Here is a 57,140-nt window from a genome sequence, read left to right as displayed (position 1 = left end):
TTTCTTAATTTAATCAACTTGAGATTTAAGAGGCATTATAATCTCATAATATTTAAATTAGTTTTATGAAGACATATTTTTAAACTCCTCAGTAAATTGTTCGGTAAGGAAAACTTGTGTAGGACTAAGTACATACTACATAGGCGATATGCATGAGAGGAAAATTTTATATGTTGCTATTTCCATTCGAACATTGTCCATTTGTCAAAATTCAATTTTCTCTCTTATGTGTCCTTATATCAGTTTAACACGTGTTAGAAGGGTAAAAATACAGGAAATTCTAGTTTTATGACATCTCCCATAACACTCTAACGCGTTCTGCATACATAATATTAGTAAAACAGAATTACGGGACCTGCTATCGTAAATGTTTAAAAGGTATTCATTCCTTGGACCTATGCAAACGAACGTCCAACAAAAGCAACTTGCTCATGTCATAATTATGTTCAAAGTGTTCCATTCGTCCCGTAATAAATTAGCTAACACTGGCTGCTGTTTTACTTTGCTTCTATAGTTACTGTCTGAAGCATCTGTTTGTGAGTTTGCGAAAAGTGGGGACTTTTTGCTATACGTTTAAAAAATAACATACGAGTGCACTCTGGTATATTACCATTTTTATAACTGGCACCTTGAAATATTTTTTTATTTTATTGTATAGTTAGGGGTCTACTTACACTCTACAGAAGATCTTTGACATGACCTAACGACTGTTATCTCAATTAAACCTGTAACCAAAAAGCGACCACCCTGAATAGGCTGTCCATGCCAAGTTGCTTAACCCACAAATTGTTTACCGACTAGTGAACGCAACTAACTATAAGCGCCTTAACTTGATAAAATAAGGTAGATAACTACTAAAATTAGAAAGTGCCGACCATTACCAATTCTTGAATGAGTTGTTTACTAACAAACTTCCTAACCGTAGTCCCTCCAGGCTTTGCAACTAGTATCTTTTACCAGACACGCTCGAAAGTTCGTTAACTTCTGCAATATTAATCCTTAAAGTAAAAACGTGACTCTCATTTTAGTATCGACTAAGTTAAAATAGCGGGATAAAGATAAGAACTTTGAATGGAGCATGCTTAAAATTCGAGACGCTTTACCGTTCTACGTTTCCTGAAAAATAGTCTTAAAGCAAAATATTTAATGATTGATGGCGAGAACGAAAGTAATTTAATATAGACTATCTTGAAAAACAGGACTCACCTAAGCTTAATTTATTAAAAGTGTGTTGTTTGACGTGACGGGATCAGCGGAGGTCACTCGAGGTCACGTTCTGCCAATACTCGTCGCTTCTTAAATAAACTTCTAATCGAAATTTAAATTTGTTTCTAAATTAATTCTGTGAGTATTTCGGATGAAGACTAAATCCTTCGTCGCGTGATCGGTTTTGTGCTATTATTTTTTGGGATCACTTCGATAATTGCTTCCTGAGTGCCTTAGTAAATATTTCAAGTTATTTTATTAGATGCTAACGCGTCTTTTATAATTGATACTATTGACGAACTTTAAAGTTTCATAATAACGAACAGTAAATAAAATACGTTTAATATTAATATCTGGGAATGTCCGTTAGTTACCCGTTACATTAATTATCATCCATATTAAAATGAGTTTCGTAATAGATACGTAACATGGGCTGGTTCTTGAATAGAAGCCCCGGACGTCCCAAACGGTGTATTTCATGAGTCGTTCAAATCGTTTATTTTATCATGTTGGTACCCCTAACCCTCTCGAGGTTACTCTAATTTCACCAAATTCCATTTAAAAAAGATACCTACGTTTCTTTCGTTACATACATAATATAAAACTCATCATTAGAGGCTGGGTAAGTAAAATTTTAATTAGTAAAACATTTTAATTATAGTCTTTAAAATATAGCTTGATTAGAATGACAGATGTCAAACTGTTTTGACTAGGGTTGTAGAAGTATTGATCAAAATCGATAGCGAAAAAATCGAATCTAAAATAATTATATTCGATTCAATTATTTTTGAATTAGCTTTTTACAAATTGTTGTTGTGAATCTAATTGTTTAAGCAAAATCGTATAGGGCGACCAGCCCTACTTTTAACACCGCACGGAGACCTCTCCTAGTTTAGTATTAATTAGGATCAATTAAATAAAACAATGAAATTAAAGTTAAATAAAATTAATTTATTCAGTTAATAGTGCAAATCTGATGATAGGGATGAGGATGATAGTACTATAGGATGCGCAGTTAATGGTGCGCATCCTAAATCAGTATCATCCTCATCGCTATCATCAGAATCGCTGGAACAATCTTGGAGATTAATTATTAATTCTTGGTCACGAATAGTATCAAAGTGTACTTCGCGATTAACGATTAATCAGATGATTTACTCTTATCTATTGTGTCTCCTCACTAAATTTTTTGCAACATGACGTAGCCTTGTAGAGAGGTTGAAAATTATTAGGTTTATTTTTAAGACTAAAGAAAATAGTACTGATTTTTAGTTTAAAGGCTGATTGTATTGAATGATTCTGATTTCTTATTGAGGATCTGTATTTAAAAAATAGTTATAATGCTAGACAAGACAGATTTTTCGTGTTTCAATTTGCAATACTCGTTAGACGTCACTACAAAGTTGTGTGCTCTGTTTTGCTTAGAACTGTCATTTTAATCAAGCTATATTTTAAAGAGTATAGTTAGTACAACTTCGGGGAATCGTTAGCAAGGATATTAATATGATACTCATGAGTTAGGCAACTCTGCAAATAGGTATTATATTTAACATCTATAAATACATCAGCTTTCCGACTTCCAGACTTACTGAATAGCAAGCTTTAGGTAGGTAGGTACCTACTTATAATCAAAATTAAATTATGGGACCTTGAATTTTAGTGGAAAGAAGGAACTATCTTTTAACATTGTGTTTGATACATCATACAATAATAATAATAAAATTAATACACATTCTAGAAATCAGCATGCAGTAAGCAAAATATCTTCAGGTTAAGTTTCAGAAACTGCTTTAGTTACTTGATAATTATGAAGATTAAGTGTAAATTACCTTGATATTAAGCTAAATCTCTTTGTACACCTGTACGTTTAACGACGTTCAAAAAAACTTTAGTTTAAAATCCGTGATAAAATTCCTGCGCACTAGTTATCTAAATTAACCTAAAAATAAATCGTTTGGTTGAATTATATAATTATTAAGTATGGCTTAGACGTCCAAAGAGCTTAACCCTTCCATTTCTTGATACATTTGTCAGGCCGCAAGCACCGCAAACTCCTTATTTCTTCGATTGCGGTCGGAACAAATCCTTGGCCTAATTTTGTAACGGGAACCATTTACTTAGCAACGACATTAAAACAGAGCCTTATTTTATTGTATTCTTTCCGCTACGATCGGGGAATGAAAGAAAAACAATGAAATTAACAACTGTTCCCGTTGTCGGAGCTGTCCAGGGACGGAGGGCTAACGCCGGGTCAAATGTCAGTGAATTGGTTCGGATATAGAAAACGCTTTTTTTAAACCAAGGTACCTACTTGTTGCTTAATGTACGCCGGTCTTGTTATTATTCACTAGTGCCTACACATACTTCATGTGTAGACATTATTTTCTAGTGCCGATGAAAGCGTATGAGCTTACCAAAACGGGATTAATTTGCAATTTTGAACAACGGGGTACATCTTTGCTCGGGATTACCCTGCACATGACTAAACTCAAAGTTGTTATCACACAACGCCTAACAGAGCCACCTTTATCTATCTACTACCATAATGGCTTGAGAGGCTTCTATTGCAGTTTAAACCAAGAAGGATACACATTAGTAAGGCTTGAATGTGTAAAAATATCTAGCTTCATAAGAAGATTTTCGCTTTGCTCAAATGAACTCCTGTGGCTGAGTACCTACCTATGTATAAAAATTTACGTACTCACGTTTTAGAGCTTAAATTAAATTTGAACCTTAGTACGTCTAAGTGGTACCTACATTAAAACGAATCTCTCGTCAGGTATCTTTGTGCTTAGGTTTATCATTTATTTACGCACTCAATACACGTTGGCCCTTTAAAGCAGTAGGTATAATGAAATAAATACACAGTACGTAAATATATAACCCGAAACACTTTAAATTATGAAATTCTATTTTACTGTAGATTAAACACAAGAATATTTTTATAAAATTTTGTGAATACGAAAAGGTTACACAGAAGAAATCCAATTAAATCTGTGCTGGCCGCTGTCGATACGAATGGAAAAATAAACAATGACGAATCTGTCACATTGTACCAAATTATCAGATTGAGTTCAAAATGGTATTTTTGTCATGAACATATAAATCTTCACAAACATTAACAATAACAATCTATTTTATACACGTATTTACAATATGAACAATAACACAATACTGATTTGGTTTTAGGAAGTGTCAATATGGATGACTTTCAGCATTTAGAAAAAACGATAGTTCGTGAGCTAGCGTGTCGTCTGTGTCTATGCACTGACGTCGTCAAGCTGAAACCGCTCAGTGCTGAAGTGAAGCGCAAGATCAAGAGGCTCTTCGACGTTATAGTAAGACTATTAACATTTGTAGCTTGGCATCTAACTGCTTCTAACATCATTTATGATTTACCTACCACCCTACGGCACATTCTGGCGCCAGGCCAGTGTAATGCTACTTAGAGCTACATAATGTTACACCAAACCCACAAAATTAATACCTAAAGTCCTAGATGTAGGTTCAACATCCACTCCCTGATATGCAAGACTAATAAAATTATAATCTTGTTTTTAGATTCGCTCTGATGATACTCTGCCAAAAGCAATTTGTCACGAATGTTTGCAACAGATATCAGCCCTACACCTTTATACCGTTAAAGTTGAAAAAACGCAAAAGTTTTTAGAATTTCATAAAATTAAAATGCAGGAAGAGAGGCGTGAGGCTGTTACTGATAAATTACATCCGATTATTGCCTCCCTGTCTTCACAAAACACTTCAGAATCTCAGAAAAAGCTTGTCACTCCCTCCAAAATAATAAAGTCACCACCGACCGACCAAGGAGACACTAAATCAGTGAAACAACCCAAAGTGCAAAAGAAAAAGACAGCTTCAGACCTTAAGTTCATGGAGGCCATGACTTTGGATGAATTTGCCAGCACTGAGAAAGTAGATAAAAAGCTACTCAGTACTACAGCCGAGGTTAAACTAACCAGTCCGAGGAAAGAAATAAAAACCGAAAAGCCAAAAGGCGAAGTTGACTTGTCGAACGAGATTTTAGATCCAGTGGTATTATTGGACGGTAGACCAGCCAAGCAGGGTGCTGCATTAGACAGGCAGATTACTCTATTCTACAAAATGGAATGTTGTATTTGCCACGAAGGCGGTTTCCATTTCAGATCTTTAATGAAGCACTATAAAGAGAGGCATGGCGTACCCGGCTACGTGACGTGCTGTGAAAAGAAGTTTCATTATTTCTATCCTAAGAAAATAATTGAACACATGGCGTTCCATTTACAACCGAATATATTTATGTGAGATCATTTCCATACATTTGTTTCTGTTATCATTGCTAGGTCTTACAAAGTAGAACCGGAATTTGCAACTTTTAACGATGTATACATGTTCCTTTTATTTTTCATTCTGGTCTCATGTCTGTGCGTTTACAGTAGCAATAGTAGCCATAGCTATGTATTCTTACACATCTATTAAACATCAGTCACTCTATGCCATAACCTTTATTTATGTTTCTAGGTGTCCAAGTTGCCACCAAAACTTCCAGACATCGCAAGAGCTGTTCGAACATCAGAGTAATGGCGGTCGTTCCGAAGGCAAGATTGTTTGTCCTAGATGTTCGGAGCGCTACCCCACGTATCACGAGCTAGGCTGCCATATCATATCTCACCGCAACGACAAGCTACAATGTGACTACTGTGGGAAACTGTGAGTATTGATATCTCATAGATTATGAAATAATTCTATATATCTAATCAGCCCGTTTCGACCCGGTGTTGAGTATAGGCCACCCCCCAGTACGCCACCGAAAACGGTCCTGTAATTAGTCTTTATTTTTTATTGAGCAAGAAATGTCCCATGTCCACGGTTTGGGAATGTTTTTTTTCATAGAAAAGACTGTCATTTGTCACACAAATAAAAAAATATTTATCAGAAACACACTGCCCAAAACTTTGTAGCATGCATTATTTTTACAGATATGTCCTAAATACGTGTCACTATTGTCTGTAGGTTGAAACATCACCACCGCAAAAAGACTATCAACCACATGGAAGATCTGATACTTTGTTCACAATGTATTAGAACATTGAAATCTATAGAAAAACAAGAAAAGGAAATTGTGAGTACCACACCCCCACCTAACCCCCTACGTAATACTACGATTTTACATTCGTTGTGTGGAATGTGCGTTTAATACATAATATATGCAAATCGAAGAGTATTTTTATTTGGGTACGTTTATTCCAGAAAGAGAAAAGTAAAGTAAAGAGCAACGACGCACTAACGTTGCAAAAGTATCAGAAATTCAAACAAGCCATGGGAGTCTCTGGTGACGAGGACGCATCGACAGATTAAAATATTAAAAAAATTGTAATTTTAAAAGTTTTCGATTTGAAAAATAATAGTAAAATGTGTTGTTTAAATGAATAAAATATAATTTGGCATGAGTTATGCGTTTATTGGTATACTTATTTACTATAATAATATTTATTTAATGTATTAGTCCAGCCTTCGCTTCTTGACTAGTGATCCGAGGAGGTCAGAGATGGCCGGCAGATTATTGGTTTGGTCATTGGCGCCGGTGTTCAAGTTTGACAAAGGTATGTTCAGTTGGTTTGATGAACTCTTTTGCTGACCCTTCATGTTTCTGTGTTGAGGGAAGCTCGGCATCAACTTGGGGTCGCATGCTGTAATACAAAAAACATTTATAACCAAAGCTTTCACTTATAAACTTATAAATCTAATAGCTGACTCGCGCAACTTCGCTTGCGTTACATAAGAGAGTATAGGTCAAAATGTTCCCCGTTTGTAACATTTTTTACTGGTACTCCTATTGGTCTATCTTTTATCTTGGCTATCTAAACCCGAAAGTACTTTTCAAATCCGACCAGTAGTTCCTGAGATTAGTGCGTTCAAACAAATAAACAACTTTTCAGCTTTATAATATTAGTATAGATTGGCATATAAAATGTTACTTACGCAGCGGTTGTTCCTTAAAGTAAGAGCTCTGTAGACACTCTTCAGCTGTAGCGCGCTTGTTAGGATCGTACATGAAGAGGAAGTTAAGCAGACGTAACCCGGCCGCCGACAGCCAAGGGAAACGTTGCTTCAAGTTGTTATACGGCTGTTGCTTCAATGTAAAGTTCTGTAGAGCTGGCAGCGCACTAAACTCTGGCCAGATAGCATCTGATGGCGTACCTGTGGATATTCATATGACTTTAGCAATGTGAACGCCGTAATCGTTGGTACATTGGCTGTTGCCCGCCATATACGTGCACGTATTGTGGGCGTAGACGTATGCGTGCACGCAACAGCTGTAATGTAGTTTTAGCTACCGGTCCGCCCCGACTTTAAATTAAACCAGGTCAAGAATCATTCAATCTAATGAAAAAAAACACATGTAAATATATTCAATAGTTAACTGTGAAAAGACAGGTAGACAGATGCAGTGAGGTGATTGTGTCACTTTCCCTAGAGGACCATTACATTTCAGCAATCATATCATTCATATCGTAACATTTACTCACCAAGTAAGTCAACAATGAGTTCAAGCTGTTCTATCTCAGTTCTTCCTGGGAGTAAAGGTTTGTTAGCCAGCAGCTCGCCTAGTATACAGCCAGCTGCCCACATGTCTAAGGCAGGGGTCTGACGAGGGGATTGCAGGAGTAGTTCAGGAGCTCTGTACCAGAGAGTAACCACGCGAGGGGTTGCACTACGAGCTGGCGCGCCCAACCAGCGAGCGAGACCGAAGTCAGCTGAAATAATAAAATATTTTAGTTATTATTGGGATAAGTCTTAATGCTTATATTGGTAAGAGATCAATGTTTTGGTTTTTCTATTTAGAAATTGTTGTAGTGTATTTATACATGATAATTCACTAACATGACAACAGGTCATCTGGACTCAAGTAAAATCGAAGAGATAATTACATTACGTTCCTGGACCTCTGCCATGGGAAAATGGCGTGATTTTATGTATGCATGTACAATAATGTTGATTTTACATATACATTATGTACATATTATTATGTGTTGCATATCAAAACACTCACCAATTTTGACACATCCTTTGTCAGTCAGTAGTAAATTAGAAACTTTGAGATCTCTGTGTACTATGAAGTTGGAGTGTAGGTACTTAAGACCTTTGAGCACTTGCAGCATCAGGCACTTGACTTGAGACTCAGTGAATGGTGATGACATGTTATCCAAGAGAGATGCTAGGTCCTGCTCACAGTATTCCATAGATAGGAAGATGCTGTAAATTAAAAAATGCTTTACAATAGAGAATATGTCTTCTTAGGGTGCTCCCACACAGCAGATAGATAACGTTAGAAACTGACTTATAACATTTGTCTTAAAATTGTTTTATTATTGTGTTACACAATGTTTGACAACGTTACATAACTGCTGTGTGGGAGCACCATTAGACATTGTTGAATAATATTATTGAAGTATTGGAAGTAACATTTAAAAATCTGTGCTATAAGTAAGTAAATGGCATAATTTACAATTAAATATATACTATAAAGAAGTTCAGAATTTAATTTAAATGATATTTTGTTAAATTTGTTAATTTGTTTTGTTAAAAAAAGACAACTCCCGCACTAAGAATTGCTCTTGTGTCGCGGGGACTTTTACAAACATACAAACAACGGACACAAAGCACAACCAGACCCGAAACAATTATTTGTGGATCGCACAAATAATTGCTCCGTGTGGGAATCGAACCCACGACCTCCCGACGCAGTAGTGTTTAAATGATATACATGCACATACCTCTCCAAAGAACGTCCCACCAATACTTCCTTTAGTTGTACAATATTTTCATGTCTGCAAGCCATCAACACTTGTATTTCACGAAGCCCACTGAGTGGTAGTCCATCTTTTTCAACATCCATCCTCACCTTCTTCAAAGCCACAATATTGCCATTTAACTTATCTTTGGCTCTGTCTGTAACAAACATGACATAATATATTAAAATTTGGGTAAAGCTTGTTACTGTACAGTTCTTAGGAATGGGTTACCCTCGAAATTGAGAACTTAACATTTGCTCTGTTACAGAAAGTATTTGGCCCATAGCTTCCTCATGTACAAATTGTAGATTTAGCTTATGAAGTGCTATGCATGTTTACCCCTCTTGAAAATGCTCAATATTTCAAATCTAGACAACCTGTGCCTTATGGTGTTGCATACAAATAAAATAAAACATGTAGTTAATAGACAATTTTATACTTACAAACAATCCCATAAGTACCCTCTCCTATTCTGTTTAGTTTTTCAAATTCACCAACAAATCTGCATCTACCAAGCTGAAAACAATAAGTTTAATCAGGCAGGTACACAACTTTTTCATGTAAATATCTCTAAATAAGTGTTAATTACTAACTGTTTACTGCTATGAGAGTTTTTGGAAATAATGGGTTAAATTCTTGATTAAAAAAGGTTGAGCAGAGAGCATCATTATTACAGCCTGAGAGTAATAACTCGTTGCTATCACAGATAAGCTAATGAAATAACGATAAAAACGATTCAGGTCTGGTTTATGGATTCAGTTTACTACTAGAATATCATAAAACTACTTAAAACTACTCATTTTACAGTACAAAACAATGCTCTGTTAGGTTATGTTACATACAATATCTTTTTCAGGGATTTCCATCGTTTTTCCGGTCCGGAACGATATAAGAACACCTTTTCTTGCTGCAGGACCAGTTGGATCCGGCACATCTTGATTTACAATCGGCTTTTCTGAGTCTGCAAATAAATATCAAAATAAGCATTCAATTGTTTACAAAAATTCACAAATTTGAATAAGGCACAGAAACGCTACTTACTCTGTGACATTGTTATAAGCTTATTCTTCCAATGGATTGTTTAATGTTCTGTACACACACAAATCTGCTACTAATTCGGCGTAATTATCGATAAAATCAAATACATAAACATTCAAACAACCTACGGCCCAGAATCAAACAATATTGACATCTGACAGAAATTTACCATAGATGATAAACATAAATATTAATAGCAACCGTAGTACATACACAATATTTAAGAATAATAATTTTATTAAAATAACTTTGATTTACGAATGTATATTTAGCTATATAGCAGGAATGTATGGTAGACAGGCAGACTACTGTACCTATTTAATTAAAAAGTGTAGATATTTTATCATTGCGCTATGTACCGAGGTTGGCAAGTGGCAACTCTTGCTTACCCTCTGTCACTATTGTCTAGGGATATTATTTTTAGGCGAATTCGATCCTATCCGATTGTACCTGTATCAGATACTGAATGTGGAAAACGAAAGAAAATAACAATACGAATAACAAATTAATATCAGGTGCCTTAAAGAGAGCTGGAATATATGTTACATAACGAGGCTAAACTATAAAAAAATATTGTTTGTTAGTTCATTCAGTAAAATTATAAGAGGACTAGCTGCAACTTCGCTTGCGTCACATAAAAGAGAATGGGTCAAAATTTTCCCCGTTTTTGTAACATTTTTCACTGGTACTCTGCTCCTATTGGTCGTAGTGTGATGATATATAGCCTATAGCCCTCTTCGATAAATGAGCTATCTATTTTTTCAAATCGGACCCGTAGTTCCTGAGATTAGCGCGTTCAAACAAACAAACTCTTCAGCTTTATAATATTAGTATAGATACACATTCGGCTCAGGAGGAAGCGACAATGCGTCATGTTTGCGCTTGTGCTGCCCACGTTCATCGATTTAAAAGACGTTACATCACGTTAAAATTATTTTAAACATTTATTCATACATACCGTGCATAACTACACAAAACTCACATGGGAGTAGGTAGAGACGAATGAACGACTTAAATGATCTTTCTGTGGGAAATATGTCTCCATGGCATGTCTATCATATAAAAATGAAATCCGATTTGCACTGAAAATCAGATTAGTTATTCAGTAGCTCATCTCTACCTCTGTCACTTCTGACAATGTCATTGTCAGTCTTACAAATCTGAACAGATTTACTCAATAGGTACACTGAGCTGAGTTTTGATTTTCAAATAACGATTTGCGGTTTATACACTGTTTGATAAATGTTTTTATAAATAAAAGATATTTTTTTTATTTTTAATTAAACGTTGTTGCAAGGTTTCCATCTCAAGTAATGGAGTCTCTCGGCCGATTTTGGAGAACTAATGTGTAAGACATTGCTACATGCGCCTGTTATTGTACCATATTACATCATTATCACTCTGCACAGCCCCTAATTATTCATAATACCACATGTACCGGTAAAAAGCTACCATTTGTGTTGCCTTGAATGCATTATTTTAATGTTTTGTGTGTGTTTTTTTAAGTTGATCCTTTCTTCATAATCACATCATTGGCACAGCAAGCCTTTAAAAGAAATAAATAATGAGAGTTCCTAGAGCGCTCAACCCGAGGATTCAAAACCAGATATTGTGAGTTAGTGAAGTTAATATTTGAGTAGTTTACTAACACTTTTTGCTTTGCATGTGTTTTTATATTTATTTTTTACACTTTTTTATGCTAGATATATTAAAATACATTAAATAATTATTAAATGTATTATTGCTGATTATTTAGGTATTTTAAAAAATCACTATATAATGTTCCCTATCACTCACTTCAAAAGATTTTTTGAACATATTTTTAAAATTCAAATAATGTATTAATTTAATTTCACTTAAATTGTTTCATTATTTGAATTACCTATCCTCATCATATTTTATCATCAATTTACCTTTCTATCCTTCTATGCACTCATTCCATAGTCATCTTGTGTATGTCAAAAATATTTGTATGTCTTATCCTTTGTTTTGTTTTTTGAAAGACAACTTGTGCATCATTCAAGCCTATTGTATACCCGATTGCATCTTATTTTTGCAAAAAATGTATTATAAACATTGTATTAAATAATTAATTTGTATAAAAATTAAACAAGTTTTTTATTTTTCTGTATATACGTATATGAAACATGTATTATCTATTGTGATTTTGCATTAAATAATAATATACATAACTAATTACGCCTCTTGTCATCCTAATGTCACTCACATTCTAATCAAATTACAGAAAGAAATTTGGTGTGTATGAGAAAGTTTTACCAGTACAAACCACACCTAGTAGAAAAGTACCTGACCATATAATAAAACCTGACTACCTAACGGACAAAAAGATAATTGTACCGAGTGTACCGGAAATCAAAGATGTCAACCAGATTCGTGGTATGAGAAGAAGTTGTAAACTAGCTGCTAATATTTTACAGCAGTTAAATAAGTTCATACAGGTAATTATGTAATGACAATGTTGAATATTAGTATCTGTTTTACTACATATCCCAGCCATACACACTCCTGGCTACCTGATAGGTCTACTTGTACCTACTGGTAAACCAGACTGTGTGTGGGAATAGACCTGCTTTGTTATTACAACTGCACATATACCATAGCTGCACGTAGACCACAATGTGTATGATTGGTATTAGATGAAAATAACAGTATTTGTTTATGATACATTCTCTAAACACTGCCTTTTAATTTGTTTTTCTGATGATGAAGAAATCCTTACAGATAGGGTAGACTACTCCAATATGCTAAGTAATAGCTAATGTATAAAATAACCAATTAAATACTCAACCAGAGGTGATAAACCTGTGATCTGACAAAAGAATAAAACTGAAACATCTTTTTCTTTTTTCTTTACAGCCAGGTATAACAACAGATGAAATAGATGAATTTGTTCACAACCTATCAATAGAAGCAGGAGCTTATCCATCACCCCTAAACTACAATGGGTTCCCAAAGAGTGTGTGCACATCAGTCAACAATGTTGTTTTACATGGTATACCCGACTTGAGGCTTCTAGAAAATGGAGATATTGTTAATGTTGATATAACGGTAAGAAAAGAGGCAGCAGAAATACGTAAATTATGTGGATTGAGTTTAATGTATAGGTATTTAGTTAGTTAAAATTTCTTAAAGAAAATAGTTCTGACAAAACACGCTATTGGCGCTGTTTAGTATATCATGCAAAATTTTTCGGAAGAATGGTTGGAAAATAAATGTCCTATAGTCTCAGTCTCATAGTACTCATTGTTGCCATGAACTACTATAAGGTACAGGTGTACTACCCAATGCGGTAGATGGTGTAAGGATTTATGTTGTGTTTCAGGTGTTTTTCAAAGGTTTTCATGGTGACTGTTCAAAGACATTTTTAGTGGGTGATGTTGATGACAGAGGTTTAGAACTTGTTGGAGTGACAGAAGAATGTTTAAATATTGTAAGTTATTACAAATATTTATCACTTAACATGACCTAAACTTAAAAACCTTGCATGCTTAACAGTTATTTTGAATGGTTCATGCAAAGGATACAAAGCCAAACACATACTTGGGCAATATGGGGGACTCAAGGACTCGCCTTCTATCTCATTTAGAGAGGAGATCTTTGTATAGTAATGCATTAAATTCTGTAACTCGTCTTCAAAACGTAAGTATAATCTCATAATGATTTTCCAGGGAATCAAATCCTGCGGCCCAGGAGTGCCATTTACTGAAATAGGTTCAAAAATTTACAAGCATGCCAAAAAGTGTGGCTTGACTGTGATACCGTCAGTTCTAGGCCACGGTATCGGTGAATATTTTCATGGGCTACCAGAAATTTATCATACAAGTAAGTATCATATTAAAATATGTCTAACTGGATAGTATAGTAATATCTACCTTAAACCAAACTATACTGATAGAAAGTTATTTAGGATATTGGTTTTTATAATTCAATTTTTTTTATCAGTAACATTCTATATATAGATTTTAATTTTCTAAGACTGATTCAGACTATTTGGGCGATATAAATAATTCAATCGTGGAATATCGGCCGTCAAAAGTAAAGATGAAAGGATCACTCGTTACATGGATGTGGAGTTCAGATCTAAGTCGTAGGTGTGAGTGTTCATGTTATTTATTCGTAGACTTTGAACTCCGGCGCATGTAAGCAGAGTTGTGGTAATATTATTAAATAGAGTACATGACTATCGCCTCCGTTCTAAGTAGGATTGTGACTGTTAAAGACTGTGTGTTCGAATATTCTCAACGAGAGCATAAAATATTTAACGGTAAACGGTTTAGATTAACTATATCCCGCTTTCGGGGAATTCGAGACCTAGACAAGTGCTAGTTTTGTTGTCTCGCTTATATTTATCAAAAAATAGAACATTGCGTATTATTGACCCAAAAAAACGGAAACAGACGCTCATGTTAATTTTACAGTAGGTAGTTTATTTAAGTTAAGAAACTACTTATAACCATACTATTTTATTACCAGTTAACACATATCCTGGAGTAATGAAACCTGGGATGACGTTCACGATAGAACCAGCTATAACCCACGGGAGCGAGGACACAGTGCTACTTGAAGATAACTGGACGTTACTTACCGAAGATGGGTCAAGATCCGCTCAGATCGAACACACCATACTTATAACAGAAAATGGCGCGGAAATCCTTACCAAATAGAATGTGATATATTTTATTGTAACTATTGTATCAAGTTGTAGACACTGTTGTATTTTGATTTTGAGTTTGTTTATTTTTTTATGCTACTCTACACATATGAAATATGTTGAGTGATAGATTGTTTTGGTTCATTCGAAATATGTGTTGAATGAAAGATGAAATGATGTTGGTTGCTATACTCAGGCCGTTACAAACGTGCGAACTACGTCATAATCAAAAGAATCATAGGAACCTGACTATCTGTAAGTGCGTAAATTAGGTACATGATTTCGTTCGCACGTTTGACGTTGGCCCGAGTGTAGCAGTTGTCTATGAAACGCAGACGCGAGTTATTTGAATTTGCTGTTTATTTTGTTGTGGAGTAGCAGTATATATATGATTTGTAATGGTTGTTTTATATTACTATAATTCTTCGCAATTTAGCGAATTTATTTGACGAGGCTTTGATGTTTTATGAACCATTTTCTTTTATTGTTATTTGCCATGACCTGTTCTATTAAATAGTACAGGGCATAGCCAGTTTGTTTTACTGCAGCTATTTTATTGAATTATATTGTAGTTTTTGTGATAGTACATTTAGTTGAACTTTTGTTTTGGAATGCATAGTATTTGTTTTATATATTTTATTTTATTGTTAACTAGCGGCCCGGCCAGACTTCGTTCTGGTATATAGTACAATTTTATTCCTATTGGAATTTTGAACAAACACATTAAAAAGAATTATCCAATGTGTATTGTAACATAAATAACTGTGTATATTATGTTACAATAATTCATTTTTATTTAAATGTTTAAAAATGTGACCTACCTCAATGTGTCAAATAAATAAAATACCAAATAGCGTGTAGTGTTCCTTTTATTTTGCTTTGATAAATCTTAAATTAAAAACATGTAACTTGGTACATTAAAAGCACAAGCACAATTATTTATCACTCATAGTTGTCAGTCAATAGATAAAACTTTAAAGGCGTAGGAGGAAGGTATCGATTGAATCTGTGACATGTGGGATAATTAAATATGAATACAAATTAGAGCACTTCTATGTAACGCAAGAACCATGCAACACAATCACAAAACTCACTGAAGAATGATACTTGATTACCAATACTTTCTTTACCAGGTCTCGGTGTTTTTTTCCTTTAGATTGCGATGACAAATGCAGTACAAATAAATGCTCCAATCTGTATTCACCATGAAAGGACAAAGGCGTAACCAATGGGACTTAAAACACACTCCCAGTATGTAAATATTCGCTCTACGCTCCGGGCTCCACCGCATTCAGTCGAAAGAGTTTTGGTCCCATAATATATCCAGCTACGCCTCGACGTCTAATGCTAATGTGACAAGTGAATAACAGGAAGAAAAGACACGACCTGATTTACTATCATCAAGAATAACTCTTAAAAGATGTTAGTCTTATTTCATTGATCATAATATCATCAACACTGTTTTCAGTTATTACTTGAGTTTTGTAAACCAGGCCTTTAATGTAATGACTAGATTTTAAATCCACTATAATATTGAAAGGTTTTCGTATAACAATACACTAAATAGAGAAGCATTCACAAATAAAATGTGAGGGACTCGAAGAATTTAGTAAAACATCTTGTTAAAAAATACTTAACACTGACTAGTAGATTGTAAAGTTAAGAACACAGATCATGAACCCTGCAGAAAGTTGTAGTAGGTAATATAAATTAATAAATGCAGCTTTATTATTTACCAACAACAAAATTAATTACCAACTTATATTGTTAATTCCTCATCTGTGCTTTATAGCTACCTTAACCTTATTTAATAAGTATAATATATGTATTACAAGTAGATTATTCATTTGTTACTCACGATAGAGAAAATTTAAAAGTACAGTGTAAATATATTAGGTAAAAATAAATATTTGAAAACTTTAGAACAATAGTTAAGATTTGTTAAAATCGCATAATTAACTAATAGATAGACGTAACGACATAAACTCACGGCTAGTGAGCGATACAATGGCTTAACCCTTATCGTAAGCGAATATTCTTAAATATATTTTTGGTATTTTTCTCATTTATTTGCTAAGGGTGCTAGGGAAGAATAAAAAGAGTGTATAAAAGTTGTTACAAAATTATTAAATAGTTTAACAACATACAAAAGCTACTTGCGACCATATACACTACTATAAAGTTACTTAAACTTTAATTTATCACTCAAGGTAACACACAATCCGTAAACAAGGATTACCTCAGTCAAAATGAGAATAAATACGATCTACATATCAATATAATACGATAATATACTCTTTCACAATAACGACAAATAGAAAGAAATATGCAGGACCTCCAAAACACTATTCACTCTATACTCAATATAAAATTTGAAAACTTTAAGCACTAGCCCTTGATTAAATTACCTATGCTTATATTATACTATCTATATGTATTAGAATTCAGCTAATTTTAAAGGGAAGAAGTGCCCTGAATTATTATATAACTTGCCATATTGAGTAGGTATATTCAAAATCATTAGAGAAAATGTTTATCAATATTGCTATGTAGGCATCTGAATTATTCAGTAATATATAATTAAATATATTTATATCAATATTTTAATGTAACTACTATAATGTATAATATTTATTAAAACTGTTCAGATCACCAACATAACAACATTTCTAAGCCTATTGTTACCATTTGACACTATTTAGGTAATTTTAGTGCATTATAATTTCTTTGTGTTGATTGAAAAATTGTCTTATTGTGCTTCAATTTGTTAGGGATCATTAATATAATATTTTTAACTAATACATAATTGTAACAGAACAATAACAAGAGGACTAATTAATAGCTGCAAATTCCTTTGGCTAAATCAAACAGCTGCAAGCTCAAACATTTTTCAGTTATTTGTAGGATGAATTAAACTACAATGGAGTTTCTTTCTCGAAAGACAAGCCTAATATTGTTTGAGCAAATGGCCAATATTGTCCTTAATCTACCTCACATACTATATTATTAGTATGGCACCATGATTCTAGATCATTCCATGAAATTGGGACAATTGACAGAAGACCAACATAAACAATAACAGAACAAAAGATTATTAAAACATAATCAACATAAAACACAAACCAATAGGATTATGAACTTAAATCTAAAACAACATTTGACTATCTAAACATACCAACATTGTACTACTTGTTAATCTTGTAGAACCGCTGCACAAAGTCTGTTAGGTTGAACACCTGACCAGGCCCCACACCAAAGTCCATATTGATGTATTCATCCAGATTATGAGTGGAATCTGAAAATTATAAAACAACACATTTTTTTTGACATCTCAATCATGGTCATCTGATTCCAAATTAAACATATTTAACTTCTAAATACATACTTATTTATTTATATAGATAAAGTTACAATTTGTCCCAGATGGGATTTTAACCTCATGTGGTGCTATGGTTATTCTGGTGAGGCGACCATGTTAACCACTAGGCCTAACGCACAGTTGTACAATACAATATAATATTATACATAGCTTTATAGATAAAATAGCAATATATTGTTATGTTTGCTTATTCTTTTATTTTCTATATAGAGAAAAATGAAAACAGTACAATTCCAATATATGAGAATACAACATAACCATTCTCTTTGTCCTTGAATATGTGATAAATCCAGTCTTTATTAGATATCTGAGCCAAATTTCTTGGGATGTATTTTGTCAAGGACATCTTGCAAATAAAATTATATCACATACATACAAATAAAATGTAATAGCAATGGAATAAAAACAAAATAGAACAAAGAACACAGCTTGTAGAATAGTACAAAATAGTAAACCTAAACAAAATAGCAGTATCATGATAAAAGTGATTAAATCAAATGAATCCATTTCTGTATTCATGGTTTATACAAAGCATTGGCTTTATACATTTATATTGATGTTTTGCTAGTCCAAAACACAAAGCAACCTACTGACCTACATTCAATACAAGCAGTAGTCACACTATGTATAAAGGAAATATTCAGACTATTCAATTTGTGAAAGCATTTGAAGCATGAATATTTTTATCAGTATACATGCTTGATCTTAGTAAAGCAAGATTTTCAAGTATATTGGCTAAATGCCAAATATCAGAGCCAACTTATCTAAGGGGAAAGTACCATATACTTAGTCCTAATAAGCTTATTTACTAAGATAATAAATGTTAGTATGTATGCAGGTATATTGTAACAAAGGAATTTCAGCAATATTAGGTTTTTCTACATGCAGTATTTTAGCAGGAGGTAACTCACTTGGTGTGGATATTGCTGGGTATGGAGGTGGTGGTTTGATCCATGAGCCATCTGGCCTCTTCATGTGACGGCGGTCTGATGCAAACTGCTGTAAGAACTGCTTAGCAGGTACAACACGGAAGAATCTAGAAATATATCATGGATAAAATACATGTTTGTTACAATACTTAGTTATTATCAGGACTATTTGTTACCTGTGAAAGTCTGACTTCAATACTTGGTCAGTGCGAAAGGTCTCAGTGACATATTTATGGAAAAATGTTGGGAATGGTAATTCAGAGTCCAGGTCATACACAAGACAAGTTTTGCAGTCCCAAGAATAAAGAAATATCACATGATAATCCTGAAAGAAAATAATAATTATTTTATTGAACATAGTTTTTAAAAGGTATGAATTGATATTTCCCAATAAATTGTTAAAATACAAGCATAAGGGTTGGAGTGTAGCAAAGAAACACGATTAATGAATTTTTCAAAAATCGTGAAAAATTTTTTAAGTCCTAATCGCCTTGTAATCGCCTTGCACACCCTTTGCTACACTCCAACCAACTTAAGCGAAATACATATAAATGTTTTATTTATTTAGATTTATGATTACAAGCCTCTCAAAATAAATAAACAAAACTTGAAACACTGGTCATTAAAGTTGACATAAAAATGATTATAAAAATATTATTACGTGCTTAAAGAATGAGAGGTCCTTCATTCTCATGCAATTAACAACTAAAGGTACTTATTATTATAGCGTGACATATTTTTTTTACACACCCATATGACGAGACGGTCCTCTTCACGCCCAGCCCTTTGTTTCCACAGAGGCACCGTACGACAAGGGTTTGAAATAAAAACTGCGAAGCACCTATCCAATTCCTCTGGAATTCTTAACGATACATCTTGACATAGTTTCCAAACGTTTTCCTCGCTGAAGCAAAGAACAAAACAAAGGCACATAGTATTATTGAATATTTTTTTTGGAAGTTACGATATCTTTCATTATGAAAATAACTTACCAATAACAAGACACATGTGAGCACTCATCGCGTTTCGGAAATAGAGGTTTAAGTGATTTATCACTCCTTTTATTATTTTCATTGCTACTCACATGAACTTGTGCATTGACCGACATTTTGACAGTTAACTCTGCCTTTTTTTGGCCATTCGGCTGTATGTCCTAGGGTTGCCAAGAGTTGACTACCAAGAAAAAAACAAACAATAAAAGCCTTTGTTGCAAGGGCTATTTCTTCAATCGCGCAAATTCTCCCTGCTTAGTTTTTTTTTCATAATAGCTAGCGGGTACGTACCTTAAACCTTAGCCGTCGAAAATTACATCAAATAGAAACCTAAGTGGTTTTAAGTTTTATTCGTATACGTGTACGACAAATATACAAATATTTCGTCCATATGCTAAACACAGTTAAATACGACAGTAACAACCCAAGTCATATTATGATAAAAAGCTCTAAATAAACTTGAAATTCAGTGAAAGCTTTATATTTAAAATCTAAATTATATTAACACACACAGTATGTCCAACTGCACTATTTACTTAATCGACTAAAATTACTTGAGTCCTAGGTTTTAATCTTACTCTATGGACAAAAATGCCATTCATTCTTTATTCTCATTCGTTCGTTTTGTTTAGCATCCTGCATCGCTGACTGACATTTTGTTTGTGGTTGTGGACAGCTGGCTGAGACTTTTTGTTATAAGCCAGCGTTATCTTTTAGTTGTTTTCAAAGTTTCTTTCGTATTGGTAAGAAGAGAGGGCGGTGCGTTGTCCTAGGTTTCGGCCGGACTAGCGTATCGTCCGGTCTTCCATAACGGAGATCCTAGTGTTAATTAGGTAATTGCGACTTCCACACGTCCTCCTTTGCTGGCATAGTGTTAATAATTATACGACATGACCCGTAAGTACTATTTGCATATTACGATTTCACACACATTATGAAAATGTTGTTTATCGCATCATGTTTGCTGTAAATAGAGCTCAATTTCATCCTGGAAGGATCAAATTCCATAGAACGTTCTAGACTGCAGCGTGTGCTTACCGTGACACGAGACAGATTTGAGTGACGCTTTTATTTACTGTAAAAATTGATTCTATGTGGTTCGTCGAAGCATAAAGTTGTTTTGATGACTAATAGCTTGCATTATTAAATATTATGACAAAGATTGTATCCGCTTTATAAGACCATTGTGCTAATGTTTTGATGACTAGCCCGCGTTATTTTTACACCAGAAAGCGTGGTATTATTGTAAATGATCGTGTGTTCATGTTGTAATGTATATTCTCAGGCATGCAAGTCTTATGTTTCTTGTCAAGGATTGAGGTCAATAAACTCGTCAGTAACACCCCCATTGGTGTGACACAGTTTATAAAACTATGTTATTTATAAAATGTAGTCAAAAATATACATTTTTATTACAGGTGGTAACCAGAGAGATTTGGCTCGGGCCAAGAACCAAAAAAAACAGCAAGAAATGCAAAAGAAAAAAAATGCTAGTGAGAAGACGGGTATGTCCTTACAGGAAAGGAAACATAGGTATAATAGTCTTAATCTTAGTTAATAAATTATTTTATATTGAAAATCATAGTAAGGGGGTACTAAGTAAAAATTAAAATAGTTTCTCAGGTTAAAATTTTACATAAATACCCACCATAATAGCCTTCGTCTAACAGTGTAATTAAGAGGTACTGTTAATGTCTATGCTCATTAGCTAGTTAGTGACATGAAAATTCTAGTAATAAGTAACCTACTATGCATGTTTACATTTCAATTAAGTATAAAATATCTATAACTTCACTTCTTTGAGACTGATAACATTGTTTTTCTATTTCAGAGATGCTGAACTAATGAGAGAAAAGCAACGAAAAAAGGAAGAACAAGTAGCAGCAAATATGAATAACCATAAACAGACAGCAAATTAAGCTAACAGAAATGAATTTGACTGCTCCATATTATGTATAGAGTCACGAACATTTTGAGCTTGTCCGAGGAGAGCCGAAATTGTTGAAGTGATATAAGCAATCCTATAAATTAGATTTAACATTAAATCTTTGTTTAAACAAGAGCCTAATTTAATTGAAAACCCAATACAAAGTTGTTATCTTGTTAAACTGTACTTGGGATCCTTAGATTCTGGGGAAGTATGATCTGATAGTTGCAATGAAGTATCTGTTACAGATCCAATAAGCAAACTGATTGGTCACAAGATTACCTGCATTTATGCAAATCTTAATGTTAATTTTGACTGAATAGGTTTGTATGTATACTCAACTACCCATTTTTGTACAATAAAATTTTAAAAGTACAAACTGTGTTACATTATTACTAATACCTATGTTCTAACATTTAGCTTACAGATGGGTATATGCTTAAAAATTGAGTGGCTCTTAAAAATTATCATGTACTACGTAACTATGAATCAAATTCATTGGCGTGCGTGTGCAATCGCCTGAGGCGCGAGAGAGATGACCCGCAATATCTGGGTCACGTTAGCAAAACATTACATCAATGAGCATAAATCACAGCCTCCGTTTTAAAACTGGTTATTGCCGAATTTTCTAAGTTATAATAGCTGTTTAATAGATGATCTATAAAGGTAGGAATGCAGGGTTACATTTTTTTCGCTGCTACTTGTAAACGGTACATTATAATATATTGTGTATTCTTGACTCTGGATGCCAATACCTACACGAAGACGGGAAACGATGCCAAAATCAGTTCATTTTCTATGGTGTTCAGACTCCCTCTTGTAATGAAAATTAGAAATCTAATTATTCTACGACAAAACTCCCATTCATATTTTGAGGCAAGTATAATAGGAGTAGGCACAACAAAATATAAAAAAAATAAAACAAAAAATATATAAAAACGTGTTTATTTTGGGTTTAATATGAGGACATTTCTAAAACTACAAATAGAATCATTCTTATAACTGGAGTAAAAATTATGTTTAACATTTTGGCATGAACCATGAAGTTATGATAACATTTTAAAGCCATCAACATTACGTATTGAAAAGCCAAATGCATGTTTGAACTGAGTGGCCCAGTAAACAAATGCAGAACAATTTTTATCGAAAATACAGATAAGTATGTAATAAAGTAGCTAAATAAAATTAATTATGTAATTATGTAGTTATATGATCATAATAATGCCTAGTGGCGTGAGATGCCTGTTAGAAAATTAAAAATAAGTCTGTATTATCATGTGTAGCTGTTCACTGGGCCAATCATAAAATTATTGTCAATGTTCACGATCAATTACATATTCAAGAACATTTTTTACTTGTAAATGAAATCCAAAAAGTGAGCATAAATCTAATACTGCGGTTACTTTCGAGTTAACATTCTGAGAGATGTTTTTTCTTACCAATTTCTGACCTCAATATGTTAATATTATTGGACTATTACTGGGTTTAAAACCCAAAGTACATTTTTAGGTAACTATGGTTAAATATCTTGTATTATAGTGACTTAGGGTATAAATAATAATATTAGAAAACAAAAAATCGACACTAAAGAAGAGACAGTTGGTATCTAAAGGACATGAGATAGATTAAAAAATAGCAAATGTATACTTCAGCCGATATTTAAAAAAATAAGGCACAAAGTGACACTTGCCTACTTTTTGTTTCAACACTATGAATTGTCTAAACTTAAGACTATTTTTCCAAGCTGTATTATTAATTATTTATAGTTATTTGCTGTGAAAGTGTGCATTATAACAACTTAATATAATACTACGACAAAACTCATTTAAATATTGAGATACTGAGCGTGGTTTTAAAACATAATATCTACCTATTCAATAGGTATTGAGTTTCAAGTAATGTTCATGTTCATCTGCATTTGGGGAATGCGATGAACAGGCGTCATGTTCTACCTACGACTTTTACTTATAACACTATGTGCTGGAATAATTGATCACTTAAATTAAACATTGTTTAAAACCATACATGTAACTTTAAGAATACTTTTACAAATGACTGCTTAAAATTGAAAAGAATAATGGAATTACTTCCGTTCTTCCGTTTTACGGCTCTGTGAAGGAATAATGCGAGATAATCTTCTGTTGCCAGTACGTAAAATGACCCGAGACTGAGAATACCTTTATTTTGAAAATCGTAGGTATGTACCTTTTCAAGTAGTCCTCTTGAAAAAGTATTCTTATTAGAAATAAACTATAAAAAAGTTGCACAAAAAAAAACATTTTAGTTTACTGAACCCATATTGCTTTAAAATTGCTATTATGGCGACAGCCCGCTGTGATGCCAGTAACTAACTTTATAAAATAATATCAGGAGAAGAAAATAGTTGAGAATACGGGCAAACATTCGTCGTAAGTTTAAAATATCTCCCGCAATAAAAATTATGAATCTTGTGCACACATATTTTTAACATCATATTGCGTTAGGATTAAAATTGTATTAATGAGCTATCGGAATGTTCGCAATTTTAAACCAAAGATCACCATACGAAATGTAATTTCAATTCAAACGCAATAATTATAACTTGTCACCTGAAGTACTGAACTCAGAAATATATGCTTTGATAGAGAGAACACCATCTATAATAGGACTTTGTTTTTGTGTACTTTTTGTTGCATACTTAAATTAAAACATGACACACCACAAATTGCACTAGTAACTCAAAATCACCACTCAAAACGAACATTATATAATAAACACTTAGATAAGTACTGTATTATGCCTCTGTTCTGTGCACTTTAATACTAACTAGCTAGGCTAGATTACAATGCTTATAAACCACAAAAATGGACATTCGAGACTTCATACCGACTTCATTATATCTTTTTATTGCACAATATTAAGCATAGATTAAATATTTCCTTACAGAAGTATATTGCAGCATTTATTCTTATTGCACTACATTAAAGGTGAAAGTGGAACATTAATAAACCAATTTTTGTGGTTTTTGAAAAGCATCATTAACTCTTAAATGTAAATTTGTTAAGAATGGAAGAGAAATTTGCTATTACATTGTTTATTGTTCAGCGTGGCCATTTAGAAGGCATTTCTTTTCAAACTCCTCTCTTTGTCTGTACAATTCTGTTACTAGATCTTTAATAAATGGGTGGTCGAATTTACCCTCGGTAGCTGTGAAAAATTCTTGGAGTTTCTTTGGTGCTTTTTCACGTTTTTCATATTCAAATGCTTGGAGTATCATGTCGTAGCGATCCAAGTCTTTGGCGAACTTAGCTTCGGGTGATGTTTGGAATTCGTACTCCTGGAATGGGAAAGAATAAATTACGTATTTAATCATCTCTTGCCAATCATCCATTTTTTTGTGGATTACATGAAAATAACCATCGTGCTAACCCTCTAACCGTAACTCAAAGCCTTTGATTGAAATACTTGCGGGAGCGTATTGTACGAAAAGCGCAATGCGGAACCGTAAGTGAAACTGTAAAAATGCTTATGCTAATATGCAGATGCATCTGTCATCAATAGCTTCACAACCTAAACATTATTGTACAAGTTAAATACACAACTGAAAGTGTTGCAGCTAAAGTTTTATAATAGGTAATATGCTATGGTATAATAGGTAGCTTGAAAATTAAATGATTTGTTTTCCTCAATAGCACATAGTTATCAACGTCTATAGCTTTTGTCATTAGTGATATCATTAAAATGCAACAATGCATTTTCTGATAGCTTTGTGCATCTGCTGATTGTGTTAATCTAATCTTATCAACAAAGTTCTTTGTTGCATAGATTATTTATCTAAACCCAATGACCCAAACAATCCATCTATCATCTTAAGAATTTATTTTCCTGTTAGAACACTATGTTCTCAGATAGTACCTATGGGTAAAAAAATATTCACTTGCAGTTACATAATTATTATTCTGAAAAGCTTTTTGAGTGATATATATATACGGTATATGTTATTTAGTTAACAATATGGGTAAATAAATATATATCTAAATACGAAATGAATAACGCTTCCTCGTTATTCATCTTAAAATAAAATATTTATCTTGCAAAAACTGCATTTGTGGTTTGGGCTACTGCTATATTAAATATTATAAAATATATTGTATTAAATATTATCTAGCACTTTGTTCGACCCGAAACCTAATGATCAACAGCATACTCAGCAGTATTTAAATCATTTTGTAGTAGGTATTAATAATTTTGTAGAGTATCTGGCAAATGGCAATAGGTTCGTCCTTTTAACATGGGCCTTACTTAGTAAATAGTGAAACATGTGTATTTCAAAGACCTTTCATTTGAACAATATTGTTATAAATAATATTTAGATACAAACTTACTTTGTACAGTTCATACATTCTGTCACCAGCTATTCCAGTGAGCTCAGCTATTTTCTTCATGGCCTCATCTTCTCGCCTGTGCTTCTCTTCAGGGGTGATTCCACAGTGAGGAGTGATGTCCCCAACTATAGACTCCGCCAAATCATGAACAAGAGCTGAAAATGAATTAATTTAGCCCATTAATATCCCTTCAAGGATTCTTCAGGTAATGAGGGAGGGGTTAGGCCCTGAGTGCACCACACTGGTCAACAGCAGGTTGGAGACTTTGCATACCTTATAAATCTGCTCAAAAGAACTCTTAGACATGCAAAGTGGTATCACAATGTTTGCCTTCACTGTTAAAGCAAGTGATAATTATTTCTAATAAACACATAGCTTTGAAAAGTAATTGGTGTGTGTTCACTATGTGAATGAAACTGAAACTAATGGAAACAGCCATGATTTTTTGTATATACCTAAGTGCTATACTAATTTATTTAGGCATGCAAGGCTGTAAACAATGGATGCAAAGTACAAATATTTTATTGGGAACAAAATTCATGATATAATTTCACTAGCTAGTTAATACTAGTTATGCTTCAGAACCTCTGTATACACAAGGCTTAATTATAAAGCTGTTAAAAATCCGAGGTTTTGTAACAAACAGTGAAAGTATAACATAATTGCTCAGTTATTGAATCAAAGATCAAATAAAATGTAAAAGTAAGTACCTACCTTCAAGTCCATTAAAATACCAAACTTTACTTTAGGCAGTTCATAATATACCTAATTGGATGACATTTTATGATATACCTATTGTATTGTTAATAATTTAAATTACTAAAAGACTGGACAGGATACGGAAATTGATTAGAATGTCTGTTGGTGCAATACCTATATTGATTGATGTATTACTCAACACATATATGTAGGTATTTATTTATATTATATGCATTAATATGCAACTCAAAATAGTAGGATCAAACTTTTTTTTTTACAAAGGCCTGACAAGAAGTAATAATTCTAGTGCATTTATTTGATTTATCCCTGGTTTCTTAAGTACTTTTAGTGATAGTTTATCTATACAATAGTGTTTAAACTCATAATTAAGAAAACAGTATTGAACAGATAAGCTACTCCTAAATGAACTCAGAAACCCGGGGTGAGATCTGTTTCATAATAGGTACTTATGAATTAGTGTATAAACCTTTAGCAATGGGGACAATGACAGTGTCTAGATGAAATTTCAATTTATATATCTATCACAGAATAGAAAGCTTTACCAACTTTAAGATATTTTTACCTAGGAGAAAAAGAAATGATCAACATACTGCACATAAATGAAATTTGTATAAATAAATGATTGTAATCATAAAAGTTATAAGTAGGGAAAAGTTTACCTATTTGAAGACATCTAAATCTGTCCAGTTTAGTAGGATTGTTTTCTTCGGTAAGCAAGAAGGTCATAAGACCCATACGGTACATGTGGCCAGCAATAGATTCACAGTCATCAATATTGCAGATTACCCAGCCAGTTCTCTTCTCATGCTGAAAAAAGAAAAATATATATATTACATATATAATTATTTTGGCAATAAAATGTAGGCACCATAATAATATTATTATGTAGCATTGCCAACTCACAGGCAATAGATTATTCAATGTTCTTATTATTCAACATTTCAACTCATTAGCCTCAAAGCCATACGAATAAGACACATAAGTTTAGCATTCAAATTCTATCAATAAAATTTTATAAATTATTTCTAACCCTAAATATTTTGTGACAACATGAGGGGAACACGATACAAGGGGTCATACGTTAAGGTACTTATTGATTAAATCGGTCACGGTCAGATGGATATCGATACAGGATATAGGAAACATTCATGGACATTATTCCGATTCCCTGGGAATTATTATTGATTTTTTAATTTGGACACATAAGGATTGTGCAATTTAAATGGGTTAACTATTTATTTTAAAAATGCTTACCTTCAAACGACCTACTAACTCGAGGAATTCTAAGATTTTTGAATTTTCGATAGCTAAAGCCATTGTGCGTTTTGTAAACTTGGTTGTGGAAAATATTCCGTTATTGAATACTTAGCAAATATTTCTTTTTTGGTAAATTTAATTGCGTTAGTAATACTTTATGCCTAACAATATTTACGCAGCCAGGAAGTCGCAGTGAAGGACGACGATTGACGAATTTCTGAATTTTATCGAAAAACTTGGCACAGGCACACAACTTCACGTATATATTAATGACAGCTATATGAAATGACATGTAAGTGACAGGAAGATGAGTGTTGCCGTTTCAGTGTTTTATTGTTGCCAGCTATCAAAATAATAAACCCCCAGGTTTTAGGATGAAAATACATCTGAAAATGATTACTGTCATTTAATACAAAATCACAATCTCTTACTAACGAAAATAACAATAAATAGGAGTTTTATACTATGCGATTAATGTGATACTAATTTAAATATTTTGGAGCAATAAAATTATTATTATCTACTAAATGAAGATATAAATTTGTTTTATTCTGTACAGGAAAAAACAGCAGCCTATATAAATAACTGTTAAACTTATATGCAGCGTTGCTACGACAATCATTTTAGCTTTCTTCTAAAGTTCGGCAGAACGCTATGCTCCTCCGTTGGTATTAGTTCTAATAAATGCCGATAGATGGATTTGGAAAACATGTTCGTAAAACATTTTACGAACATGTTTAATTCAAGTAGCTGATAAAAAACATTATCTTGAAATCCGAGTACAGTAACTGCATTTCAATAAGTCTAATTAGGTTTTTCTATTTTCAAACAAAGGCGATGATAATTTTAAAAAATTAAGCTTCTACCAATGCAATGCTTGTTATTTCGGAGCATGTTTTGTATACGTAAAAACTAAAAGGTAATAAATAATAATCTGGGTATTCTCAATAGTTTCGCAGTTTTGTAGGTAATTTTCTATTTACCTAATTCTTATAGCTGGATTCTTAACTTTAAGGTATCGGTTAGCTTATCAGGGAGAATATATAGAGCCTTAAATGTGGCCCTAACTACCCTTCAACGCACCATAATTCATTACCGATCTGAGCTTATTTACATGGTACTTACTGGTATGCACTAGGTACTTACAAAATATTATAAACTACTTACAAAAAAAAATGCAAGGCATCATAAATGCGAGTCCCTAGGTAAGTACAGTGAGTTCGCTAAGAATAGTTGGCGAATACCTGTTACTTAAATAATATTCGACAAATGTATGGAACTGTCATAGCTTTAGGTACTTGTTACGCCAAGCATTAGTTCACCTTATCCATAGATCTAATAGTTTTTATCCGATGTGACTCTAAGACGTAAGTCATTAGTTTCAGCGCCGCTCCGGAGTGACAAAATCAGCAGACTCATAACTTGTACACGTTTCTCTTTAACTCTTTCTGACTATTTACACTAGAAAGCTATGTGTAATAGTAAACCACTACTATTTTACGTAAATAGGCTGGTTAGTTAGGACATATATTTCGTTATTAATATGTAGTAGTTTATTGTAATAGTCTGGTACCAGAAAAATATATATATCATGTATAATGAAGTACGTTATTTATCGCCACCACCCCGAAGCACAAACCTCCACAGCGTAAAATAGTAAAGGGTGTTTTTACAAACTTTTACTATGAGTTAACGTTCATGATCCACAGAGTGGTCAGTGAGACGTACTATGAATCTTAATGTATACGGTATAGTCCAATACCGCTACGTAAATTTAAATTCAATCTTTGTGTCGAACGGTCAGTGACAATGTGGGATCCCTCGCAGCCGGTCCTTCAATTAGATTTAGCTTCAAAATGAGCGTTCTAGTCAGTTTAAAGTTCAACAAAGTTTTGTTCGATGTGTGGAAAGTTGGTTTTGCTCTCAGTGAGTCTGGTGTTTGTTGGCAGGAAGCGAACTCGGAATGATTTCGTTGCTGTTTGCTCTTTGTACAGGTTCGTGAGTAGTATGTTAACATAGTAAGTTTATATCGCTTATTTGACAACTGTTTCAGCCACTTCTTACTCTGAAAGTTTTGGGAATAATTTATTGAAAAGTACGGACATGAATAAAAGTTTGAGTAAGAGTAAAATATGTATGCTGAGTAAATCTTAGCTGTGTCTCTGCAGAATGTGTTGAGTGTAGCTTGAGAGAGATCTTTATGATATTAACTTAACATTATATATTTACCTAGAAAGCAATAAAAGGGATCTTTAAACTAAAACAGGTTGTAAAAAAATTTGCTTTGAAAAGTTTTAAGACGAAAGTGTTTTGTGTGTAGAGTGGATATTTAAATACGAATGCAAAGACTTTTTTTAGTCGAATGCCACTTACCTTTCTTAACAATAGGCCTGTGGCATAGGAACTGGTCATACGACTGATGTGGTTAAGCTATGCATCCAAGGCGATTTCGCGGATGCCCGTTCTAGTGATACATCCTTGGCTTAATAGATGCCGACTGTCACGGATATTAAAAAGGAGCGGTAAAAGTAAAATGAGTATTCTTGAATATGGATACAACAGTTCATTTGTTAATTTATATCTATACTAATATTATAAAGCTGAAGAGTTTGTTTGTTTGTTTGTTTGTTTGTTTGTTTGTTTGTTTGTTTGAACGCGCTAATCTCAGGAACTACTGGTCCGATTTGAAAAATTCTTTCAGTGTTAGATAGCCTATTTATCGAGGAAGGCTATAGGCTATATAACATCACGCTGGTCATTAGTAGCGGAGTAGCAACCAAAAATGTTACGAAAACGGGGAAAATTTTGACCCATTCTCTTCAGTGACGCAAGCGAAGTTGCACGGGTCAGCTAGTTTTACATAAAATTTGAATTATATCATTCAGAGATTCAAAAGGCTAGGATAATCATTTGCAGGAAATGCTTATGATACGATCATGACAAAACATACTGTTCTGTGCACTGGGGCAGCTAGAGATTTCTCCCAGAATGGATTGCGAGATTTCAAGAATACGCATGATCCGCTTACATACGCGGTCTACCTAAAAATACCCCTTGTTGCTAGCGAGGTTTTAACATAAACCTACCAGTTTCAAAAATGAAATTACGAATGTCTGTTGTTTGTTACACTTTTACGGCTAAACTGCTAAATAGATATTTATAGATTTTTACTAGAGGATAATTGAAGACCTGACATAAATAATTAGGCTATCAACATTTCCTAAAAAAATATACGCGGCACAGAGTCGCCTGAATAAGCTACTACTTTCGTACCTTTTAGATGGAGTGTCCTGTAATTACTGAGATAGTTAGTTTGAGATAAAAACTCCTTAGTTAGTGCTTGTTCAGTCGAAATTAAAACAAAAGTAAATATGTGTGGTGACTTTATTGTACCTGTAACCTGTGCCGTTTAGGTGTTTAACATCAACACGGAAGTTAAAAACTAAGACATTGTTGAATTGCAACCATTTAAATAAGCAAATTAAATATAGATACGGCCATGAATAGCTCTACAAGTTACGTTGTTGAAGGGTCCCTAGAGTTTCTTGGATTGGTAAAAGCGACATGAACGTTCCGTCTCTAAATCAAATAATGAATATTAAACGTTGGAGCTATTGAACTTTCACAGTGTTAGTGACGTTTATACTGAAGCACTCATTGAATGTTAAAGTGAAGATAACAATCTATATCTTTGACCCTACAGAGAAAGGTGACTTCCATAAAATTGATGAAGAAACTCGATGTACATTTGAATTATTAATTAGACGTAGTCATAACATTTTCTAAAATGAATTCAGCATATTAAAGCGTCGTACCTAAGTTGGTATGTAGATATCACCAAATTGTTGGCTACGTGCCGTCAAAGTAGTGGTGCAATGGTTGAAGCCTCACCACTATCATGATATGTGCATGCATATGTAGTAGGTTTGTCCCATATACAGTACAATTACTATTTTTATTACTTGCTGAGGTAAGTAAAATATATTTGTGCCGAGATTCTCACCTCACGCAGGAGGTAGATTCCGCTTGCAATCAAATAAGATAAAGTCGGAAGTCTAAGGAGTCTGCTAAAATAATTTTGATTCAAGATTCCTTCTGTCACACATTTTGTTTGCAATTTCATTTTACAAACAGTTGGTCTTCTTTAACGACAGTCAGAGTATGGATAAAATTACTATACTAAAGCAAGTATGTATCTACACTTAATTGTTTCAAACGAAAGTCTCGTTTATTTAAATTCTACGTCCCAAACGCGAAATAAAATCGATTCGATCAGCACTGAATTTATATGACTATTCTGCAGGTCATTGATTTTTAGGAGTCATTATCCTCTAGAGGATCATAGCCCATTTCAGATAATATGAAAATGCAACGATTGGGAATGACTGTAAACAAGAATTAGGTAATAATATTAAATAGAATAGTGTTTCCTTATGTACCGTTATTTAAAGTAAGAGTGAGCGTTCCTATGGGATATTTAGGTCTAGAGGTTGGACAAAATACCGGTTTAGGCTAGTTTCTATTCTAACAGAAAGCTAGATAATCAGTATTACAAAGTCCGGTTATATTAGACTCCACTGTTTCACTGAATATTTTGCATTTGCTTTGCAGCAGTATGATTGTTTAAGCTTTTAACCCCGGTTACTCAATTCCAATTGAAATTTTGTTATTTTCATACATTAACTGTATTCATCCATCTGATTGTTATCCAAGACTTCTTTACAAGTATGAAACTAGCCCTTAATCTAAATTTTTGGGTGTGAACATCAACTAGTTTTTATGTACAGCACGTCTTTAGCGAAATACAAACGGATGACAATACGCGTCGCAATCACGTGATGACGCATTCGAGGAAGAAAGTCTTATATGGCATACTTTTACGAGTTTCCATAGCCAAATGTGGGTGAATAGGCGCACCGAGCCGATGCTCAAGCTATTTTGTTACATGTTGTATTGCAGTAACTGCTGTTGTCATGTCATTATGATTAAACAATACATCATTGGGCTGAATGCATTTATTGCAGATGGTTTTGGCTGCGTTAGATTAAATTTGTAATAAAGGTTTTTCAATCTTGTATCATGGAAGATATTGACGTCCAGGGCATGTGTGTACCTAAGCTTTATTTTGGCGCTTCTTTGATGTCAAAAGCTACCTAAAGAGCTGTGAAAACAAGGATTAAAATATTGAACGTATAAACATAATTTCCTTTGCAGTAGTAATAGTAATATTAATTTTCATACATTTTTTCCCAAACTTTTACGCAAATTATCCATCTTTCTGTTGTTTTTTTCTGAACTAAAAGCATAGGAGAAGAATAAAAGAAGAAACAAAAAAGTCAAGACTCCCTTTATGAGGGCCTGTAGTTTCACGATTTCAAAATATAATTAATTGGTTAATTAGATATGTAACAAGTAACTAATTTAAAGTTATTTTTCAATCAACAGTGGTGTCGGCAGCGCAGTGGGATGCGCCGACGCCGTATGACCCCGTGTGGCTGGCCAGTGTGCAGGAGTTTCCGCCGGCTGCCACTCTCAATGAGACCAGGTTCTGGTCCTGGGGCTGGGTGTACGACTCTGACGTCGAATTCAGACTATTCACGAGGTAAATATTATAGTAGACGTCAGACGAAAATTTTGATTTTAATTCCGTTTAATGAAGATAAGTCAAAACAAGGCTAGAGTTTCATTTTTAGTATTACGAAAATCGGAAGCAGTCACTCTTGGGTAGCTCGAAATAAATAGGATTTAATTGTGGACATAGAATCTCTACATTTTTTGCTGTTTTTACATCACCTACTAAAGGTCTAGATTACATTCAGATAATCATTTCAAGAAAAAGTAATGAATTGTGATTGTAGACACAGCTCTTTATTTATTAGCCACATCTTAAAATTTTAATAGTCCGGGAGGAGAAATGGGGTCATTGTGACGTCCGCAATCGATGTCTGGCTGGCTTTTAGTCTGCATAAGTAAGTAGCAGTGGGCCAGCTAATAAACGAACCGTATGTAGGTTATTCTTGAATTTCCGAATCTGGGCTTCATTTACTTAATACCATATGGATGAATTATAAAAATAAATCTGCGCTTCACCAGTAAATTTTCATGTAATTATGCTCCAAGTTTAGTTGATTGAACATCAACATTGAACATCAAGAAAGGTTTTTTAAAAGTGTAATAAATAGAGTATAAAGGTGTGTACGGAAGCCTATTACCAGGTGGGATTTTCCCTCGGGTATCCGTTTTCATCTAGTTTTATTTTAAAGCTGTAGCCGTAATTAGTTCACATTTTTACGTCAGCTTATGAGTCTACTTTGCGAACCGTCCGTAAATGAAGAAACTGCAAAATGCGTAATTTTACATGGACCATTGTTATTTACTAGAATTTTATTTAGGTTCTAGATGTAGAATAAATTGTTGTGTGTCAACATAAAAATTTGAATTGCCGTTGTACCATTAGTCAGTACTTAAACTTAAGGCAATTAAATGCATAGTACCTGTGCAGTTGGTTTGTCGACAGTTGAATAAATGTTATTTAACGATACTTTCGCTCGTGCTTTCACAGAACATGAATACAGCGATGAGTTTAATTACTATCGGCACGGAGGGAAAACTTGCAACGTTTGACTTTTAAGTTTTTGCACACAAGCTTGTCAAGCAACTTTCGCGTAGGATAGTTTTTCATTGGTGATTTTGTGTCAACTATAATAGCTGCTCCAGTTAAGCTACTGTAGTTTAATCTGTTTTTGTGTTTGATAGTCAGCAATTGGATTACTAGGGCAGGCGCAAGTGCTGTTAATTTTTATCTTACTTCGAAATAGTAATAACATACATAGTAGTAACCCAGAGTTTAGCGTGTCCAGAGTATGGCAAGATCTGCCTGTGGTAACCTGTGGCAAATAATATAAAAATAAAGAAAGAAAGCGCCTTTTTAACAAACATAAAAATTCACATTACGCACTTTAAAGGTGTTTTATACGTCAGAATGAAGCAAAATGAGACCATGTTTGGATATGCCATTGTTTTCGCACCGAATAAAAAGTAGGCAATATCTAAGTACAGCATGACATGAATGGGCTTTATTATACCACGTGATTTTAATGTATTCAAATGAAATATAAAGGATGCGAAAAGTAAATTCTAAATGCCTTACTTAAATTTCAAGCCGTGCCTTAGAGGAAATTCACTTTTTACTACGCTTTTATTGTCTTAATCTTGTTATTTGGCTACATCAGCAGCGCAATACCACGAGCCCATGGCTGATTTTTAGTAACATTTCAACTTTTTCATTTTTAGATTAAAAATTTATTAATAGTACAAAAGGTACTGTGACACTATTTCTTACTGATTCTCCATTGATGTTAATATGTATCTTTTTACTTAATAATTTTTCAGAAGGAATCCTTTTGAGTATCAAGTTTTGAAAACAAATGATTCTGCTGGTCTCTGGGCATCAAACTTCGACTTTAACAAGAAGGTGAAAGTCCTCGCTCACGGCTGGCTTAATCATGGAGACGGACCAATGCCTGAATCAATCAAAGAAGGTGAGTTCTAATATTAGGTCGAGGAAAACGTCTTTTCACAAATAGTATGTATGAACTTGTAATAAAATCTTTTCTCTACACAAGAAAGCTCGATATTTGGGTACCTCAAGAGCTCACTGAAAGAAACCTTATGAACCGTGTACTCATTTCATACATACTATAATGCGAAAAGACTTTTTACCCGACCTAATATTTAAGCCTAAATATTATTATTAGGTACCCTGTTATTCTAGACGGTGTTAGAAAAAGTGAATAAAATACATCCTTAACATACTTATACACATTTATTTTAAAACTATTGTACACACAGTATTATCTCTATTAGTTTCCGGCTGATAGATGTTTCTCAATTTAATGATAAAATAGTATAACGTTCTGTAACGTAACGGCCGAAAGCACCAATCTACACAAACGTTTTGCTATATGCAATGTTAGTACTGCAAGACTACACATCACTCGTATAGAGTTCAGTACAGACCACGGTGGCATTTTCTACATGCAATTTAACATATTTTATTTTATTATTTCAGCTTATCTTAACGTGAGTGATTTGAATATAATAGTAGTGGACTGGGGTAACGCAGCCAACGTGAACTATGTGCTTGCGAGTTACAACGTCGCGTCGGTCGGCCGGCTGCTCACCGAGTTCCTCAACTTCCTTATATCTCAAGGAGTGTCCATGGACGATGTTCATCTCATAGGCCATAGTCTTGGGGCCCATGTCGTTGGGATAGCAGGCGCTCATATCAAAAAAGGACCTATTGATACTATTACGGGTAAGAATTTTGAATAACACATTTTTTAAAACAATAATAGCTGGCATTGGAGGCCATTTAGTGTACTACTAAGTGGCGTATTATTGTGGTGTGGTGGTGTATTTTAGACTCAAATTATAGTGTTAGAAGAAGTTTCATTTTAGTATTTAAATGGTGGGATCCAAACCTTTATAATTGCACGTTCGACGCACTTAACCTCGGTTTCACCATAACTGAAAATTGAATAAGTATTGCTTAGCTTTTCAGGTAGAATTTTGACTGCTGTTTTTGTACTTTTTACTGTTACTTTGTCTATAGGAGATGCCGTAAAACTGGCCTTTTATTTTCGGATTCTAAAGCTTCAAATATCCTTTCACTATTACAGAACAATGTTATGTTAAATTATTTAACTGTAATTAGATATACCTACCTTACACTAGTTTATAGCATGAATTGAATATATTATTTCGATTATCCGTCTTACTGCAATACAATCTATCAGGTGTCAAGTAATTTCTCAAACGGGACCGCTAAGCACTGCATCATATGTCTTCAGGTCGATTTGCATTGACATATTAGCTATGTAAGATTATAAACCATAATGTGCGGTGGAAATGCAAAGAGGGTTGATAGTATTAGCGAAATAGCGACTGATGGGATTCAGCGTGCAAAAAACGTCATCATTATTCCTAAATCGTATCAGAAAAATGACAATATCAATTTTAATTCATGGAATCATTTGGTTTCACTGGCTTGTATCCTATGTCGGCCCCTGACAACATACGTGCGGAATATACTTGTTTACATCATTACAATTATATTAACTAAAATAATCAAAAAATATTTTGTTAACGTCGAGATTATTAAAATTCGAATTTACAAGTAAAGTAAAAGTTAGTTGCCATTGCTTAATACTTAAATATGATATTCTTTGGATTACAATAAGACAAGTTTTTAATTGCGAATTATATTTTTTGTTTCGGTTCTTCTTTGTTATAAAACATGCAATGGCATTACATGGTTTTTGAAACTTCAGTCTAGTTATCTCAGACATGATATACAGTTTCATAATTACGTGCTTATATCAAATTAGCCAGCAATTTCAGTCGGGCTGTGCGTTGAATGTCGCGGTGTTTACAAAACTGATTGTGTTAGCTTTTATAACAAAACCGCAGCAAATTAGCCGCCATTGTTAGTTAAATTCTAGCGGTTACTGTGAAGACTCCTATTGTTTCTTCATTTTACACACACCCCTGCGGTTCGTTTGTAAAATGTTTTATGTTACAAAAATGAATGTTTCTATTGCTTGTTATATACACGTTCCACGCTAACTCTTATTTATTCGTCTGTGCACGAGAGGTGTCATATTATTATGTGTTTTGAGAAAAAGAGCGAATTATTGCAATTAAAACAATGATGAATTATCGAAAGCTGCGTTTGGAAATTAAATATATGAGTAGTTAATTGCGCGAATATTAAAATATTGTAATGTGTTAGAATATATTAGAAATTAAAACATAATAACATATCACCAAGGAACAACTGATAAAGAATACGTACTACAAAGTAGACATCGCAAAGTTTGTTGTGAATATTTCCGTTCTTCTAAATACTCATTTATAGAGAAGACCCTTATCAAGCAGAAAAAATGCGATTCCCTACTAGGAACTATCGACGACCGACAAACGGCTAGCTATTCGACATATTTTGTATGAAAATGTAATCAGCGCCTCAAGCGGGCGCCATAAGAATTAGTGGCGCAGTAACATTTTAAATGTTATACTCTCGGAACCTGAAGATATTCGAGCTACACTCATTAATTGGGACAAATTATCACATTTCAGGGCTAGACCCAGCGTTACCACTGTTTACTGTCGGCAACAAAGATGCCAGACTGGACAAGCACGATGCCCGTCATGTGGAGGTCATTCACACTTGTGGCGGGTACCTAGGCTTCAGCTCTCCTTTAGGACATATTGACTTCTATCCCAATGGTGGAACTAGACAGCCGGGCTGTGGTTTTGATTATAGAGGTAAGAGTTCTTCATCTATTTTTACTTCTACCTTGATGTTTTCTCACGTGGTAGACGTATGTAGAAGTAGACCACAAGGTGACAGGTACTTTTCTTTTAATTCAAACCTTCGCCTTTGGGTTGCGACTATTATCTTAATTGACAACAAATGGAACTGGCTTACACTTAAAGTAGCTTACAAATTTCAGGGAAAGCTTAGTTCAAGTACCTAGAGATGTGCCCAAAGGTCGCTTGTAGGAACCTCGCGTTTTTCGAGGACTTTTTAGTTTAGTATAGTGCTTGAGTTTATTTTTCAATTGCATCATCGAAGATGTAGTAAGGTTGTTGGTAAACTTGACAATTTGATTTAAATTTTTGTGTCTTGTTCTTGAGCCTAAGTTTTTGATTATCCAAGGTTGAGCCAAAAGTTAATAAAGCCAGGAGATCCTCAATGGCAATTAGGCTTGTTTCATTTTAAGGTCAATGTTTTATCTGTGGCAGGTCTGTGTGCTCACAACCGGGCCCACATGTTCTTCTCGGAGTCCATCATATCTGACGTGCCGTTCACTGCTGTCAGGTGTACAAGCTATGCCGAGCTGTACTACACCGGGTCATGTAAGGGCACCGGCGAAAAGCTCATTATGGGCGGATTTGACATACACTACGGGTGAGTTCTTCAAGCAAAATGTTGACACTAAAGATGCTTGAAAAGGGTTTAATAAAATTTATAAGATAAAAAATATCATTTCATTTACTCCATAATTGAGTTGTAAGTTAAAATGTATTTATATGCTGCTCCGCGTTCACGCCAACCATCTTATAAAATGTTTCAGCGATGCTTAAATAAATGTTGATAAAACTTAGTATTCAATATTCCACGTCCAATTAATTAACATCTAGAATATAATATAATTACTAGGCATTAATTCATTCGTGGAGAACGTTCGCTCGAGAGCGACTCGAACAACAAAAGAAGGTTATTTTAAGTATTCATGAACACGGTTAAGTTTCGTCGCTTCTATGTTTAATTAAACAAAGAACACTCGTTTGTTAAGCAGTAACAACATTAGCTTAAATCTTGGAGATCAACGCTCATTGTTTTGTTTCAGGAAGGATGGTATTTACTACCTAAGGACAAACGCTGAGAAACCCTACGCACTGGGGGACCCGGACGGTGACCCAACGTGAATTACGATAAAATATTAATACCCCGCTTTGCCAACTTCGCCTATAAATTAAATTTTCAAAGAAATTATTACTGAGTGGTCCGTTTTTATTCGCCACCGCCGCGCGCCGTCCGGCTCTTTCATTATTTACATTGAACGGCTTCGTGAGCCAAATTTTATACAACATCACCTGTCGACACTGCGTGGAAATTCCAACATTATATTAAATTATAAGCTCTACTCAGTGAATATTCGACGCAAATATAAGTAAGCATATTTCACCAAAACGTGACCTTGTTTATTGTAATTATAAACAATTAATACGGCACTCGAGTAATGTCTTTGCTTTTTACATAAAATTTCATTTAATAATGAGAATTTTAATTTATATGGGAAGTTGATTTTGTTGGCAATTCTCCAAAAGTCGAGGAACAACAATTTGTTACTTTAAATGAAAATTAATTCGGCCCCCGACCGCTTGTTTGTTCTGTTTAAAATGAAAATGTTGTTTGAGTGCGCGTGCGGTCAAAAACCTTAACAGAATGATTCCTATTTACGATTGCATTGATATAATAAGTTCTTAGTAGCTTAATTTATTTTGTTGTTAGTTAATGCTGTTAGAACAAGGGAACAGTTTTAACACGACATTGTTAGTGTTTAAATAAATTGTACTATTCCTGTAAAATCATGGCCAGACTTTTTGAACTTAGTTTTGCAATGTTGCCAGCCATAATTTCCATTAAATTATGGCTTTCTGAGTACATAATTAGAATAACATATGTATGTATATAGAGGGGTCAGAAGAGCTTTCGTTAGTAAAAATGCTGTTAAGTTTTCAATACTCGATCTAGATACTATTATTATTTATTTATTTTAATATAAAATAGGTTTTAATGTTAGTAATAAATCTTTGTTTCATTCCCGCTGTTGATAATAAAACTCGTAAAATAAATGGGAAACGTATAATTTGTTTGTTTAATTATCCCTTGATCGAGCTACTGAGTTAGTACGATCTAAAATAGAAGAAGATAATAATCTCATCAATATACTACTTTACTACCACTTCTTTCAATCTCTGCATCACCCCAAGGTGGACTGGTAGAAAATGCCTTCAAATGCTTTTCGATTCCTACACACAACAAGACATGTTTGTGCAATCAATAGATTAAGCAGTTGTTACGGGTCTGGAACGGTTGTACTTTTTGTTTCCTCGATTAAACACAATTTTTATAGGGAGAGGGGCAGGAGTAGTCATTTTCAAAGATAAATATGTTTTATTAAATAATTGGTAATGATTAGATGATACATATTGTTGCAAAACGTAGGTTTTTCGAAAACTGGCCCTATATAATCACAATTACGTGAAAGTCAAAAGGCAAATTCAGTAATAGCTCTTGACATTTCATTCTCTTCAATTTAACTATATTTGTAGCGTTTGCCAAGCTTTTCATGGTAGTCCAAGAATCGTCGGCAAGAATTTGTATTCACCGTGAGGTTTGCCAGATACCGGCGGAATATTAACCGGTGCATAAGAAATAATGTAGCCTAAACTGCTGCAGCGGGACGTGCATGAAACATGTGTCGTTATTATGCATTTTTACTATATATTCCTCTTTCAATACTAGAAAAACGGTCGAAAGATAACATATTGAAGCAATGGGCTTCCTTTTTTCTGACGGTGAAGAAAAAAAATGCATATACATAACTTTACGCTTGCAATACCCGATATGATGGATCACAGGTCTTATACATGACTATTTCTAGTCTATATTACAAAAGGCCTAGGCAGAAGTGTAAGAAATATACCCACGTTTCTTCATTGACAGTGTTAGCCCCATGTAATAGGTGGCAAGCCGATTGCGATGATACCAAACTCCGGGCTAATATCGAGAAGCATTCTTGTATAAGTTAGAAAAGTCCAAGACTCTTTTGCCTGACCCTGGTAACGAACCGTTAGCCTCATGGTTAGCAGTCGGATATACTACCAATCGCACTACAGAGGCCGCTTTTCTATATTCAGATAGTAGCATCCCGGGTTTTAACAAAACAACGTCATGGAATAATTTGGGTAGGTTTCCTATACCTACAGTCAAACATCGATAAACATATATCCATATCTATCTGTTTATCACATGGTATTAACCCATTAATCACATCCTTTGATAGTTCTAATAATCATTTTTCTACGCGTAAATTGAAGTATAAACTAAATAAATGTTAGAATAAGTGAAATGTATTTAAGTCGCGTGGGAAAAGCCACAAGATTGTGTAGAATAGCAACCACATAATGTTATATGATCAAATATTTGTGCAAACGTAGCTTGTTTTACTGACGAAGTAATACTGTAGCCGAGTATTAATCCCTTTAGTGTAAATTTTCTCTTATATTTTACGCTAGAGACTACAATATTGTTTTCACGTGATTCTGTTCTTTTATGAAATTATGTACGAATGTGTTTGTTTGTATTTTGTGTCTACTTTATAACAGTAAAACAGCGAGTACAAGTACAGGTTTAACGATTTTAAACTCTCGCGACTTGTATACATAATAGTTATAATGCAACGAGTCTTAATCACGATTATTATAGGTACCGGTTTTGTGTTTTTGACGCTTGTAAGTTCGCTCATATCAGTTAATGCATTTGCTTCTTGATTACTACCGTCAATATTTGAATAGAACTCTTAATAAAGCTAAAATATAAATAACATTTATTCGCCAAAAACGTTAAATCTTTCTATTAAACATCTGCTCGACCGCACTCAAATAGAAGCGCCATTGAAAAGCTGTAAATTCGAGGTGGAAAATAGTTAAAGGAATAGTCTTGGCCAGTGCGAACCACTCACATGTCGTGAAAATTGTGGGGAAACAACTATCTAGTCCATTAAATAAATTGCTCTCGTTTCAAGAGCGTCCTACAAAAAGCATAATATGGCAAGATGTTTTCACAGACGTGAAGTTATGTCGCGGACGGGAATTTTGATGTTTCTACCGCTTTTAGACGTGTTCATTATTTTATTGCTTTGTGGAGTATTTTCGTTGATTATTTTGTTACAGAAAATTCGAGTGCCTTTTTGACAGTATGAGGATTTAAACTATGTAGATTGTCACAAATGAACTATAGTTTGGAATAAAGAATGTTGTTTTCAAAGTCGCTTTTTACATTTTGTAATACAAAGTATGCTAATGTTACAATCTCCATTGCGTTGGGAGTCTTGCTTTCTTAGCACTTTAAAGATATTTTTTCACTAAAAGATACAGTGGCAATTTGAATGATCTACGTTAATTGAAAATAACGAACCTTCAACATACAAGTAGAGTTAACAACTAGATTTTGGGTTTACATACCAAAATAAAGCAGATTAGGCATGACTCTACGTTTTATATAATTTTCATATGAGAACTTACTGAGGTTAATAAATAGAGCACAACATTAGATATTCACAAACAAAATTTCCTCATACATTTAATTGAAATGTCAGTAGTACGCCTACCGTTGATATCGCGCGCGACACCGTCAATTAGTCATGTACTTTGAACGAGTAACTTTGAATATTTAAGCATTTGATTTTAAATTACGTTCGATTAATCACTTAGATATAAACTGCCAAAACAACTAAGTTATTCGACAACAATGATGGAGAACAAAGTGTGAATTGTTAGGTTTTATTAAATCTGTTGAAATTATTCAAATCATGGTCGTTTTGCATGCGATGGGCATAATAAGAAGGAGTGAGTCTACATGAAAGTTTTACACGGGAACAACCACAGTTTGCTGAGCGCTTGAACATGTTAAAAGCCACTAACTTTATATTACCCTTTCTGTTCAGATAATTACGTGTGGTTTTGTTCCTTGATATGAACGTTTGTTCAGTAAAATACAAAATTGAGTAACATTTCTTGCAGATAATATTTTTACGCCTTTGTTGTGTTGCTTGTGTTTTCTAAGATGGCATGCGAAGGATATTTAGTTTTTCCATGTTCTTGATTGGATGAATGCCTGCTCACTGTCTAATTACGGGACCCATATTCACCCTTAGGACACACTAACAGCCGCACCATAGAAGCAGTTTATTTAGTGCATTCAAATTAATGTCGGTGAATTACGTTTTTTTAAGTATCACAAAACAAAGGTCTTTACGTCAGTGGGTCGGTGACTATGGACTGTACACTCCATTATCTGGACGGCGCGGCGATGCTCTAATATTATCGAGCATCGACAACCAGCTATCATCTAAAAGTTCCTTCAAGTGTTAATTCCCATGACGCATAATAATATCATGAAGTCACACTTAAAAATATATAGTTAGTAAATCATTCTCTAGATAAATTATTTCTAAATGCTCCCGTGAATACAGACTCCAGGATATCCGTTGATAACAGCTATTTCAACTGATCACGAACGGAAATTTGTCAGTGACGTTATTCGAGGATTCATGATATTAGCCACCTCCCTACTTTATTAGCCAATAGGAACGCTACCATTTCGTGAATTGTGGGATTTCACAGAATTCGCTATAAAAACCTCCGCGCTGATATATAGTTTTATTCCATTGTAACAACTTCAGTATTAACTACCACCATTCGTTGCTAGTTAGCCTTTTATTTTTGGGTTTAAATTTAAATTAACACAAAGAGTTAAACATGGCTAATAAAGGTACACCTAGAAATGTCAAAAGTGAAGTCAGCCCATCTACTTCACGTCGGTTGACTGTGAGAGAACGCTTGGAACGGCTAGAAGACCTCATCATGCAACTGGCTCGCCATATGGGACACGAGCAAGACGGAGGGAAAACACCGCAAAATGCCGCTACTAAAATTACACCAAAACGCAAGATTAGTGATAAAGTATCTGAAGTTAAGAAACGTGTGCGTCTGGATGTAACTCCACCAACTATAAGCTCTACTCCCGATGCAACTCCTGGAACTAGTCGTCAGAAATACTCGAAGCCTCTAGTCAATTCGCCACCGAATCGTGGGCCGCTTCCTACGAGGGATCTAAGAAATGTAGAGGTCCAGTCTTCGGCTTTAGTCAAAGAAACACCACGGCGTCCGACTTTTGATGGAAGTCACATGTATGTACAGCACTGCCTGGATTTATTGAAGCTGCTTGCGAATCAACAAGTTTGTGATGAAGCTGCTTCAATAAGGAACATGAATGCGACTCGCGGAGACGATCTAAAGAGTTTAGTTAATACTTCCAAGCATGCTTCTGAACCGGCTGTAGATTTAAATGAAATAAAACATTCTGGCGAGACGTTCGAAAGGAATGAGTATAACGCATTTAATCTGATTATTAATAAACTACGTAATACGGCACATTTAAATGATTATTTAGGGCAAGTGCAAAGTAATTACTGTGGGATCCGTGGCCAATTTAATCCTAGTAATGCGCAGTGTATTTGTGAAGCGTGTGTTCGAACAGGTCAGCATAAATCTGGTGATTGTAAACAGTTTAAGTCAATGAAGTAAACTTTATAAACGCATGTAGAATTTTATTTATAAGGCATGTACTAAATTGTTATTGTAGCAAATATTTACGTCTCTGTTTTATTTTTTCGATTGTATCAAATAATGTGTAAATTGTTTAATTCATTCTGGTTCTATTATTAATTTATTAATTTTTGTTTTAATTTAGTGCAGATTGTAAATTGGCTTATACCTAATGAGAACTGTAAAATCGAATAATAATCGGCCAATGATGTTTTATATTTCTGGAATATAAATTCAGAAATTCGAGTAGTAAGTAGTTTGTTTATAATAATGTAAAAGCTCATATTAAATCGTATTAAATAAGGGAATCACATTTTGATTTGTATTTTTTTTTGGAATAAAATAAATAAACACGAAATAAAATTTATGTTTTTTTTTTAATCTCACGAAACGAAATTAGATCTTGTGCAGCAATTGAATAGCCCAGGGTAAGTATTCGATGACACATCATTTTGCGCCACTACTACTGTGGGTCCAGTTTGATTATATACTTAGCAAAGGGTAAATAAAAGAGTTGGGTTTTGCTGCGTTTTTGTTAAGCGGTGTAACCAAAAATCAAGTCCATGCGCCACTCAGTTGAAGTTTATGTCCTTAACCGATAAATGTTTTATGGCCAAATTACACTGCATTTATATACAGTATGACTGGTGAGATACCTTCAATACTTAGGAGAGTACTCGGTACTCGATTCTCGTTAACTTGATATGAAAAAAATAGAAGCTTAATTTTTTATCGAAATTTCTCTAAAAATAGGTGAAATTTGGATATTATACTCACGACACGCTTTACTAGTTTTGTTGCTAAGCGACAAGCTGTCAAAAATGGACTCGCCCATGTATTCTGTGTTGATAGCGCAATGCGCTGCGATAGTCCAATTATTCCGCAGTTAAATACTGGACTCTCGGTGTACTGTGTACGAAGTTTACTAAGAAGTTATTTAATATTTCGTTTTTATGTTATTTTATTTCATGATATTATAATATGTTCGCATACTATTACGTCCTCAAATATTGAAGGTATCTCACCAGTCATACTGTATTTTAGAGCCTACCTAGACGGGTAGTGTTGTCTTAAAGAGTTTCCACGTAAAGTTCAGTCCGATATACGCATTTCAGACTTGTGTAAGATGCGTACTTAATGTACTTTCACGTAATTGAATCTCTAACATTATACATTATTTCATCTAACTTTACCACAATTATGGCTGCATGTAGCAAAAAGGTAAATGAAGCCTGAAACCGCAACAGCGATCAACTGATAAACATATTTATATTATTATGCAATACTTATATTGAACACTCATCAGGCATATAGAGTAAAGAGTGTCAGATTTTTTTATTTAAGCTTCTTTAAAGTAATTAGCATTATTGTACTATTTTTTTAAAAATTTTTATTAGCCCCTTATTGTGTCCCACTGCTGGTGACTGACGAACGAGGCTCTGGCAATACGTCCACCAACAGGCACTGGACCAGCGTGGTGGACTATGGTCCAATCCCCCTTATTCTATATCCAAATCCTAATTATTGTACTAATTAATTTAAAAAAATAATTAAAAAAACAGTTTTGTTGTCCTTTGATTTGGCCTAACAACAGATCGACTTTTTGCTTGCTTTCCGAAGTAGGGGGACCGCAGTTCAATTACCATTATGCACCCATCTGTGGAATGTCCGCGTCAACGTTGCTTAATTAACTGATTGTTTACCGATAGGTGAGCACAACTAGCTATGTGATCCTAGATTAGTTAAGAATTAAAATTAGTCTAGAATCTAGACTAACTAGTCTAGAATTAAAATTAGTCTAGGATTAAAATTTGCCTAGGATTTAAATTAGTCTAGGATTAAAATTAGTCTAGGATTAAAATTAGTCTAGGATCTAGACTAATTAATCTAGAATTATAATTAGTCTAGAATTAAAATGAGTCTAGAATTAAAATTAGCCTAAAATTAAAATAAGTCTAGAATCTAGACTAATTAGTCTAAAATCTAGAATAAACTAGAGTAGTGGTAGGTATACCACCCTCGTTGGAATCCTGTGATCTATACTCTAGATCATAGGATTCCAACAAGAGCGGTACCGGCCTGCCCCCAAGAAGGTTTTTCATATAGAACGGTAGCGAGTCCAAAGACAAACGATAAATGACAAAAAATATATTAAAGGTAAAACTAGGTATTATGTAGAAGAGGTTTTCTTAGTAAGCGGTAGTTCCTAAAAGATTGGGAACCTACGTTCTGGATTGCATTAAAAAGTTCCATAATGCATTTACGTTATGCTCCACAGAAGTAATGACAAACTGATCATTTTCAGATGAGTAATTTCTGAATATTCCCCATAATACGTACAGACCCCAGGATATCCTTTGATAACAGTAATCTCAACTGATCAGGAACGGAAGTTTATGAGTCATGTTATTCTGGGATTCATGATACTGGGAACCTCCCGATTAAGCAATAGGAATGATTTTTTTACATGTTGTAAAGCGTGGGATGTTACAGAACTCGCTATATAAACCTTCCCACTGATTTATAACTTTAGTCTACTGTGTTACTCCATAAGAGAATCTACCAAAATTACAAGTAAACCGATAATTCGTGTTCAAATATACAATTATACTAAGGCTCAGCTATGGCTAGCAAAGGTACACCCAGCAAGAATTCCAAAAGTGAAGTGAGCGCAGGTACTTCTCGAGGTTCGTCTACGACAGACCGCTTGGAACGACTAGAGGACCTGATCATGAAAATACTAGTTCGCAATCAAGAAAACGAGCGCGCCAGTGAAAACACACAAAATGCTGTCACGGAAACTCCTACAAAACGCAAGATTGATGACGAAAAACCTGCAGATAAGAAACGTATGCGTCTGGATGTTACTCCGCCAAGATCAAGCTCTGTTCTTAATGCAAGTCTTCCTGGAACCAGTCGTCAAGAAAGCTCGAAGCCTTCCTACAATTCGACTTCAAAGCTGCGAGCTGCTGAACCACTTTCTACGAGAGGTCATAGAGAAGAAGAAGCCCTGTCTTCGGCAGCTTTAGTCAAAATATCAACACTGTTTCCGGTGTTTGACGGCAGCAACATGCATGTGCAGCACTGGTTGGATTTACTAGAGTTAGTAGCGAATCGACAAGGTTGGGATGAAACTACTTTGATAAAAAACATGAAACTTAATCTAAAGGGTCTTGCTTTAGATTGGAGTAAGGTTAAATTTAAAGAAGAAACGATTAGCTGGGCTCAGTGGAAGGAGAGCTTGATTAAAAGGTGGTATAGTCCTAATACTCGCGACCGCGTGGACGAGCTGCAGAATTTCGTTAATTCTTTCAAGCACACTGGTGAATCGGTTATAGATTTTTTTAATAAAATGAAACGTTCTGGCGAGATGTGTGGGATGAATGAGTATAACACATGTAATCTTATTATTAATAAACTACGCAATCCGTACTTGGAAGAAGGGGCGCGTAGAGCAGAATGTAGAACTATAAGCTCATTGTATGAATATTTACATGATCATTCGAGGCAAGTGCAAAGTAATTATTGTCGCACTTGTGGCCGGTCTAGTCACAGTACTCCGTATTGCTATGGTGTTTGTAATACTTGTGGTCGAACGGGTCATCATAAATCTGGTGATTGTAAACAGTTTAAGTCAACGAAGTAAAGTAAGTCAGTTGATAAATGCATATGAATATGTATACAGTTATGGGAAATGTACGAGTATGTAATTGTAGGAAATATTCTCACTATTCTATTATTTTTTGCGAAACCTCTCAATGCATCTACTATTGTGAGTCTTATTTATTCTTGCTTTACTATTTATTTTAATTTTTATTAATTTATTTTAGAATGTAAACGTATCTTTGCCTAATGCTTACTGTGTAATATTTACTTCTAATCTAATCCCTTACCTAATTTCAGTTAATATTTAAGTTTTTTGAATTTTGTTTTATTGTTTTATATTATTTTGCAGCAGACAAGTTATCTGCTTCCATGTATGTTATTTGTCGCAAATAATATAAAACTAGTAAGTTAGTTTAATAATACAATAGTTTATAAGATATAGTGTTAAATACAGGTATAATAATTTCTTATTGTCTTTTTTGTATAAAATAAATAAATATTAAAGAATCGGTTGTATCATTAAACCCACTATTAAATAAAACCTGGTGTGATTCTTTCATTGTTTCAGTGTTAGACGTGGTCACCTTGCCGCTTGTGGGTGTAAACCTTAGTAGGGAATAGGGATAAATATTTGTGTGTATATTGATGGACTGGAGTCTACGTTCTCCTTCAATTAAGAAGAAGTGTCGTATATGTGTTTAATGCAGAGAGATAGCCTTGCGTCAGTTGTACAGTGATCTTATTTTATCATCTTATGAAAAAGAAGAAGGACCTTTGTCTGAAGAGCTTTTGTTGCTCCTGCATCTGATCATAAAGAAGGAATACCTTTGTCTTAATAATACTCCAGCAGTTCATGCACAATAATTTCTTACTAACTCCGGACAATCAGTGATATTTTTTTAAAAGAATAACTCTACGCCACCTAAATTTATTAATTTATAGACACACTAAACAATTTTACGTGGCAAAATTAGTCTTTATTCCTCTTTGACAACAAGCAGTAAAACGTCTATAAAACATCACGCTTCGAGAAACTCGTAAATATAACATGATACAGTACAAATCGAACCAATCTCTTGTTTCCTTTACGCCGGCACTACATGTTGGCCCCAATATCGGCCCTAACGCTATTCGTCCAACGTGTGGATCTAGATTGGCATTGGCTCCAACGTTGGCAGTTGGCCAGCTCGTGTCAGTTTCATCAAAGGAATCTGCGCCAACGCTCGTGATCTGACGGGACAGAACTAGTTTATTAGCCACCGTGTGTATACCTCATCGAGTTTGCAGTCCAACGTTGATACGAGCGTTGGGACCAACGTGTGGAGCCGACCTCACCGAGCTTGCGGTCCAACGTTGGTACGAGCGTTGGGACCAACTTGTGTACACCTCACCGAGTTTGCAGTACAACGTTGGTGCAAACATTGGGACCAACATTTGGAGCCGGGCTTACAAGGAACACAATAAAATATTTGATGTTGATTACAACAGTTATGTTTCAGTTTTCGTGTTTGACCTGTCGAATGATTCGAGTAATGTGTCTGAGAAAACATTGCACTCGGTTATGATGGGTCGGCTGTAAAAAAGTAATAAGTATCAAAGGCTGAGTTTGATCGTAAAGAATATAGCACTCGCACCAGGTACGTGGACATTACAAAGTGGAATTATGAACATTGTCTTAATGTTCTCAGTGAAATATTTCTACCTTTTGGTGAATTGTACGTTATTGTTTCCTCAATTTATATTGAGTAAAGGAAAAATTGTAAGAAAAGGATATAGATATATTCTTATGGAAGCGATATAAGTAGAGTTCAAATAAAAGATGTGCAGAAAAATATGATGATCGTGAGCCAATAGAATACTTAAGAATATTGCAAAGAAATATGTAAAAATACTACGAATAGGATACACGTATAATAATAGATAGTTTTTAAAGAGCTTCTTTCACGAGCAAACACGTAAAATACTAAGAGAAAAGATAAAAATCCTCAGGGATTCTGAACGAATCACTATATTTTATGGCAGCGAAAGTTATTATTAGATTTTCATAATTAAATAACGATAGTAGCTGATATAGGCACTTACTGTAGGCGCGTAACAAAAGCCCAAAACCGCCACTCATTCTATATTTAACACGTTTGGGATTTTCTCGGGCTTTCAGTTTCCCTTTGGCTTACCGACCGCTTGCCTGTGCCTCACTTTTAAAACATACATTATAAAGTTTAGCTACTCCATTTCGTTCCCGACATAAATTACGTGCAACTTGAACAAATGTATCGAGATGGGGATCTCCTGCCAACATTGTCATTGCTTTCGTATATTTAGCTAGAATTTTCAGCGAACTGTTATTTTGTGACATATGATTTCAGAAGAAGACAAGAAAGTTATTGAAATCATTATTTATAATAAAAATCTTATTCAGCTTAATTAGAATGCATTTTATACTACGGTTTTTCCACGAGTAATATTATGATATTGATTTCAATAACTTCTTTGTAACTTACATTTAAGTTATCTTTGTAGTAGACAATACATCAAATTAAAAATTCAGTATATCCTTATTGTATTACTATAGCAATAAGTTATCTCTAGCGTGACCTAACCGTAAAAGTGGCAAATTGATTGACCGCACATACTCAATGAGTTTTACCTCTATCTAGTAGACAGTCGAGCTGAGTAATTAAGTGATTGGACACTAAACAACAGCCGACAAGTATAGTTGATCGGCGAGGCCATCGATCGAAGACCCTGAGCAACTTTGATTCATTTAGACCTAATCCCACGCTCCCCAACTATCTAATTAAACGGCCAATTTGTTCCGGGATCATGCGAAGACTTTAATCTTGCGGCTTGCCAACTTGTCGCATTCGTTAATGATAAGACGTTTAGTGATAATCTAGTGTCCTTTATATATGGACCTAGAAATATTTTCAGCTTTTAAATAGATTTTCAGATAAGGGTATTATTCTGGTGCATCGTCTATTCTGCATGGTTTTTATAGTGTTGCTAGAAAAGTAACCACGCTGGAGACGTGTTTTCCATGTAGCAATAATCGAGTTTTAAGGCTCATTTATTTTCGAGTATCGTCTTAAAGATTTCATTCGTATGATTAGCCCACAAAATATTTTGTATAGTGACAATAATTAAGTTACTACATCATTTTATGACCTACCATCTAACTGCAGGCAATATTATAAGAATTCATAGTAAAGAAGTACGTTTCCATAGCATGGTTGTGTGATAGCATCGCCTTTATACTATGTACATTATAAGTGTCTAGAATCACCACAATTAGACACTTTGGGGTATTCGTAACTTAAGTCGTTTTCTGATAAAACCGAGTACAGACGTGTTAGACTTAATAAGGTGAGAAATAAACCTGTCGGATCAATAAAGTGGCGAAGCTAATTTGCATGTTAAAGCTTAGGCTCTGAAAATTTTCCCGCCGGCCAGCGGGCAGGCGTCGCAAGCATTAATTAAAACTGCAATTTAGCTCATTTAGCCCCTTGCTACCTCCCTTGTGTGAACTTTAGTGGTTTGTCTTAACTGTTACAGTGATTTTAGAACTCTTTACTTACACCTGAGACTTAAGTTGAAAAGGAATCTATATAAATAACAAAAAGCATATTCGTATTGTAAACTGTAGTTTTAGAAGTAATACTAAACATAAGTACTTTATTAGGTTTAATGATTTTCTACTACAATTTTTATTGAAACTTCCAATTCCAAGGATGAATGTTGCTTATATTGTAATATTATCATATCAAATACATTAGATTTAATACAGAAAATTGATAAAAGCTCACCCTAACGTTGAACCTAATAATACCTGTACAATAAAGACAGCGTAATCTAATAACAAGTTCAAAGTAATTATTACAGAGAGGACTTTGTTATACGCACATGTTGTGCAAAATTTACTACAGATCATCTAATTTTACGAGATAGTCTCTGTTTTATGTAATCCCTAAAGAGTTTTATAGTATTCCCGACGTTCTACATAAAACGTAACGTAACATTAACTAAGACAGCTTACATCAAGCTGAAAATACATTATGGGGTAAACTTCGACAAAGTAATATTTCAACAAACAAAAACACGTAGGTTTTCATGTGGAGACGGCATTAGTACTTGTGTTTCTCCCAAATGGCAGTGCTCTGTTAGAGCCATGTTTCTTCTAAATAGAAAAGTTTTAATTCGTTGTGGCGCGCGCGATACGGGCCGGGCCACCTACACACTTATATTGCATAACAGTGTATACGGCAAAGGCAGAATGAGAGTCAGACGTCTGTACCAAAGTTCTCCTTGTTTGGCAACTCCACAACTTTGTACTCGGCTAAATAATGCTCTATTGATATCTATGTTGTGAGAGGATATCCCTCTAGTTTACTAACTCGTTCGAGGTACATTGTTAAAAATAATTCAGACTTTGCCTCGCGTTGGCGTTTAATTAGACAACTTGATGAAATGCGCCAACTCTACCTTAGCTTTAGTTGTCGAACTCATGTGAATGTTATGTTGTAGGCTAAGCAGAATTTCTATATCTGAATTATGCTACTCATCTTTTCATGCTCTATTTACAGTAGTATTACAAGCTTACCTTTAACGTTTTCAGATAATACCTGAAATTTATAACATTACTATAAACTATCATTAAAGTGTAACAACGAATAACTGACCAAGTTTAAACAAGTAATTATTGGAAATGTGTTAAGTCTATTGAGCGTTTCAGTTGTTATTTCTATTGAGAGCAATGCGATTACTAGGGATTTCACGAGGCACCGAACGTTTTGGACTTGAAATAGTTGGAATCTAATGAATTTAGTCGTGGTTACTGGCACCTATTCATTGTGAGCCAGTAAATCGTGTTCAATAAGCCCATTCTGTTTGACTGGTTGAGTCCAATTCAATTTCGAATTCAGAAGCAGATCGTGAAATTCAGTTCCCTCAAATAGGCTATAAAGTCACTATGACTAACGGCCCGTAAAAGGTTAATTAATCCTGAACAATAAAATGAATTTCATACTGTCGCGACTACAGTGCTTTATAATGATACAAACTTTTATTATATTTAAACAGTTAACCACGGTCAAGCGTATAAATTTAGTATCAGCTGGCGCAGTTCCTAAGAAACTTTACAAGACTAAAGGCGTTATGCAAGAGAGGATTCAAGAGTTAGATACTAAAGTATTAACTTTAAAATTGGCGTGTTTCCAAAACCCATACGTTTATGAATTGCTTAATGCTCTAACTATCTTGCAAGGGAGTTAGGTCTCGTGAAGACCGAAGATACAAGGATGGTTAGTGAGTCGTGACTAGTGACTCGGGTCTTAAAGATATAGAAGAACAAACTTGCGAAAAGTTTAAGTCGCAGGTTTTACTTCAGAAGGGCAAGACTACACTTCGCATTGGTAGTTTCTTAATGTTATTAAGAAAACGTTTAAACAAGGACGCACCGAATTTCGCCGAGTTGGCCGAGTGGCGGCATGGGCGGTACACTTATAATTCAGTTTTCAATGGAGCGGAAATGTGGTTTAACGGCAAACACCGGAGTATAAACTAGCCCGTCACGAGTTCCCGCACCGCTCACCTTCACTCCTCTTGATTTGATATGCAGAAGTCGAAGCGACCTTCTTAGTCTGTGTCGAATTTAATTGGTTTCGAAGCGCCTTTAAAGTCAGCGTTGGAGAGTTTCCGTAGTGGCGGAATTGATGCGATAAGTTTGTGTCGAGCAGACGGGAACTACAATCCTTCATCGTTTGAGGTGGAAGCGAAATAAAACTGCGATATATTTCAAAACGGTATTTATCCTTTCGCTTGCGTATTACAGCGCGTAAAAGGATCGTTGAAGGCACTCGGCTTGTGCGATCAGTGAGTTTACGCCCCATACACTCGGAACTGTCGGGGTAACGGTGCAAGGCGAGGAGAAGCCACCATACGTGCTGGTTTCACATGATGCCACAATTTTTTTCATTCATGTTTATATCTTTTCATGACACGTCGTGTTTTATTTAATATAATTACGTAGCATAAGTTCAAATTATTTGCCATAAAGTATAATTAGAACCTATAGGAAACAAAGTAACGCGACTTTGTGATCAGCAGTTGTATACATTATTGGACAGATACAGTCAGACATAAGAAAGATAATATTGATGTTCTAAAGACAAGATTAAACTCCAAGTCTAGTCGTATATTTCATTCATTGTCGTGTAGTCTAAATTGTATGTGTGTTGAGATAGCGTGGTTCTGTACTGTATCCACTAAGCAACAATTCTAGCGTAATGTTGTGAGACAACATTCGGCGCGCACCTGCACTGTACCAATTGTATCTTGTATTACACTGAGATACGGCACCCTATTTACTACTTTGTTCAACAAATGAAATGAGAACTGTCTGATACCATTCGTACTGAGTGTTATTAAGATTGCGATGCTTGTTTATGTGTGAATCGGTGCAATAGAGTCTGTCCATTTGTTTAACGTGGTGTCACTACTTCACGCTCTCTGTAACTTGCAGATGTATTGTGTGTATGTGTGAAAAAAGGGAAATGTACCAACTCCTACATTAATAAATGCTTTAATATATGTGTATTACAACTTACAAGTTAGGTTACGAGATTTTAACTATATTTCCTACTTTGTAGTATGTTCGTAAGTTAAAAATCTCATTTCGTCAGTGTGGTCGCAACGTCAGTAAATGGCTTTTATATTAATATACTAAATAGATTCAGTTGGAGAGGCTATCATCATACATCCCTGTACCAATTACCATTTCTTAATAATAAAAAAATATATTAATATATTGACGTCAGATAACGCCTTAGCAGACTTTTTATGTGGTACTAAAATAATTTCTATTACAGAAATAACTAAGTACCTGAATGATAAATGTACAGAAATAGATGAATTAGGTACTTATCGAAAAGTCAATATCGGATTGCCACTCTAGATATTTAAAAGCATATCTTTGAAAGGCAGAGTGCTTTAGAAATAAAAATCTTTGTAATCGTGTAGAAAATGGAATAAAAAGCTGAAAGAAGGCATTAGTACATCAAAGGCGGTGGATGCAAGAAATCCTGTTACGTACAAAACTCTTTGAAGTTACTTAGATGAAAAGGCCGTCACTGAAAATATGAGCACTTTGAATCGATAGATGATGGAACAACATTTCTCAGGCTCATCATAACTTGTTCCACTTTAATTATAGTTACTAAACAGGTTAACTAGTTTTGGTAACTTGTTTCTACATTCCAGACTTAATTAAAGTTTGGATGACGAAGAATATACGCTTGTTGGTGTAAAAATCTAACTAGATCTCGCAATTACATGATTACTAAGATACGAGTACTATAGAAGTATTAATGTTAGTTTTTAAATAGGTTTTTATAACTTTCATGCTAGATAACTGTATGTTAAAGATCTTGAGTTGAATTGTCAACAGCTGGTCAAACTTGTCAAAACATCGTTCAAAGCAGGGACACATTAATCTATATCCAAGAGATTTTAGAATCTCCTTCTATTACCGAAATATATCCGCTCTACGCAGTCTACACTGTAACAACGTCTGTACATTCATACCTATTAAATGATCGGCATACCAGCAAAATATAATAAATACGCAGTAGATACACGCTTGCTGAGCCAAAAGTTACTTCATATCAAAACTTTTCAATTACATTGATTAATTTGTTACCAATTTAGCGGTTGACAAGCGTGTACGCGTGTCGTTGTACCACGTACAACTGGCTTCAGCCGTTCAGCCACACATGTGCCACACGACAAACGCATACATACTCATTCATAGCGCGATCGGAACACGAGACCGCGGAGGTCACGTGCGGAGTGCCTGCACTCGAGTGTGTTTAAACTTCTTTGGGGATAATCGATATAAAAGAACGGACTAATCACTATTGACTATAATAAAGTATGTGGAGGATGTATATTTGTAACTCTTTCAAGTACCAATTTTCGGATTAAAACACACAACAATAAGTACCTACGTGAACACGCACACAACATAGTGCTTCTCTTCAGACGAATTCAGATTACATCTAGAGTTTGAAATTTAAAATGTAGTGCAATAATAATTTCTATGGCGCCCGCTAGAGGCACTGATTAGGTTTTCAAACAAAATTTTTCGATAACCAACCAAGTATCGATAGTGGTAGAGCTATAGCACACAACAATGTGTGAGTTACAAAAAGTCACGATATGAAACTGGGTTTTGCAAAGCTGTTATTGAAAGTTGTTACAAGTGCTTGAAACTGAAACCATAGTTTTTATACCTACGTC

General features: G+C 34.4%; 7 protein-coding genes across 14 annotated transcripts; 4 read left to right on the top strand and 3 right to left on the bottom strand.

Annotated features, from left to right (window-relative positions):
• Positions 1–2,111: 2,111 nt before the first annotated feature.
• LOC142975438 (uncharacterized) lies at positions 2,112–6,657 on the top strand. 7 transcript variants are annotated; one of them, XM_076118308.1, is made up of 7 exons: positions 2,112–2,743; positions 3,391–3,509; positions 4,396–4,544; positions 4,768–5,504; positions 5,725–5,913; positions 6,217–6,325; positions 6,454–6,657. In XM_076118308.1, exons 3-7 carry the CDS (start codon positions 4,407–4,409, stop codon positions 6,559–6,561), a joined length of 1,281 nt encoding a protein of 426 aa, XP_075974423.1. In that variant the 5' UTR covers positions 2,112–2,743; positions 3,391–3,509; positions 4,396–4,406; the 3' UTR covers positions 6,562–6,657. The 7 variants fall into 7 exon arrangements, with proteins under 7 accessions (XP_075974423.1, XP_075974388.1, XP_075974396.1 ...); XM_076118290.1 differs by having other exon boundaries at positions 2,695–2,816; XM_076118273.1 differs by lacking the exon at positions 3,391–3,509 and having other exon boundaries at positions 2,113–2,743.
• Positions 6,639–10,195, bottom strand: Cdc2rk (cyclin-dependent kinase 10). Its single transcript, XM_076118334.1, has 8 exons — positions 10,041–10,195; positions 9,842–9,960; positions 9,443–9,515; positions 8,982–9,156; positions 8,258–8,460; positions 7,734–7,961; positions 7,186–7,404; positions 6,639–6,893 (listed from the first exon to the last, which is right to left on the bottom strand). The coding sequence occupies exons 1-8, from the start codon at positions 10,048–10,050 to the stop codon at positions 6,706–6,708; spliced, it is 1,215 nt and encodes a 404-aa protein (XP_075974449.1). The 5' UTR covers positions 10,051–10,195; the 3' UTR covers positions 6,639–6,705.
• Positions 10,196–11,181: 986 nt separating this feature from the next.
• Positions 11,182–15,563, top strand: LOC142975418 (methionine aminopeptidase 1D, mitochondrial). 2 transcript variants are annotated; one of them, XM_076118239.1, is made up of 7 exons: positions 11,183–11,385; positions 11,544–11,648; positions 12,283–12,496; positions 12,915–13,106; positions 13,381–13,488; positions 13,727–13,880; positions 14,532–15,563. In XM_076118239.1, the coding sequence occupies exons 2-7, from the start codon at positions 11,602–11,604 to the stop codon at positions 14,720–14,722; spliced, it is 906 nt and encodes a 301-aa protein (XP_075974354.1). In that variant the 5' UTR covers positions 11,183–11,385; positions 11,544–11,601; the 3' UTR covers positions 14,723–15,563. The 2 variants fall into 2 exon arrangements, with proteins under 2 accessions (XP_075974362.1, XP_075974354.1); XM_076118247.1 differs by lacking the exon at positions 11,544–11,648 and having other exon boundaries at positions 11,182–11,385.
• On the bottom strand, positions 15,561–20,168 carry tun (N-terminal glutamine amidase tungus). Its single transcript, XM_076118260.1, has 5 exons — positions 20,010–20,168; positions 19,768–19,921; positions 19,194–19,342; positions 19,000–19,124; positions 15,561–18,004 (listed from the first exon to the last, which is right to left on the bottom strand). Exons 1-5 carry the CDS (start codon positions 20,123–20,125, stop codon positions 17,895–17,897), a joined length of 654 nt encoding a protein of 217 aa, XP_075974375.1. The 5' UTR covers positions 20,126–20,168; the 3' UTR covers positions 15,561–17,894.
• A 471-nt stretch (positions 20,169–20,639) lies between these two features.
• LOC142975409 (putative SERF-like protein) lies at positions 20,640–22,315 on the top strand. Its single transcript, XM_076118227.1, has 3 exons — positions 20,640–20,906; positions 21,428–21,542; positions 21,841–22,315. The coding sequence occupies exons 1-3, from the start codon at positions 20,900–20,902 to the stop codon at positions 21,926–21,928; spliced, it is 210 nt and encodes a 69-aa protein (XP_075974342.1). The 5' UTR covers positions 20,640–20,899; the 3' UTR covers positions 21,929–22,315.
• A 550-nt stretch (positions 22,316–22,865) lies between these two features.
• Positions 22,866–28,561, bottom strand: LOC142975399 (5'-deoxynucleotidase HDDC2). Its single transcript, XM_076118215.1, has 4 exons — positions 28,275–28,561; positions 27,680–27,827; positions 26,301–26,455; positions 22,866–25,252 (listed from the first exon to the last, which is right to left on the bottom strand). The coding sequence occupies exons 1-4, from the start codon at positions 28,335–28,337 to the stop codon at positions 25,010–25,012; spliced, it is 609 nt and encodes a 202-aa protein (XP_075974330.1). The 5' UTR covers positions 28,338–28,561; the 3' UTR covers positions 22,866–25,009.
• A 1,508-nt stretch (positions 28,562–30,069) lies between these two features.
• LOC142976379 (pancreatic lipase-related protein 2-like) lies at positions 30,070–40,702 on the top strand. Its single transcript, XM_076119718.1, has 7 exons — positions 30,070–30,271; positions 33,723–33,879; positions 35,670–35,818; positions 36,349–36,594; positions 38,418–38,606; positions 39,087–39,252; positions 39,695–40,702. The coding sequence occupies exons 1-7, from the start codon at positions 30,241–30,243 to the stop codon at positions 39,771–39,773; spliced, it is 1,017 nt and encodes a 338-aa protein (XP_075975833.1). The 5' UTR covers positions 30,070–30,240; the 3' UTR covers positions 39,774–40,702.
• The last annotated feature ends 16,438 nt before the right edge of the window (positions 40,703–57,140 follow it).

The sequence above is a fragment of the Anticarsia gemmatalis genome, chromosome 1, assembly GCF_050436995.1.
Source record: "Anticarsia gemmatalis isolate Benzon Research Colony breed Stoneville strain chromosome 1, ilAntGemm2 primary, whole genome shotgun sequence".
Classification (NCBI taxonomy): domain Eukaryota; kingdom Metazoa; phylum Arthropoda; class Insecta; order Lepidoptera; family Erebidae; genus Anticarsia; species Anticarsia gemmatalis.
Note: the sequence above shows the minus strand (reverse complement) of the source record. Positions and strands in the feature narration are given on the sequence as shown.

Excerpts from the sequence above, each read along its gene's own strand:
- LOC142976379 (XM_076119718.1), top strand. The coding sequence starts at position 30,241 with ATGATTTCGTTGCTGTTTGCTCTTTGTACAG. Across the intron at positions 35,819-36,348 it reads GCCTGAATCAATCAAAGAAG|CTTATCTTAACGTGAGTGAT; the intron begins GTGAGTTCTAAT and ends TTATTATTTCAG. Across the intron at positions 39,253-39,694 it reads GGATTTGACATACACTACGG|GAAGGATGGTATTTACTACC; the intron begins GTGAGTTCTTCA and ends GTTTTGTTTCAG.
- LOC142975418 (XM_076118239.1), top strand. The coding sequence starts at position 11,602 with ATGAGAGTTCCTAGAGCGCTCAACCCGAGGATTCAAAACCAGATATT. Across the intron at positions 12,497-12,914 it reads AGTTAAATAAGTTCATACAG|CCAGGTATAACAACAGATGA; the intron begins GTAATTATGTAA and ends TTTTCTTTACAG. Across the intron at positions 13,881-14,531 it reads ACCAGAAATTTATCATACAA|TTAACACATATCCTGGAGTA; the intron begins GTAAGTATCATA and ends TTTTATTACCAG.
- Cdc2rk (XM_076118334.1), bottom strand. Across the intron at positions 8,461-8,981 it reads GTGGGACGTTCTTTGGAGAG|CATCTTCCTATCTATGGAAT; the intron begins GTATGTGCATGT and ends TTTAATTTACAG. Across the intron at positions 6,894-7,185 it reads CTTTAAGGAACAACCGCTGC|CATGCGACCCCAAGTTGATG; the intron begins GTAAGTAACATT and ends TTTGTATTACAG.
- tun (XM_076118260.1), bottom strand. The coding sequence starts at position 20,125 with ATGTCGGTCAATGCACAAGTTCATGTGAGTAGCAATGAAAATAATAAA. Across the intron at positions 19,922-20,009 it reads TCACATGTGTCTTGTTATTG|CGAGGAAAACGTTTGGAAAC; the intron begins GTAAGTTATTTT and ends TCTTTGCTTCAG. Across the intron at positions 18,005-18,999 it reads CCCAGCAATATCCACACCAA|ATTCCACTCATAATCTGGAT; the intron begins GTGAGTTACCTC and ends TATAATTTTCAG.
- LOC142975409 (XM_076118227.1), top strand. Across the intron at positions 21,543-21,840 it reads TTACAGGAAAGGAAACATAG|AGATGCTGAACTAATGAGAG; the intron begins GTATAATAGTCT and ends TTTCTATTTCAG.
- LOC142975438 (XM_076118308.1), top strand. The coding sequence starts at position 4,407 with ATGGATGACTTTCAGCATTTAGAAAAAACGATAGTTCGTGAGCTAGCG. Across the intron at positions 5,505-5,724 it reads TTACAACCGAATATATTTAT|GTGTCCAAGTTGCCACCAAA; the intron begins GTGAGATCATTT and ends TTATGTTTCTAG. Across the intron at positions 6,326-6,453 it reads AAAAACAAGAAAAGGAAATT|AAAGAGAAAAGTAAAGTAAA; the intron begins GTGAGTACCACA and ends CGTTTATTCCAG.
- LOC142975399 (XM_076118215.1), bottom strand. The coding sequence starts at position 28,337 with ATGGCTTTAGCTATCGAAAATTCAAAAATCTTAGAATTCCTCGAGTTA. Across the intron at positions 26,456-27,679 it reads ATTTAGATGTCTTCAAATAG|CTCTTGTTCATGATTTGGCG; the intron begins GTAAACTTTTCC and ends ATTCATTTTCAG. Across the intron at positions 25,253-26,300 it reads GAATGTATGAACTGTACAAA|GAGTACGAATTCCAAACATC; the intron begins GTAAGTTTGTAT and ends TTCCCATTCCAG.